Source organism: Cetorhinus maximus, chromosome 23 (genome assembly GCF_964194155.1).
Source record: "Cetorhinus maximus chromosome 23, sCetMax3.hap1.1, whole genome shotgun sequence".
NCBI classification, from domain to species: domain Eukaryota; kingdom Metazoa; phylum Chordata; class Chondrichthyes; order Lamniformes; family Cetorhinidae; genus Cetorhinus; species Cetorhinus maximus.
The window spans coordinates 10,438,662-10,510,750 of NC_135901.1; the positions used below are offsets into that span (position 1 = coordinate 10,438,662).

Genomic DNA, 72,089 nt, shown 5'->3' on the forward strand with positions numbered 1-72,089 from the left:
ATATCTGTTTCTGGGAGTAGTGCCCAATACCTGTTTCTGTATTTACGAAATGACTGCACTGGGGGGAATTCCCTCTTACAAGGGACTCCGGTTTCACCCCCCGACCTTACCCCAATATCTTGTCCTGGGGTGTATTTGACCAAAATGAATGTGACTGGGGGAGAAATCACTGGGGGAATGGGGAATCTCCTCCAATATCTGATCCTTGGGTATATTCTCCTAATATCTGCCTCTTATGCATATGTCCAAATGAATGTGCTTGGTGAGGAATTCTCTCACACATCAGACTGAGAGTCTCTTTCAATATCTGGGCTGGATTTGTATTCCCCCAATATCTGGTGCTGGGATGTAATCGTCTGATGAATGTAATCAAGGAAATTCCCACATACGGGTGACTGGGTTTCATGCCCCCAATTTCAGGTCCTGGGTTGCATTGCCCAATGACTGTACTTGGGTGTTGTGTTATATGTGGGTCTGAAAATCTCCTCCAATATTTGGTCCTAAGGTCCAATTCCCCAATATTTGGTCCTTAGGTGCATGCCCCCACTGTTTGTACTGGGCGGATTCCCTCATAGCTGTGACTGAGAATCTTCCCCTATATACTTTCCACAGGTACGAGCCCACACTCTTTGTCCTGGGGAATCTCTTTTACAGGGTACTGAAAATCTCCCCCTAATATCTGGTCTTGAGGTGCATTTCCCCAAAAAGACATTTGACTCATTCATGGAACTGGGAATTCCCAACCTTCCCGCCAACCTATGGCTCTTGGGTGTACTCCCCACTTCTTTATACTTGTGGGATTTCCTTGTACATGGATCTGGGATCCCTTTCTCCACCTTACCTGTTTCTGGGGCCTGTTCCCCCCACCCAGTGAACAAGCTTGGCGGGAAATTAGTTCATGCATTTTTCTGAAAATCTCCCCATTATCTGGACCTGGGTTGCATTTTCTAATATCTGTCCCCCATGTGGTTCAGTCTCGTAATATCAGTTTGCTGGAGGATATTCCCCCTATGACATACAGGTGGGTTATTTGCACACTCTTTGTGGTCTTGTTATGCCCCCCCACCCTCAATATTTGGCCTTAGGGTGTATCTGTGACTCGTTTCTAGCCCTTGGGTTTATTCACCCAGTACCTGGTCTTGTATTGTATTTCCCCTTTGACTATCCGGGGAATTTCCTCATACATGGGGCTGGCAATCTCCCTCAATATCAAGTCCAGGGATGTTCTCCACCCATGATCATATGGGGGAAAGGTATTCCCTCATGCATGGGGCTGTGATTATTTTTAGATACCTAGGATGTATCCCTCCAATACCTGATCCTGGTATTTTCTTCCCAATGGCCCTACTTGGGGGATTCCATTGTGCATGTTTCCCATCCCTAATTAGCCTTGAATGTGGCTTGCTAGGCCATTTCAGAGGGCAGCTAAGAGCCAACCACATTGCTGTGGGTCTGGAGTCTGATGTAGACCAGACCAGGTAAGGACAGCAGATTTCCTTCCCTGAAGGACATTAGTGAACCAGATGGGTTTTTACAACAATCAATGATAGTTTCTTGGTCACCATTACTGTGATGAGCTTTGAATCCCTGATTTTATTAATTGATTGAATTTAAATTCCACCAGCTGTCATGGTGGGATTTGAACCCATGTGCCTAGAGCTTTAGCCTGACCCTTGGATTACTAATCCAGTGACATTACCACTCTGGCACCATCTCCTCCTGTTTCCCCAATGAATGTGATTGGGGGCTATTCATTCAGCAGACTGGGAAACTCCTTCAATATCTGGTCTTCGGTGTGTATTCCTCAATAACTCGGAGATACATGGGACTGGGATTCAATGTCTGGTTCTGCGGGTGTATTCCTCAGTAACTGGGGGAATTCACTCATACATGGTGCTGGGAATATTCTCCAATATCTGCCCTTGGGTATATTCCCCTGTAACTGGGGGAATTCACTCATACATGGGGTTGGGAATATTCTCCAATATCTGCCCTTGGGTCTATTCCCCTGTAACTGGGGGATTCACTCATATATGGGGCTGAGAATATTCTCCAATATCTGCCCTTGGGTCTATTCCCCTGTAACTGGGGGATTCACTCATATATGGGGCTGGGAATATTCTCCAATATCTGGACCCTGGTTATATTGCCCAGTAACTGGGGGATTCACTCATACATGGGGCTGGGAATATTCTCCAATATCTGGACCCTGGTTATATTGCCCAGTAACTGGGGGATTCACTCATACATGGGGCTGGGAATATTCTCCAATATCTGGACCCTGGTTATATTGCCCAGTAACTGGGGGATTCACTCATACATGGGGCTGGGAATATTCTCCAATATCTGGACCCTGGTTATATTGCCCAGTAACTGGGGGATTCACTCATACATGGGGCTGGGAATATTCTCCAATATCTGGTCCTCGGTATATTTGCCCAATGAGTACACTCAGTCTCCCTCAGTTCTATCCATCTCTTCACACAACCACTTATTTTATTTCATTTTTTATTGATTTAATTTCAAACCAAATCTTTAATATCAGTGAAAACATTTTTGCAAAAGCTGCAGGCAGTAATCTGAACAACATTTGTTTTAAGAATACTTTACACAAGACCCAGAGAATCAGTCCTTCCCTCCTTCCCATACTCATACTCCCTCCTGACTCCCCCTTCCCTACTCTCCCATTCCCATCTCCCCTGCTCCCTATTCCCCCTCCCCCCTCTCCTTCCAAACTCACCCCTCCCATCCCAATTCCCCTTCCCAATCTTCCCCAGTCCATTTGAAGTTTTATCTCCCAGAATGAGCTGTTGCAGTGCAGTAGCTGAGTATATTCCAGTGTGCGATGGAAAGCTCCATTCCCAAACATCACAGGGATATCTCTGGACAATTCACATCTTGTGTAAGTCTGAATGTGAGCCGCATGTATCTGCTGGTCACTGCTGAACCTGTAATATAAACAGGAGAGTAAGATACTTGTGTGTGCCAATCGTATATCAGGTGTTATAACCCAAAAAGCCAGGTGGTCTGTCTGCTTATTAGGAAATGGACCCTAAAGGACAGGGGATCTGAACTTATTCTGGGAAATGGACCCAAAAGCAAAAGGGGTCTGTCCTTATTCTGCGAACTGGGCCCTAAAGGACAGGGGGTGGGATTTCCTGGCCCCACCTGCCCCGGGATTGTCTAGTCCTGCTGAAGGTCTGTCGAGTTTTGGCTGGGCTACTTCAACTTCTGCGGCGGGTTCCGCCACGGCAGAGCCGGAAAATTCTGTCCGGGGATCTGTCCTTATTCTGGGAGATGATGCCTGCAGAATGAGTTCTTCCTTGTGCTCGGGGCCATGATTATTGAGGATTCTGTTGTTCTGGGTTGTAGTCATTGTCTTGTGTTTCCCAAGGTTAAATGTAGTGTAATCCAACAGGACAAACTGTCCTTGTTTTTGGAGACGGGGGCCTAAAGGACAAGTGGTCCAATCTTATTCTTAGAGGAGAAGGAGGTTGAAGGAGAGGTGGTCTGTTCCTATTCTGTGACATGCGGCCTTAAGGAGAGGTTGTCCGACTCTATTCTGGGACATGGGGCCTAAAGGAGAGGTGGTCTGACCCTATTCTGGGACATCGGGTCTAAAGAAGAGATGATCTGACCCTATTCTGGGACATGGGACCTAAAGGAGAGGTGGTCTGACCATATTCTGGGACATGGGGCATAAAGGAGAGGTGGTCTGACCCTATGCTGGGAGATGGACCCTAAAGGACAGGCTGTCTGACCTCATTCTGGGACATGGGGAATGAGTGGGCTGTCCTACGAGGAAAGGTTGGACAGACCGGGCTTGTTTCCACTGGAGTTTAGAAGAGTGAGGGTGATTTGATTGAAGTATACAAGATCCTGAACGCCCTTGACAAGGTGCATGTGGAAAGGATGTTTCCTCTTGTGGGTGAGTCCTGAACAAGGGGACACTGTTTTAACATTAGGGGTCGATCTTTTCGGGCAGAGATGAGGAGAAATTTTTTCTTGGATGGTTGTGAGACTTTGGAATTCTCTGCCTCAGTAGGTGGTGGAGGCGGGGCCATTGAATATTTTTGAGGCAGAAGTAGATAGATTCTTGTTAGGCAAGGGCATCAAAGGTCATTGGGGTTAGATCAGAATGTGGAAATCGAAACACAAGAAGATCAGCCATGATCTTATTGAATGGCGGAGCAGGTTGGATGGGCCGAATGGTCTACTCCTGTTCCTATTTCTTATGTTCTTATTCTGGAACATGGGGCCTTATGGAGAGGTGGTCTGACCGTATTCTGGGACATGGGGCCTTAAGGAGAGGCGGTCTGACTCAATTTTGGGACATGGGCCTTAAGGACAGGTTGTCTGAGCTTATTCTGGGACATGAGGCCTAAAGGACAGGGAATCTGACCTTCTTCTGAGGTGAATCAAGACCCTCAGATCAGGTAAAGAGAAAATCTTCAAAATGCCAGTGGCTGTGAAAGGTTCCCCACTGCGCTGTCCGTCTGCACCCAGTCTGATAGTTGGAATCTCAGAGTCAGATAATAAGATGTGGCGATAAATTGAAGGTGATTCGTGACTTTACAGTATGGGTACGTTGTTGTTCATTTGATAGTTAAAGTCTGGTTACCTTGACAACAGTAACAAAGGTGCTGTAGAGGAAACTTAGAGTAAACAGGATGGCGAAGGCAGCAACTGTCAGTGCGTTGTCGTCTCCTTCCAAACCTTCCACTTCTTCCTTTCCTTCCTCTCCTATCACATTTGGAGCGTCAACTGAAACAAAGAGAAATTGGAGCTGATAAAGATGACACTGGGCATTTCATCAAGGTCCACAATGTCTCAGTTTGAAGATAATAGCGAGGGAGAAGATCACAGTGGAGGAGCACTGGGAGCTGTGAATAATTGAAAAGTCTTTCTCTCTTGACCTGTCACTTCCTGGTTCTGTCTCCCACTTTGTCTTTGTCTTTCTCCCTCTCTCACTGCCTTTCCTCTATCCCTCACAGAATCTGTCCCCTTGTTTCTGCTTCACTGTCACTCTCAGTTTCTCTGTCTGTAACACTTACTGTTTCCCTCAAATGTGCACAAACAAACAACAGATGATGCTAAAACTGTTTCCAAAACCTCAGTCCTTCAGTCACCCCAGTTGTTTCTCCATCTCTCTATTGTATTATCCAATCTACCAGCTCAAACACAAGTTTCCGACTCCTTGACTCCAATAACACTCTGACCCGCAAACAAACCGTTGATTGTGAAGCGCCCTGAGATAATCCCCATCGCCAGGGTGATATTCTTAGTAACTTCAAATATTTATTTCTTTTTGACTCTCTGCTTCTATAACATTTTAATCAACCTAATATTTCCTGAGGCAGCATTAAATGAACTTGTGTAGTCACCAGGTAAAACACTGACCTCATCTGCTCAATGGCACAAATTCTTGTGAGTGGTGATGTGAGCGAGTGAGGCACCAAATGGGATCTGAAAGTCTGCAATTCATGGATTACTGAGATGTGGTTTTGATGTAAACTTGTAAATGGTCCCACAGCACAATTGGAAGAAGAGCAGGGGAGTTCTCTGCAATGTTCTGAGCCTGCCAACATTTATCCCTCAACCAAAACACCTAAAACCAGATGATCTGGTCATTATCACAGTTCTTATGGTGGGAATTACTGTGCGCAAATTGGAATTGGTAAACCAAGAAAGACCAAAGCCATCCTGATGTTCATATGATACAATGATAGTAGAGTTGTGGACTAATCATAGCAATCAGTCTCTTATCAATTAGTCCACAATAAACCCAGACAGGAGGCGAGGTAAGCCCAATGGTGGGAGCATTGGAAACCGTAGGCCCAAGGACCCCTGTTCCTCACAAGCATGTTACACTCACCGCACATCATGTCCGAAGATACTCATTTACTGTCTCCCAAAACACAACAACAATGAGCACTCAAAACTGAAACCTTTTCACATTATGTTTATTGAAATTGGGTCAGTACATTGACATTTTGCCACATACAATTAACCCTTCTTGGGGTCTCACACAGGTTTCACACTTGAACAAATGCAGCACAAAAAATGTTTGAAAAGAAACTCAGAACTTCAAACATTTGGAGAGAACGATGTTTGTTGTAGGATCAGATGTTTGAATTTAAATAATTTCTTTCTCAGTTATTGAACAAGGTCAGATTTTGTTCACATTTTCAAGTGATCTGCGACAAGAAGCGAGATTTCATAGCAACCATGACAATCCTCTGGTTGTCTTAACCATCCATTTACAAGGATTATGTAAATGGGTGATTGAATCGTTAGATGTTATGAACAGGATTTGAAGCCATCAGTTAGGACAAGTGACACGTTGACCAGGGTGGGTTTGCTGTGAGATTTATTAATGCTCCTGAACAGATTTGTTGTGACTGACTCGTGTCCCACCACACAGGAGTAAGTGGTGCCTCTGTTCCACTCGTCTGCGGAGACTGTCAACCGACTGCCCGAGCTCCAGCCGCTTCTGCCATCCTCGGTCACCGGCTGGTTCACAAATCCTGACTTCAGAAGGGTGTCATTGGCCATCCAGGCCAGGTAGATCTCTGCAGGGGAGAATCCGGTGACCAGGCAAACCAGGGTCGCGGTGTGATCTGTCTCCATCTCATCCGGCGAAGGGGGAAGGAGGTAGATTTGAGGGTGAGTCTTAATGTCAACTGGAAACAGAGACAGTGTAGGTTAGACTGAGCCCCCTCTCATCCTGCATTCACTCGACATATTCTGCTCTTAACACAAATCTGGGCAACTTCTGCATCCCCAGGGACCCCTCTTATATCAGAAACTAAAGGCAATGACCTCTTTCTGGCCATTGTTGGGGCAGGGTGCAAGGGGGCAGGATCATCAATCTTGCTGATTTTAAACTTCGGGAGGCAATGAACTACTGGGAATCTGCAGGAAGAGTGTTCGGCTGGTTAATAGGATGTGCTGACCTTAAAATGATCAAATTAATCAAAACCCTTACAATCATGAGGGATTTCACTGGCAGGAGAGTCAGTAAACAGAGGGCAGTTGTTAAAGAGGAGCTGGCAAATGAACCAGCGGGAAGATGAGAATTTTTTTTTGCTCTGCGAGTTATGATTATCTGAAATGCACTGTCGAAAGGAGGGTAGTGGAAGCAGTTAAATAGCAACTTTCACAAGGGAATTGGACATATGCTTGGAAAAGAGAAAATTGTAAGTCTATTGGGAAAGAGCAGATTGGGTGTGAGATTAATTGAATAGCTCTTGCAAAGAGCTGGCACAGGCATGATGGACCAAATTGCCTCCTGTGCTACATGATTCTCTGAGAAATACCAGCGATCCACTTCCCAGCCCCTGCTTACTGTTGTAAAGAGGTAGGCTTCAGGAATTAATCTTGTCCTGTGGTGTCTGCTCCATCTCCCTTTCCTCTTAATGGACATGCTCATCTTCAACCTTGGCCTCAGACGGACAGTCTCCCTCACCGCTCCAATAGCTGACTTGTTTCAGGCACTTCCTAATGTTGTGATAGCTGCTAATTCCTCTTCATCTTGTGTGGTTTGGAGTGAGGCCATTGTGGAAATTTGAGGTTTTATCTGATCCATTTCTTAGCAGGGTTTGCACATCCCTAGGCCATTAACATGGTGTGACACCCCGTACTAGATAGTTTACCACTTGGTGGTCATAAATCACTTCATTTGCTCAGACCAGACCCACAATTTCATCCACACGTACCTTGGGCTTTTCTGATTGACCTCTTCTCAGGCGTTGGCAAACTCTTGTCCTCCACCAAACACAAATACTCTACCCCACTCTCCCACTCTGCAGCAGGGACCGTCAGTCTGCTGAAGATCATGTCTTTGTCTCCATTCCTCTTGGGACCCTGAGTCTTCACTCCATCTTCTCTCTTGATTCCATCCGCCTGCCAGGTTACCCTGACTCCCTCTAAATCACTGTGAAGTACCTCACAAAGTATAGTCGCCGTCCTGTTCCTCCAGATCTCTTCAAAAGGAGGCTTCCTTAAGGTGACTGAGATCCCAATGTCCAAACATACATCTGGGAGAAAAATTATAATTGTTATTTCATGATTCCCTCATGGGACGTGGACATCGCTTGCAAGGCTGGCATTTCATGCACTTTGCCACATGTACAATAGTGGCTTGCTCGGCTCTTTCAGAGGGCAGTTCTGAATCAGCCACATTGGTGTGTGCCTGTAGCCACATCTGGAGCAGACAGGGTAAGGACAGCAGGTATCCTTCCCTCAAGGGAGATGAACAAGCCTGTTGGGTCTTTATGACAATCTAACGCCTTCAAGGTCACTTTACTGATTCTAACGTTTTATTACCAATTTTTACTTTCTATAAGTGAATTCAAATTCTCAAGCTGTCTTAGATTTGAACTCAGTTCTCTGCATTAGTGATTGTACGTGTCAACCTTGGCACGTTGGTAGGGCTAGCTCCTCTACATGCGATGGTTGTGCATTCATGACCCACCATGGATACTTAAGCACAAAATCAAGAGTGACAAACCCAATGCCGATACTGAGGGAATGCTGCACTGTTGGGTATGCCGCCTTTCAGTGAGAGACATTAAGCCACAGGCCCTTCTCAGGCCAACAAAAGAGATCACATTGTCGCCATTTTGGAAAAAAGGGGAGAGGGGCCAATGTTTAACAGATTACCTGGTCTTCATCATAATGCAGTTTATCGGGCCTTGCCTTATGCAAATTAGTTGATGCTTTCTTTGCATTGAAACAGTGACTACACCTCAACAAAAGTACTCTTTTGGCTGTGAGGCACTTTGGAACATCCTGAGGATGCCAAAGCTACAACATTAATGCTATTGTTTCTTTCTTTGTCCAGGCCTCTGGAATACTACTCCACTCACATACTCACTACACAACCAGATGTAAGTTGCTAGCGTTGAACTTTCCGACCCTCATAGAGTTTATAGCCTTAGGGATAAACAATGTCAATATTGGAGTTAGGCCCGGGATCATACCTTGGAAGTTCTTCACTGTCTCACTGGTGTTGAAGTTGGAGGGTGGATGAGACACTGCACAGGTGAAGAGTGAGCCTTTCTTCCACTCCTCTGTACTCACAGTCAGGTAGTGCCTGACACAGAATGTCCGCGCCTGTTCCAGAGCAGTGTGTCCAGCGTGGGTGTTGGAGGAGATCAGAGCACCATCTTTCTCCCAGGTGACGTTTATGAGGTCCGGGTAGAATCCAGTGATCACACACTCGAGTGTGGCTGTGCTCTGATTCTTGACCTCTTGGGCTGGTGGAGACAGCAATCTGACCTTGGGACTTTTTGGCTCGACTGGAATAGACAGGCAAAACAAAGAAGCTGTTAAATTCCTTCCCTGAAAGTTAACAAAGTTAGTTATGTAATTTCTGACCTCTCACCCACCTTTTACACTCTTTGCCCGTTTTGAAATGGGTGAGGATGAGGAACCACTTTGAGCAGAGCACACGAACTCCACCCCGCTGTCCCATTCCCCCGCAGTGGTTCGGAGTCGGCTGGTGACGATGTATTGGGTTCCTTCCTCTCTCTGTCGCTGAGTTGCAACCCCTTTACTTCGCTCCTGCCCGTTCACGTTCCAGGTGATGCGGACCTGGCTCGGATCAGAACAGACCACTGTACACAGCAGGGTAGCAGTCTTGTTGATCCAAACCTCTTCAACAGAAGGATTTTGGATAAAAACTGACATTTCTGGGAAGGGGAAAGAGAAAACTTCAGAAGGATTGACATTATTTGGTGTTGGCAGGCTTCAGAATTTTAGGGTGACCTCTCCTATTGATGATGGTGGATAATAGGTCAACACAGAAATGACTTTAAACTGCCGCCTGTTTTAATCTCTTGAGTTGATACTGGGTGAAATACATACCATTTAAATTTGCAGCAAACTGAGCCTTTAGAAAATCTAAGGGTGGCTTAAGCAATGTCTAGCAATTCTTGACTCACATGTTATGATGGAGAAAACATAATCAGAGCACTAAGAACCAGCCATATCCATTTTGAATTTGTTTGCTGTGCCTGTGACCAATAGACCCACAGTGAGGAGTGCAATTGCATTCTGGGACTGAGCAACATTTAGATGTGACGCTGTGAATCAATTGCAAAGTCCAGTTTGTTAAATGGAGTGAGGCAGATGCAGACCGCTTAGCAATAGAAAGAATTGAATAAAGGCTTATTTACTTACAGCCCCTCCACCTCCCCGCTGTTGTATGGTTGATTTGTGACATTGAGCAGATTGAATCAACGAGGTCCCCTTTTTGGAGACAGCCTCGGATTGCCTCCATTTCAAAATTCTTATCCTAGTGTTGACATCTCGCTGGCATTGCCTCTCCATATCTCTGTCACATTTGCCAGCCCAATAACCGTCTGAAAATGCTGCTTTCCACCAACATTAACCGCTTGTACACCCCACACTCCCTTCGCCCTAGCAGTAGCAGCTGTCCATCAGCCATCTAGACCCTGCTCTCTGGAAGTCTGTCCCTGAATCACAATTACATGGCCAGCTCTCTTTCCTCCTTTAAGACACTCCATAAAAACTACCTCTCCCCCCGTCCTCCTTTGGCTCTTTGTCAATTTCTGTCCGATTACTCTCCAATGCAGAACTTTAGACCTCTGTCCACACTAAAGGTGATATATAAAAGCAGGTTATTGTAGATAAGTCTCTGTGAAGAAAGATGATTAGTTTGCAATGGCAGAGCAAGCCACAAATCAGATGTAGTGACAGAAGGGCCCCTTTGCTGGAGCTCGGGGATAATTTATGCATAACGTTTACATCCCATCTCCAGTTTCATGTCCAAGACACTGGATAAAAAGCAAATGTTTTACCGAGTACTTCATACGTTTTCCCCATTGCCAGCTGTTTCCCAAAAGACCATCGTCACTTGAGATATCCCGCAGCTCACTGCGTGTTCTGAACACCATTGACGCGCACAAACACACATTCACTGTGCAAATCACAACTCTTCTCCCTCTATATAATGAACAGTTAACACTTGGGTGTGATGGGGAGGATGACAATCACTGCACCAGGATCAAATCCTTTCATGAGCTTCGAGAACCAACTCCTCCGGCTACAGTTTCAGATGATGTCCTGGACACAGTGGTGGGATTTTCCAATGGCCATTTGGGTGGCTCGCCACATCTGCCGCGGAGGGACCCACTGCAGCGGGGCCAGAAAATCCCGGCCAGTGTCTAACAAGACCCTATCTTTCATTAACTTGAGATGGGTGAATGGAAGAGTTTATCATTTCTGCTGCCATGGATTCCCATCTAGAACCTACCGGATTGTACAGGACCCAGTAGGAAACCTGCAGCCTGTCTCAGCGGTTTGCCTCAGGACCAACATCATTGAAATGGGACAGCCTTTTTTTACTGGATCAATGCGATTCAATTCACAACCAACCCATCACCGAATTTCACACATTTGTTGACAACATTTATATTGGCATGGATCAGCATCAGAGAAGGTCATGTTACAGTTAATCTGATACAGGAACCTCAGCATACAGCCAGAACAAGAATCAGTCGGACAAGAGCAAGCAGCATTTCCACCCGGAACAGGAAGATTTGTGTTTCCACCTAGAACTGGAAGAGCTGCAGATTTAAGTGTTATACATTTTCACCTCCCCTCCCCTCTATTGGGGAAGTGGGAGCTCCATGCAGCCCCTGGCCTCTGCTCTGTCCTGTCTTCTAAGGATCCTAAAACAACTAGATCATGCAGACACTGACAAGCTGTTTTTCCCTTGTCCAGAACAGTAAAATCAGTGGGTATAACCTCTGTTTGAAGGGGGCAGGATGAACAATCGTTCTTTCTTTACTTGGCCTCTAGATTACTCATCCACCTAGGTAATCACTACATCACATCACCTACATTGTGAAGTTTGAATTTGCCTGGCCCCAAGAGAATTTATATGAGAAGACCATGATGTAAATATTGGAATCAGGCCCAGGACCTTACCTGGGACATTCTTCACCTCCTTCCTAACGTTGATGTTGGAAAGTGGATGAGACACTGTACAGCTGAAGGCTGATCCTGTCCTCCACTCCTCTGTACTCACAGTCAGGTAGTGCCTGACATTGAAAGTCCCTGCCTGTTCCAGAGCGGTGAGTCCAGCGCGGGTGTTGGAGGAGATCAGAGCACCATCTTTCTGCCAGGAGACGTGTAAGAGCTCCGGGTAGAATCCAGTGATCACACACTCGAGTGTGGCTGTGCTCTGATTCTTGACCTCTTGGGCTGGTGGAGACAGCAATCTGACCTTGGGACTTTTTGGCTCGACTGGAATAGACAGGCAAAACAAAGAAGCTGTTAAATTCCTTCCCTGAAAGTTAACAAAGTTAGTTATGTAATTTCTGACCTCTCACCCACCTTTTACACTCTTTGCCCGTTTTGAAATGGGTGAGGATGAGGAACCACTTTGAGCAGAGCACACGAACTCCACCCCGCTGTCCCATTCCCCCGCAGTGGTTCGGAGTCGGCTGGTGACGATGTATTGGGTTCCTTCCTCTCTCTGTCGCTGAGTTGCAACCCCTTTACTTCGCTCCTGCCCGTTCACGTTCCAGGTGATGCGGACCTGGCTCGGATCAGAACAGACCACTGTACACAGCAGGGTAGCAGTCTTGTTGATCCAAACCTCTTCAACAGAAGGATTTTGGATAAAAACTGACATTTCTGGGAAGGGGAAAGAGAAAACTTCAGAAGGATTGACATTATTTGGTGTTGGCAGGCTTCAGAATTTTAGGGTGACCTCTCCTATTGATGATGGTGGATAATAGGTCAACACAGAAATGACTTTAAACTGCCGCCTGTTTTAATCTCTTGAGTTGATACTGGGTGAAATACATACCATTTAAATTTGCAGCAAACTGAGCCTTTAGAAAATCTAAGGGTGGCTTAAGCAATGTCTAGCAATTCTTGACTCACATGTTATGATGGAGAAAACATAATCAGAGCACTAAGAACCAGCCATATCCATTTTGAATTTGTTTGCTGTGCCTGTGACCAATAGACCCACAGTGAGGAGTGCAATTGCATTCTGGGACTGAGCAACATTTAGATGTGACGCTGTGAATCAATTGCAAAGTCCAGTTTGTTAAATGGAGTGAGGCAGATGCAGACCGCTTAGCAATAGAAAGAATTGAATAAAGGCTTATTTACTTACAGCCCCTCCACCTCCCCGCTGTTGTATGGTTGATTTGTGACATTGAGCAGATTGAATCAACGAGGTCCCCTTTTTGGAGACAGCCTCGGATTGCCTCCATTTCAAAATTCTTATCCTAGTGTTGACATCTCGCTGGCATTGCCTCTCCATATCTCTGTCACATTTGCCAGCCCAATAACCGTCTGAAAATGCTGCTTTCCACCAACATTAACCGCTTGTACACCCCACACTCCCTTCGCCCTAGCAGTAGCAGCTGTCCATCAGCCATCTAGACCCTGCTCTCTGGAAGTCTGTCCCTGAATCACAATTACATGGCCAGCTCTCTTTCCTCCTTTAAGACACTCCATAAAAACTACCTCTCCCCCCGTCCTCCTTTGGCTCTTTGTCAATTTCTGTCCGATTACTCTCCAATGCAGAACTTTAGACCTCTGTCCACACTAAAGGTGATATATAAAAGCAGGTTATTGTAGATAAGTCTCTGTGAAGAAAGATGATTAGTTTGCAATGGCAGAGCAAGCCACAAATCAGATGTAGTGACAGAAGGGCCCCTTTGCTGGAGCTCGGGGATAATTTATGCATAACGTTTACATCCCATCTCCAGTTTCATGTCCAAGACACTGGATAAAAAGCAAATGTTTTACCGAGTACTTCATACGTTTTCCCCATTGCCAGCTGTTTCCCAAAAGACCATCGTCACTTGAGATATCCCGCAGCTCACTGCGTGTTCTGAACACCATTGACGCGCACAAACACACATTCACTGTGCAAATCACAACTCTTCTCCCTCTATATAATGAACAGTTAACACTTGGGTGTGATGGGGAGGATGACAATCACTGCACCAGGATCAAATCCTTTCATGAGCTTCGAGAACCAACTCCTCCGGCTACAGTTTCAGATGATGTCCTGGACACAGTGGTGGGATTTTCCAATGGCCATTTGGGTGGCTCGCCACATCTGCCGCGGAGGGACCCACTGCAGCGGGGCCAGAAAATCCCGGCCAGTGTCTAACAAGACCCTATCTTTCATTAACTTGAGATGGGTGAATGGAAGAGTTTATCATTTCTGCTGCCATGGATTCCCATCTAGAACCTACCGGATTGTACAGGACCCAGTAGGAAACCTGCAGCCTGTCTCAGCGGTTTGCCTCAGGACCAACATCATTGAAATGGGACAGCCTTTTTTTACTGGATCAATGCGATTCAATTCACAACCAACCCATCACCGAATTTCACACATTTGTTGACAACATTTATATTGGCATGGATCAGCATCAGAGAAGGTCATGTTACAGTTAATCTGATACAGGAACCTCAGCATACAGCCAGAACAAGAATCAGTCGGACAAGAGCAAGCAGCATTTCCATCCGGAACAGGAAGATTTGTGTTTCCACCTAGAACTGGAAGAGCTGCAGATTTAAGTGTTATACATTTTCACCTCCCCTCCCCTCTATTGGGGAAGTGGGAGCTCCATGCAGCCCCTGGCCTCTGCTCTGTCCTGTCTTCTAAGGATCCTAAAATAACTAGATCATGCAGACACTGACAAGCTGTTTTTCCCTTGTCCAGAACAGTAAAATCAGTGGGTATAACCTCTGTTTGAAGGGGGCAGGATGAACAATCGTTCTTTCTTTACTTGGCCTCTAGATTACTCATCCACCTAGGTAATCACTACATCACATCACCTACATTGTGAGGTTTGAATTTGCCTGGCCCCAAGAGAATTTATATGAGAAGACCATGATGTAAATATTGGAATCAGGCCCAGGACCTTACCTGGGACATTCTTCACCTCCTTCCTAACGTTGATGTTGGAAAGTGGATGAGACACTGTACAGCTGAAGGCTGATCCTGTCCTCCACTCCTCTGTACTCACAGTCAGGTAGTGCCTGACATTGAAAGTCCCTGCCTGTTCCAGAGCGGTGAGTCCAGCGCGGGTGTTGGAGGAGATCAGAGCACCATCTTTCTGCCAGGAGACGTTTATGAGGTCCGGGTAGAATCCAGTGATCACACACTCGAGTGTGGCTGTGCTCTGATTCTTGACCTCTTGGGCTGGTGGAGACAGCAATCTGACCTTGGGACTTTTTGGCTCGACTGGAATAGACAGGCAAAACAAAGAAGCTGTTAAATTCCTTCCCTGAAAGTTAACAAAGTTAGTTATGTAATTTCTGACCTCTCACCCACCTTTTACACTCTTTGCCCGTTTTGAAATGGGTGAGGATGAGGAACCACTTTGAGCAGAGCACACGAACTCCACCCCGCTGTCCCATTCCCCCGCAGTGGTTCGGAGTCGGCTGGTGACGATGTATTGGGTTCCTTCCTCTCTCTGTCGCTGAGTTGCAACCCCTTTACTTCGCTCCTGCCCGTTCACGTTCCAGGTGATGCGGACCTGGCTCGGATCAGAACAGACCACTGTACACAGCAGGGTAGCAGTCTTGTTGATCCAAACCTCTTCAACAGAAGGATTTTGGATAAAAACTGACATTTCTGGGAAGGGGAAAGAGAAAACTTCAGAAGGATTGACATTATTTGGTGTTGGCAGGCTTCAGAATTTTAGGGTGACCTCTCCTATTGATGATGGTGGATAATAGGTCAACACAGAAATGACTTTAAACTGCCGCCTGTTTTAATCTCTTGAGTTGATACTGGGTGAAATACATACCATTTAAATTTGCAGCAAACTGAGCCTTTAGAAAATCTAAGGGTGGCTTAAGCAATGTCTAGCAATTCTTGACTCACATGTTATGATGGAGAAAACATAATCAGAGCACTAAGAACCAGCCATATCCATTTTGAATTTGTTTGCTGTGCCTGTGACCAATAGACCCACAGTGAGGAGTGCAATTGCATTCTGGGACTGAGCAACATTTAGATGTGACGCTGTGAATCAATTGCAAAGTCCAGTTTGTTAAATGGAGTGAGGCAGATGCAGACCGCTTAGCAATAGAAAGAATTGAATAAAGGCTTATTTACTTACAGCCCCTCCACCTCCCCGCTGTTGTATGGTTGATTTGTGACATTGAGCAGATTGAATCAACGAGGTCCCCTTTTTGGAGACAGCCTCGGATTGCCTCCATTTCAAAATTCTTATCCTAGTGTTGACATCTCGCTGGCATTGCCTCTCCATATCTCTGTCACATTTGCCAGCCCAATAACCGTCTGAAAATGCTGCTTTCCACCAACATTAACCGCTTGTACACCCCACACTCCCTTCGCCCTAGCAGTAGCAGCTGTCCATCAGCCATCTAGACCCTGCTCTCTGGAAGTCTGTCCCTGAATCACAATTACATGGCCAGCTCTCTTTCCTCCTTTAAGACACTCCATAAAAACTACCTCTCCCCCCGTCCTCCTTTGGCTCTTTGTCAATTTCTGTCCGATTACTCTCCAATGCAGAACTTTAGACCTCTGTCCACACTAAAGGTGATATATAAAAGCAGGTTATTGTAGATAAGTCTCTGTGAAGAAAGATGATTAGTTTGCAATGGCAGAGCAAGCCACAAATCAGATGTAGTGACAGAAGGGCCCCTTTGCTGGAGCTCGGGGATAATTTATGCATAACGTTTACATCCCATCTCCAGTTTCATGTCCAAGACACTGGATAAAAAGCAAATGTTTTACCGAGTACTTCATACGTTTTCCCCATTGCCAGCTGTTTCCCAAAAGACCATCGTCACTTGAGATATCCCGCAGCTCACTGCGTGTTCTGAACACCATTGACGCGCACAAACACACATTCACTGTGCAAATCACAACTCTTCTCCCTCTATATAATGAACAGTTAACACTTGGGTGTGATGGGGAGGATGACAATCACTGCACCAGGATCAAATCCTTTCATGAGCTTCGAGAACCAACTCCTCCGGCTACAGTTTCAGATGATGTCCTGGACACAGTGGTGGGATTTTCCAATGGCCATTTGGGTGGCTCGCCACATCTGCCACGGAGGGACCCACTGCAGCGGGGCCAGAAAATCCCGGCCAGTGTCTAACAAGACCCTATCTTTCATTAACTTGAGATGGGTGAATGGAAGAGTTTATCATTTCCGCTGCCATGGATTCCCATCTAGAACCTACCGGATTGTACAGGACCCAGTAGGAAACCTGCAGCCTGTCTCAGCGGTTTGCCTCAGGACCAACATCATTGAAATGGGACAGCCTTTTTTTACTGGATCAATGCGATTCAATTCACAACCAACCCATCACCGAATTTCACACATTTGTTGACAACATTTATAATGGCATGGATCAGCATCAGAGAAGGTCATGTTACAGTTAATCTGATACAGGAACCTCAGCATACAGCCAGAACAAGAATCAGTCGGACAAGAGCAAGCAGCATTTCCACCCGGAACAGGAAGATTTGTGTTTCCACCTAGAACTGGAAGAGCTGCAGATTTAAGTGTTATACATTTTCACCTCCCCTCCCCTCTATTGGGGAAGTGGGAGCTCCATGCAGCCCCTGGCCTCTGCTCTGTCCTGTCTTCTAAGGATCCTAAAACAACTAGATCATGCAGACACTGACAAGCTGTTTTTCCCTTGTCCAGAACAGTAAAATCAGTGGGTATAACCTCTGTTTGAAGGGGGCAGGATGAACAATCGTTCTTTCTTTACTTGGCCTCTAGATTACTCATCCACCTAGGTAATCACTACATCACATCACCTACATTGTGAGGTTTGAATTTGCCTGGCCCCAAGAGAATTTATATGAGAAGACCATGATGTAAATATTGGAATCAGGCCCAGGACCTTACCTGGGACATTCTTCACCTCCTTCCTAACGATGATGTTGGAAAGTGGATGAGACACTGTACAGCTGAAGGCTGATCCTGTCCTCCACTCCTCTGTACTCACAGTCAGGTAGTGCCTGACATTGAAAGTCCCTGCCTGTTCCAGAGCGGTGAGTCCAGCGCGGGTGTTGGAGGAGATCGGAGTACCATCTTTCTGCCAGGAGACGTGTAAGAGCTCCGGGTAGAATCCAGTGATCACACACTCGAGTGTGGCTGTGCTCTGATTCTTGACCTCTTGGGCTGGTGGAGGCAGCAGTCTGACCTTGGGACTTTTTGGCTCGACTGGAATAGTTGGGCAAATCAAAGAAGCTGTTAAATTCCTTCCCTGAAGGTTAACAAAGTTAGTTATGTAATTTCTGATCTTTAGCCCACCTTTTACACTCTTTGCCTGTTTTGAAATGGGTGAGGATGAGGAACCACTCCGAGCAGAGCACACAAACTCCACCCCGCTTTCCCATTCCTCCGCAGTGGTTCGGAGTCGGCTAGTGACAATGTTTTGGGTGCCTTCTTCTCTCTCTCGCTGGGTGGTAAAGGTTCTCTCCTTCCCGTCGACAATCCAGGTGATGCGAACCTGGTTTGGATCAGAACAGACCACTGTACACACCAGGGTAGCTGTCTTGTTGATCCAAACCTCTTCCATAGGTGGAATTTGGATAAAGACAGATATTTCTGGGAAGGGGAAAGGATACAAATCAGAAGAATGGGCATTATTTAGTATCAGCCGCTTGTGGCCTTAAACAGGAATCCAGTTTAATGTGTTTCACCTGGAGTTGCTAATCGATCATGCGACACTGCACCTAAATTTTTTAACAAGTTGAACATTAGAAAATCCCAGGGTTGTTTAAAAAATGTCTTTCAATTCTCAGTTTGCAAGTTTTGACTGAGAAAACATCGTAGGACAACCAAGAACCCACTGGATCCCTTTTGAATCTGTCTGCCCTTACTGTGACCAATAGATCCACAGTGAGGACTGCAGTTGAGTTGTGGGGTGAGTGGCTTTTAGATGTGACAATGTTAGCAAAAATGGTTTGTGAAATGGAGTGAAACAGAGAAACAAACTGCTTAGCAAAAGGAACAATTCAGTAAATGCTTTTTCACTGCGTGGGGTTGTGGAATGATTTTTGACATTGAGCACACTGAATGAATGAAGGGCCCATTTCTTTTAGCTGTGGCTCAGTTGGTAGCACGCTCACCTACGAATCAGAACGTTGTGCCAGATCGTGTCCCATAAAACTCAAAGTTGATACTCCACTGCAGTATTGAGGGAGTGCTGCACTGTCAGAGCACTGCCTTTTGGATGAGAATTGAAAATGAGGTGCCGAATGCCGCCTTAGGTAGGCGTAAAAGAAGGACATCAGGGGAGCTCGTTCCAATGCCCTGATCAGTATATATCCCTCACTCAACATCACAAAAACAGGTTCCCTGGTTATTGTCACATTACTCTTTGATGTGTGTAAATTGGCTGCTGTGTTTCCAACTTTACAACAGTGACTACACTTCGAAAGTACTTCATTCACTGTGAGGCATTTTGGCATGTCCTGTGGTCACGAAAGACGACATGTAAATGTAAGCCTTTCTTTACTTTTCTTCCTCTAAGTGGAGCCGGCCCGGATCACATCAGTTTTAAAATTCTTATCCTAATGTTCATGGCTTCACCTCACCTATAACCTTCTCCAGCCCTACAGCCGCCCAGAAACTCTGCACAACTCTAGACACTTGTACATCCTTATCTCCCTTTCCCCCTGCATTGGTGGCCGTGTCTTCAGCCATCTAGGCTCTAATGCCTGGAATTCACTGCCTAAACCTCAGCGACCTGCCACCTCTCCCCTCATTTGAGACGCTCCTTAAACCCTCTCTTTCGCCAAGATTTTGGCCACGAGATCCCCTCCTGGAGGCTCAGCATCAGTTTTGCTTTGGCTTTGGTCCTGTGAAGCACCTTGGGATGTTTTACTACATTAAAGTCTCTATATCAACTCAAGTTATCATTGGTGATCATTCCCTGTCAAAGAAGGTTAGTTTTCATTGGGAGAACAACCCCCATGAATCAGAGGGAATAACAGAAGTCCTCTCTCCCTGCAGGTTGGGGATCATTTCTGCATAACACGTACTTCCCCTTGTTTCATTCCGGAATTTACTGGCCCGGGAAGGGAATGATTGATTGAATTCTTCACATTTTCTCCTTTGTGCTCATCTCCCACGGATCACAATCTCTTCGGATATCCCGCAGCTCATTGCGTGTTCTGTACACTGTTAACACAGAGACACACGCATATACACACGCACATATACACACACACGCACACACACATTCACTGCGTGAATCACAACTGGTTTGATCCACACTAATTGTTCTCTCTCGTAATGTTAACACTTACAGAGAGACTGGATTACTCTATCTGTGTCCATATCAAAACCTGTCATGACACCACATATTAACTCTTCCAGCTGCAGTTTCAACTGATGTTCAGTGTCTGTCTAATAGGACTGTGTCTTTTATTAGGTTATTTATTCTGTTTCTCTCTCTTGCCTTTTAAACAAAATGTTGATTAATTTCCTTCCAGATTGGGATTGCTCAATATATTAATGATTAAGCCCAGATGTTTAACAGTCCCTTTTTCACGTTGCTCTCCCATGATAAAACCTCACAGGGCCGGGAACAGTCCCCTTATCCCTGTAAAATAATAACATTATTGGGCAAGAGGTGTTTAATTCCATTTACCCTTTGTGCGGAATTTTGAAAAAACACTTCCCCGACTTGGATTCCTGTGAACATTGAGCTCCTGTCATTGACTGAGATGAGTATCCAGGTTGGGAGAGTGAAGGGAACTGTTTCTATTTCTGCAACCCAGAATTTCATCTAAAACTGACCAGGCCATTCAGGGCACCAGTTAAATCCTTGTGCGCTGAATCACCAACTTGCCTCAGGATCATTGAAGGGGGCCAACCCGGCCATTTCACTGGATCAATGAGTCCCACTCCAGCACCTCCCGGCCTCTCTGGGTGACAAACAGGCTTCTAATCCTTTCCAACTTGAGTCAGACTTGAGAGACAATGGTCAGTCGGTGGGGTCGGGTCCTTATTCACTCTGACCCAGCGCAGGTCACAAAAAAATGACCATTTAGATCAGGAGTGGATTGTCTGGGGGAACCCAAACTAGGGCTGTAACTTCTCGCAGTATTCACACTTTCATTCAGACAGATACCCTGGGATAGATTTGAACCTGCCTGATTGTAATAAAATTCAATGGCCAATTCCATTCACAAACTCATCACTTTATTTCACATTTTTGTTGGTAGCAGTCATATTGGAGCTGATCACCATTTTTGAGGGTCACATTGAGGTTAGTCTGGTAGAGAAACATCGGCGTACAGCCAGAACAAGAACAAGGAGAACGTGGAACTGGACGACATGCGTTTACACCTGGAATTGGAAGAGTTGCAGATTTAAGCGTTATACATTTTCACCTCCCCTACTCCGTGCTGGGTAAGTGGGAACTCCACACGGCCTCAAAACTCTGCTCAGTCCTGTCTTTGTAGGATCCTAAAGGAACCTGATCAGGTGGGCAATGAAAAGCTGGTTCACCTTGTCTAGAATAGTAAGATCAGGGGAAATGACTTGTGCTTGAAGGGGGAAGGGGGGTGGATTCAATTCAAAATTAATGGAGCAATAGATTGATCAATCTCTGGAACAGGCTCAGGAGACGGTGAAGCAGATCCACGCAATTCCTTCAAATGCAAAATTGGAAAGATTTCCTTCTTAAAACAGCACTTGGGAGGGAGTAGAAAAGGAAAAGTTAGACGACTTGAACCGTGGATGGTATTAGATAGGTTGGTATCAGATGGGATGTATCAGATGGACCATTTCACACCCTGTCCCATTTTCAATTCTAGTCACAGAGAGTCACATTGGATTAGGGTGTAAACAGGCAGCTGACCCAATTCCAGCAGCTTCACTGCTTGCTGCGTTAGGTTAAAGTTACTCCCCTTAAGTGTAGCTTCAATAACAAAACACAAAATACTAAACATTCACCTTTCCCAACAGGGTTGATATTAGCGACAGCAATTCACAGATTGAGGGTGGGCGTTTGCACCTTAAGTTAATACGACAAAAACAGAAAATGCTGGAAAAAACTCAGCAGGTCTGACAGCATCTGTGGGGAGAGAAACTGAGTTAACATTTTGAGCCCAATATGACTCTGAAGAAAGGTCATACAGAGTGAAAACGTTAACTGTTCCTCTCCCCACAGATGCTGTCAGATCTGCTGAGTTTTTCCAGCATTTTCTGTTTTTATTTCAGATTTCCAGCATCGGCAGTATTTTGCTTTTATCTTAAGTTAATACAAGTCTGAATTACTGATGATATATTCATTTCTTCCCCCTCAGACACCACTTACCCTCTTGGTATCTCATGCTGATCCTCTTATTGAAGCTCGAAGGTGTATGGGACACTTCACAGGCATACTCATCCCCTTTCTTCCATTCCGCCACAGGAACAGTCAGGTAAGTGACTGTTTCAAATGTAGCGTCTGTTCCCGGTCGGGAAGGCAGAACAAAACCCGTTTGGTCCACTTGGCCTTTCTTCCAGGAAACCTGTATGCTGTCGGGAGCAAATCCGGATATCATACAGCCCAGGACAGTGGTAGTTTGATTGTAGACAAACTCCGCAGATGGAACAAGGGTGGTGACAATCGGCGCTAGAGCTGTAACACAATTCAATGTTTCAGATTATACTGTTGTTTTGCCACAGGAAAGATGTACTCTATTCCTTCAGCATCTAGAGTAACCGGCACGATGCCAACCCCCATTCATTATCGATTTGACTGGGTTCACTCTGACCCTCCCCTGAAATATTTGCTAATCCTTTCAGTTTTAGATTCCGGCAAATGGGCTGAACCTTTCAAATTTTAGTTCCCGTGTTTCTTACTGCACACGTTCAACTTTTTCTTACTGGTACCTGACAATCTCACCGTGCCGATAACCGGTCTGAGATTGGCACCAATAGGGTAGCATTTCATAAAGTTGTTGCTGACACTTTGGGAATTTCAGACAGAATTTACAATTCTCCATAATAACGGGGACAAGTTTAACCTCAACTCGACATTCCCTCAATAACCTTTGACTCCCTTAATCAAGAATCTATCTTCATCTGCCTTAAAAATATTCATTGACCCTGACTCCACCGCTCTCTGGGTAAGAGAGTTGCAAAGATTCACGACACTATGAGAGAAAAGATTTCTTCTCATCTCCATCTTAAATGGGAGACCCCTTATTTTTAAACTGTTCCCCCAAGTTCAAGTCTCTCCCACAAGGGGAAACGTCCTTTCAGCATGTCAAGTCCCCTCAGGATCTGATATGTTTCAATGAGATCACCTCTCAATTTTCTAAACTCCAATGGATACAGGCCCAGCCTGTCCAACCTATCCTCATGAGATAACGCCCCCATCCCAGGTATCAGTCGAGTGAACCTCCTCTGAACTGCTTCTAATGCATTTAAACCCTTTCCTAAATAAGAAGACCAAAACTGTGCACAGTACCCTCGATGTGGTCCCACCAATGTCCCATACAACTGTAGCAAAACACCCTTACTTTTCTATTCCATTCCCCTTGCAATAAGCAACAACATTCCATTTGCCTTCCTAACCACTTGCTGTGTCTATATTCTAACTTTTCCTGATTCATGTACCAGGACATCCAGATCCCTCTGCACCTCAGAATTGTGCAGTCTCTTTCCATTTAAATAATATGCTGCTTTTCTATTCTTCCTGCGAAAGTAGACAAGTTCACATTTTCCCACATTATACTCCATCTGCCAAATTTTTTCCACTCATTTAACCTATCTATGTCCCTTTGCAGACTCCTTATATCCTCTTCACAACTTACTTTCCTACCTTTCTCTGTGTCATCAACAAATTTAGCAAATATACATTTGGTCCCTTCATCCAAGTCGTTGATATAAATTGTAAATATTTGAGGCCTCAGCACTGATCCCTGCGACACTCTACTCATCACATCTGTTCAACACAAAAAAGACCCATTTGTCCCTATTCTCTGCTTTCTGTTAGCTAACCAATACTCTATCCGTGCTAATATGTTTCCCCCTACGCCAGGAGCTCTTATTTTGCATCATAATCTTTTATGTGGCATCTTGTCAGATGCCTTCTGGAAATCTAAGCACAGCACATCCACAAGTTCCCCTTTATGGATGTTGCTTGTTACTTCCTTATAGAACTCCAATAAATTAGTTAAAAATTATTTCTTTTTCACAAAGCCGTGTTGACTCTGCCTCATTGCATTGAGATTTTCTAAGTGCCCTACTATAACTATTTTAATGCTAGATTCCAACAGTTTCCCTACGATAGATTTTAAACAAACTGGCCTGCAGTTTTCTGCTTTCTGTCTCCTTCCTTTCTTGAATAGAGGAATCACAGTCACTATTTTACAATCTGATGGGACCTCATTGTCCTTCCTTTTGTTACCGCAGTACTGCTGGCATGCAGGGATAAAATATATGGGTCCAAGAATTCATTCAGGTTCTATTGTGCAACAACCTCTTACATTGGTGGCTGATGTTTTCTTGTCCGATTTCATCATCACCCACTCCAACACCAGTACAGCTTTAAATGACAAATAATATCTTGTACTAACCTTTAGGTATCTTGATCTGACGCTCCACCATTTCATTTGACTTGTAACCTGCCTTACAGTGGTAGACTGTATTGGCATTCCAATCCGACGCAGAGACTTTGAGCACGCTGCTCATCGTGTACTTCTTATCATTCCCCTGGACTGCTGCATACTTCTGAATTCCAGTGGTAATGACCCCATTGTTACTGGACCATGTCTGAGTGATGCTCTTAGAATGAAAGTCCTTGATCAGGCAGAGGAGGCTGACCTCATCTTGGTTCGAGTTCATGCCACAGGAAGGGTTGGGGATGTAGACCAATGGTGCAGACTGGGCAACTGAAATGTAAATAGTTTCACACAGATAAGCCTCGTAAATAAACACATACAAATATACGAACTAGGAGCAGGAGTGGGCCTTTTGGCCCTTTGAGCCTGCTCTGCCGTTTGAGAATGGCTGATCTGATTGTGGCCTCAATCTACTTTCCTGTCTACCCTCTTTCACCTTTGACTCCCTTGTTAATCAAGAATCTATCTAACTCAGCCTTGAGAATATTCTATGACCCTGCCTCCATTGCTCTCTAGGGAAGAGAATTCCACATATTCCACATACTATCGACCCTATGAGAGAAATAAAAATCCTCATCTCCATCTTAAATGTGAGACCCGTTATTTTTAAAACATGTTCCCTAGTTCTAGTCTCTCCCACAAGGAAAAACATCCTCTCGGTATCCATGCTGTCAAGTCCCCTCCGCATCTGTTATGTTCCATTCAGGATGTTGGATGCAACTGGAGAGCTTTTCTTGTAAGTCAAACCAGCCATTTCCAAAACCAATTCCAAATGACAGATGAGAAAAGGAGGACAGTGCAAAGGTCAGCATTGGGTAAGTTTAAACTAAATCGCCGGGCGGTGAATCTGATGGAGTGTGTGAGTTGTCGGTTTTATACCCATCCCAATATTATTCTCACCAATTCCAATGGACTGTCATATAGAGCAAGGTGTAAAACCGGTGTTTCACCCAAACCAGTCAGTTCCTCAGTGACAGGTTAAGCTAAAAGGTTTGTTCGAAAACCAAGAATACATAAGAGTCCTACACAGCAGGAAGACCATCTTCAGATGAGCAGACTTAAAACTAGAAACAAAAGCGGGAATCCAGAATTTGCAGTCAAGGGAATAGCAGAATAACTAAATATTTACTTTACATGAAAGTTTGTTCAAGAGAAAGAGATATACCATTAGGGATGGGCAACAAATGCTGCCCTTGCCAGTGATGCCCACATCCCATGAAAGAATAAAGAAAAAGTTGTTGAATTCCTGTTCTCAAATAGAAGGCAGAAAACTCGTAAATAACAATGGACATGATTTAACAAAATAATTAATATTTGCAACTGAATTGTTAAACATGCTTTTCATAGCAATTTTGATGGCTTCACAAGAAATTTTGCAGTATTGGGCTAATGCACATGATTCGCAGGGATAGAAGTGAGGGCAGAAGAGAGAAATTGTCTCTCTTCTTTATCCCTTCTAGATTACTCAGGCTAAAACAGACAGTGCCAGACCAGCAAATTGCTGATCTAATTCTGGCCTCTGGTGATGCAGCTTCTGTTAAATAGCCACAAAAACCAATCCGTGCCATAAGTAAAGTGTTCCAGAAAAGAAACCATTAGGTATGGTGCCAGACAGACAATCTGGGAACACAGAGTATCCACTGATGGGTTCTTGGGTTGGAAATGGCTTGTGGAATTTTAATGCACGGTCTTAGGAATCTTGCTATTTTACATTGACATGAATGTCTTAGGAATATAGGAGTTACTGGACCAAAAGATCCAACGAGATGACCTTCCACCATCCTGTTAGATTTGATATGAGCATCAAGTTGTGGACCAATCATAGCATTCAATCTCTATTGATTATTCCACAACAGATCAAGGCACGAGATGGAGAAACCCCAGTGATGGAGACCTTTGGGAACCATAGGCCCAGAGTCACCTGTTCCTGCTAAGCATGCTGCACTCACCACATGTCATGTCTCTAATTGTTGATATACCATCTCCCAAAATGTTATTCTCTGGAGAAAGGTATTCCAAAACAATCACGACAAATTTGCCTATTTTATAAAAATGAAGACAGTGTGAATGAAAAAAAGAGCTAAATTCAGGAAGATTTGAACGTGTTAATGAGTTACCCGAGGCTGACACTGGGGTGTTTTACAGACGCTGAGAGTCTCAGGGGTTTATCAAAGTTATCCCCAGATCCATTTCTTGATCACCAGATCACAACACTGTTTGATCCGCTCAGCATCAAGCTGAAGTATTGCACTAAAGAGAAGAATGATGAACTTGGCTGCATCAGCAGAGAGCTTATATTGGGGGTGAAACTAGTCTGGTGTGATTGTGTAAATCAGCTGAGAGTGAATCATCAGCCTGGGTTACACACTGTCCCATTCTCTTTCCTATTATAGTCAGTGGGATAGAAAATCTGGGCATCTGTAAAACAAGCAAGTGATTTACTGTCACCTGGTTTGTGCTACAGTCGCGACTAAATTCACCCCTATTGCATCTTTGGTGGTTGGTGAAACCTCACCTAGAAGTCTGTGTGCAATTCTGGATCACCCAATAATGACAAAGGACACTCTGGTGCACGGGAGTGTATGGTGATGCAGATCCAGGATGGTTCAGAGTTTCAGGAAGTTTAATGAGGGGGAAGGATGAAGCAGCCTGGTGTTATTTTCTGTGGCAGACATGAGCAGGATAATGGCCACTTTGGGCACTGGTGTAACACAGGTGCTAGGTGTTCACGGGGCTGAGGCTCATCCTCTGCTCAGAGTCAGAATGTTGTGGGTTCAAGCCCCTCTTTGGACACTTGAGCACAAAATCTGGGCTAATATTCTAGTGCATTACTGAGGAAGTGCTGACATTAAACTGACTCCTCGATGTCCTGACCAACATTTATCCCTCAACCAACATCATCAAAAACAGTTTATCTGGTCGATATCTCATTGTTGTTCCTGGGGTCCAGGTGAGGACAAATTAGCCGATGTATTCACTACATCACAACACTGACAACACTTCAAAAGTACTTCATTGGCTGTGAAATGCTCAGGGACATCCTGAGGTTATGAAAGGCGCTATATAAGTGCAAGTGCTCTCTGTCACATCTACTTTTAATAATTGACAATTAATATTGGCTAATATAACAGAGAGCTTTGATAACTACATAGGATTACATCGAATATATGGCACAGAAACAGACCATTCGGCCCAACTGGTCGATGCTGGTTCCACTCGAGCCTCCTCCCATCTTTCCCTGTATAAATCTACCATTGTAACCCTCTATTCCCTTCTCATTCATATCTTTGTCTGGCTTCTCCTTAAATGTATCGATACTGTTTGCTTCAGCCGCTCCCTGTGGTAGTGAGTTCCACATTCTCATCACTCTCTGGGCAAAGGAGTTTCTCCTGAATTCCTGATTGGATTTCGAGATGATGATCCTATGCTGACGGTCTCTAGTTATGCACTTCCCCACAAGAGGAAACATTCTCTCTGTATCCCCTCTATCAAAACCTTTCATCGTTTTAAAGACCTCTATTAGGTCCCCACCCCATCAGTTTTCTCAGAATCACAGAATTGTTGTGCTGTAGAAGGAGGCCATTCTCTCTGAGCATTTTAACTTAGTACCAATCTCCTGTCTTTTCCCTGTAACTCTCTTTTCAAAAGAGTAGATACCCAGCCAGTCAATCTTTTCCTGATATGTACACAGACTCTATTCTGGTATTAGCCCTGTAAAGCCTCTCTGCCCCCTTTCCAATACCTTGCAATCCTTTCTTATAATATGGCATCAGAACTGCACACAATACTTGTGGTCTAAGGTTCGATACTGGTTTCGCACAACTTCCCTACTTTTCAACTCTATCCTGCTTGAAATAAAGTGCTAGTGCTTGTTTGCTTTTTATTTATGGTCTTACTAAACTGTGGCCAAAATTTAGTGGCTGCTGTATTTGTATTTCGAAATCCCTTTGTCCCTCTACCTCAAACTGACTTGTACTCAGTTGGGTTATAAAGGATGATGTGGAATTGGTGCAGTGCTTCCTTAGAGACCGAACTAAAAACTAGCAGTTCATTTGAAAAGTAAAGCTCAATAATACATCAGAAATGTTAATTTATTCAGAATTAAACCAGACTTTAATCACTGACATCCCAATTAAGAAAAAATTATTCAGGTATTGAGCGTCCCAAAATGTTGAAATTCAGAATATCTTTCTTTCAGGTAGATTATACTTGGCATGCAGACAATCAGAGTTTGGACATACCTCTCATTTGCTTTGAGTTTTTTAATCAAACTGCAAAGGTTTGCTTCAAATGAAGCAAAATATACGGATCTCGAAGTAACTAACCTGTGACTATTTGATGGGGACAGTTTAGACTAGAGGAAGCTTTACTGTGTAACTAACCCCATGCTGTCCCTGCCCTGGGAGTGTTTGATGGGGACAGTGTAGAGGGAGCATTACTCTGTATCTAATTCCATGCTGTCCCTGCCCTGGGAGTGTTTCATGGGGACAGTGTAGAGGGAGTATTACTTTGTATCCAACCTAAACAATTAATCCCGAAGCATTTTACATGTCCACTGAAGCAAATACATTAAAGTGGAATGGGCCTCATACAGTACATTCCGGTACAGCACCGACATCCCACTGCAGCCCTCCCTGCTCACACTGAACTAATCCTTTCAACATCTTTCCAGGCCTGCCCAAGCTTTTCCCCGATTAATAGATGGTCGGACTGTTCTACTGGATTTGTCGGACCCAGGGAGAGAAAGAGAACAATCTCCTTCCTTTCTTCCTCTTTCCTTCCCTCTTTCTTATCTTTCATCCTTCAGTTTCTTTCCTTTTTGGCCTTATGTTCTCTTCTCCTTTATTATTTCTTAACCTCTTTCTTTATTCTTTCTCTCTCTCTCTCTCTCTCTCTCTCCCCCCACCTCTCTGCTGTGGGAAAAAGGAAGGAAGGGGAACCCAGTGAGTAAATTCAGGCAAGATGCTGAACAATAAGTAACATTCACGCCACACAGGTGCCAGGCAATGACCATCTCCAACAAGAGAGAATCTACCCTCGCCCCTTGACATTCAATGGCATTACTGTTGCTGAATCCCCCACTACCAACAACCTGGGAGTTACCATTGACCAGAAACTGAACTAGAACATACTGTGGCTACAAGAGCAAATTAGAGGCTGGGAATTCGGTGGCGAGTAACTCACCTCCAGATTTTCCAAAACCTATCCACCATCTGCAAGGCACAAGTCAGGAGTGTGATGGAGTACTCTCCGCTTGCCTGGATGAGCGCAGCTCCCACAACACTCAAGAAGCTTGACACCGTTCAGGACAAAGCAGCCCCGCTAGATTGGCACCTCATCCACAAACATTCACTTCCTCCCCCACCGACGCACAGTAGCAGCAGTATGTGTACCATCTACAAGATGCTCTGCAGGAATTCACCAAAGCTCCTTCAACAGCACCTTCCAAACCCACGACCACTACCATCTAGAAGGACAAGGGCAGCAGACACATGGGAACACCACCACCTGGACGTTCCCCTCCGAGCCCCTCACCATCCTGACTTGGAAATATATCGGCCATTCCTTCGCTGTTGCTGGGTCAAAATCCTGGAACTCCCTCCCTAACAGCATTGTGGGTGTACCTACACCACATGGACTGCAGCGCTTCAAGAAACCAACTCAACACCACTACCTCAAGGGGCAATTAGGGATGGGCAATAAATGCTGACCCAGCCAGCGAAGCCTACATCCCATAAATGAATGAAAAAAGATAACCACTGCAAAAAAGCTATGTCTAAAATCATCTGGGCGCAAGAAATGTTTGACTGTCCAGTTTTCAACATCTTTCTGGGAAAGAAGAATGTGAATTGGAATCGCACAGACCGAGGTATTTTATTCCAGTTAAATTAACCCCTCGCTTAGTATTTGTGCTCAGTGATGTTAGAATCAAACACTCCAGGCTAGAAATTCATCTCGAGCTGTGACACTAAATGGGTGGTTATCGGACCACCCACTAGTTATACACAGAGCCTGTTATTCAGTTCCATTTCAGTCAGTGGAATTAAATATCAGGCACTGGGTTTAACAGGCGGCCGCTCTGATACCGCCGGTTTCACACCACCACCCGAGACGAATTTCCACCCCACTGAATCCATGTAGACATACGAGGTGGAATGAAATTCTACCGTGCGCTTTTTATAAAATTCAGTTGTTTGGGTAAAGCTCCTGTGAGGGACATATTGAAATCATCATTGTCCTTTTCATGTTAATTGAGTAAATGATGCAATTGAAACACACAAATTTCAATCAGATGCAGAAAAATTAGTATAAATAGATCCTGGGAGAATTTACCATTCCCAGAAATATTCAGAGAAATGCAATTCCCTTCACAAAACCTTGGCTCTCCCACCCTGGCAGGTTTAAAGCCACCACTGAAACTCCTTTACCTCGAATGGATCATAAACCTGCCCCTGAAAAAGGATCTTGTTTCCCTCAAGTTGAACTTTAATTTGGGAAACTGTCTCCATCAAAAAGGAGCGATCAGAACCCCCTGAATATTAAACACTTGTTCCACTAACATTGCAACAAGAAATATTTTCCCTGTCCATTGGATTTATAGTCAGGGTGATATTTAATTGTTGAGTTAATATATGTCCATGAAATTCCATTGTTTTAATCCAATAATTGTAAACATTGAAACAGTGATGAGAAAAATATGATATCAATAAATTAATAACTAACAGTTATTGTCCCAAGAACAATTTGAGCCACACAGAAACCCTTCCAGTTCTCAACCCTTCAGTGTGGGTTCAGTTGGAGCTGAGGTTTCGAGGCGACAGATGATTTAAACTCTCTATTGAGAGCTCGTACATCACCGATCGTTAAACAATTATTATTAAAGCACAAATCAAATCCTGTCTCAATGAGACGTAATCCTATTCCACATGCAGTCTGTTCCCTGTCTGCCTGGACATTTCACTGGTTTATGCTACAAGCTTGTTGGGATGAGGCATTTTTAATAAACACAAATCCGTATTTCTCACTCTGTGTAAACCATTTTCCCTCCGTGATCACTAGCTTATCAAGTGAAATACGGAACTTATTCTTTTTACACCTAAAAACTGTTTCAGCAAATAAAATTTTTATCAACTGTGACACCAAATATTAAATCACAACACAATTGGATGATGTGTTTTAACTCAGATTACAACAAAATCCTAAACTGCTTGCAAATATCCTAAAGTCCAAAATCACCAAACCTGCCCCAACATAACAAGAGTCCTGAAAACTATAATCTGGATCATGTAGAACATATTACGCAGATGCTGGAAGCTTTATTACATTCCAAGAATCAATTCTACAGTGTTAAATCTTAACACTTGAGAGTAAATCCAGTTATCAGATTTCAGCTCCAAATACTGGGTATATTCTTGACTCTACAGAAATCCAACTCTCTCAGGCAGGATCATGTAATTGTGCTAAATATCTCACTGATTTCAGGTGAATCATACATTGCATTTGAATTACCAAATTCACAAAAAACAAAAATTAAAGAAAATAAATATTAGATAAGGAAGGAATTGAGATGTTTCTTACCTGAAGTCACTTCCAGGAAGGTTCCGGTGCCCCAGTAATCACTGTGCTCCGTCTCCTCATTCACCCAATACAATAATTGAACTTGTCCACGATATGTAATAATCTCAGGGTAATGTAAACATAAACCGTGTTTTAACCTGGAACAGCGTTTCCTGTATTTTAATCTGAAATTCCACCCTAAACCTGTTACAAATGTCTGAATAAATGAAGTATTTTTGCAGTTTTCTTTTCTGCGGACACCAGCTCCTGCACATTACCAACAAACAAAATCGCCTCTTTTTTGTGTTTTATGTTCCCTGAAATCGACATTTTCCTCCAACAATCCAAGTCAGTGTTTAAATATTTCAGTCTGGGAAACACAAGTGTGGAATCCATGGATACAGACTCTGATACACATGGTCATTTGTGGCGGGGGAGTTTGTGTCAAGCTCTCTACTGCTGTGGTTCCATATCACAGTGCTTCACCCCAGATCATAAACCATGGGTATAAGATCCAACCTGAAACAAAATGTCCCAAACAAGCAGCCAATAGTTTTATTAACTCCTCAGTCTGTATCCGTGTGTCTCCCACGCACCAGGTGTCAAACTCAGGGTTTTCCAGGACTTTACAGGTAGATGAGATAATCCACAAGGAGTTTCCATTGTTCTTCATCTTCTCTCTGTTACTCACTGTTCTTTCACCTTTCAAATAATATCTTCAAAGAAAGTTGTTCACACAGCCAGATTATTTAATCGGGATCTGATTTATATCCACGGATCAGGACCAAGGTCGGTGATATTGCCCGAAGGGTTCAGTTTAAATAGTTTTCCTGTGACAGGTTTTTGAATGGAGGGATCCCCCATCTCTCTCACTGTGTCACTCCAGTATAGACACTGTGATCCACACCCGTACATTAACCTCCTCCCCTTTCACTGTCACTGAGCCCAGTCACTTCACATTTAAACCACACTGACACTGCTACAAGTGAGCAATCCTGCTCTCGGATTCACACTGACGATGGTTTGGGATGTGATGTTTCAGTGGTTCTGTTACTGGATCAGTGATCTGAAGGCTTGGTCTTAATGATCCAGGGAATCCCGAGTTCAATCCCTCTGTGGGAATCTGGGAATTTTGCTTTAAAAATCTGGGGAAAATGCTGGGATCAGTAAAAGTGACCATGAATCTGTTGAATTGTCATAGAATAACCCAACTGGTTCACTCTTGTCCTGAATGAAAGGAAATCCGGTCTGGTCTATAGGTGACTCCAGTCCCACACTCAATGTGGTTGACTCTTACCTGCCCTCTGAAGGGGTCAGTGAGGCTCTCAGTTACCATCACCTTCTCAGGGTAACGAGGGATGGGGAACAAATGTCAGACTTGACAGTGACCTCTTCACCCTACAGCTGTTACTCACTCTTGTTTCTGTCTTTCAAATAACATCTTCAATGAAAGTTGTTCACACAGCCAGATTATGTAATCGGGATCTGATTTATATCCACGAATCAGGACCAAGGTCGGTGGTATCGCCCAAAGGATCCAGTTTAAATAGTTTTCCTGTGACAGGTTTTTGAATGGAGGGATCCCCCATCTCTCTCACTGTGCCACGTAGTATAGACACTGTGATCCACACCCGTACATTAACCTCCTCCCCTTTCACTGTCACTGAGCCCAGTCACTTCACATTTAAACCACACTGACACTGCTACAAGTGAGCAATCCTGCTCTCGGATTCACACTGACGATGGTTTGGGATGTGATGTTTCAGTTTATAGAGATTTTTTTAAACGTGTCCCGAGCCCGAGTTTCTGTCGGCTCCCAGGTTTCCCATCACATCTCCAGCCCAGGAATCCCCAGCGAAAAGTCCATTCCCATTTCCAGGGACGGCAGATCCCAACACAATAAGGATGAGAATAAAGCTGTGCTGATAACTGAGGGTGAGCGATCATTCCTCCCCTTTCACTCATTCCCCTGACTGCAGATTCTCTCACTGAGTTTTTGTACCAGCCCAGCCCTGCTTCCTCTCACTGTGTTTCTCGCACAGTAATAGATGGCGGTGTCGTCCACTCTCAGATTAGGAATCTCAATGGAGGTTGTGGAAGATTCAGTTGAAAACGTAATTCGACCCTGAATTCCAGGCGCGTAGTAAGTGGTTTCTCCTCGCTTGTAAGCAAGTAACCATTCCAGCCCTTTTCCGGGGACCTGTTTCACCCAGTGCATGTAGTAGCTGTTGATATCGTACCCACTCACTGTACAGGACAGTCTGAGAGACTCCCCCAGCTTTTTCACAACTGACTCAGGCTGGGTCAGCACGATAGCGGACCGGACACCTGTTAATAAAAGAGAAAAAGAAGTTAATAAACCCATTGGATAAACAGAGGGTCAAAGAATCTCTGAATAAGCAGCCGCACTGTGTGGGGATAAAGCCATGGGACCTCTCACCTGTCAGACAGAGCAGAAGGACACAGAGATAAGAAGCAAACCCCATCGCCCTGTGTTTTCAGACACAGACTGAGCCACTCCAGAAATCGGCTGCTTCAGGGCGCCTTTGTTTGGAGCCGGAGTCAGTGCTGTTTAAATAGGGAAGTGGAGTGAGTGAGGGTCCCACAGTTTAAACAGCAGCCCCACCCACTGAAACCAGAAGCTCAGCTTCCTGTCCCCGCCTCCAGCACAGATTTCAATTCTCTACAAGTTATTTATTTATACAACAGGTGGAGGATCAGCAACAATAGTAAGATTTAAGATTTGTCCTGTTTATTTATTTCAAAGTTAAGCAGTTTGTGTGCAGCAGATAAATTGAGACGCCAGTCACTGCAAAACTCCCTGAGAGAGGGGGGACTGACAGACACCAGTCAGTGTACAGATATCTCCCTAAGAGAGGAGGACTGAGAGACACCAGACAGTATACAAATATCTTTCTTTATTCACAGTATGTGGGCTTCGCTGGCTGGGCCAGTATTCATTGCCCTCCGTCGTTGCCCTTGAGTGCTGAGCTGCCTTCTTGAACCACTGCAGTCCACACAGTGCTGTCAGAGTGGCTTGCGAGGTCATTTCAGGGTCAACCACATTGCTGTGGGTCTGGAGTCACATGTAGGCCAGAAGTAGGCAGGTAAGTGAACCAGATGGGTTTTTATGAAGATCAACAATGGTTTTCATGGTCAATTACCACCCCATCAGTCTACTCTCGATTATCAGTAAAGTAATGGAAGGGGTCATTATCAGTGCTATCAAGCGGCACTTACTTAGCAATAACCTGCTCACTGATGCCCAATTTGGGCTCCACCAGGGCCACTCAGCTCCTGACCTTGTTACAGCCTTCGTTCAAACATGGACAAAAAAGCTGAACTCCCGAGGTGAGGTGAGAGTGACTGCCCTTGACATCAAGGCCGCATTTGACCGAGTGTGGCATCAAGGAGCCCTAGCAAAACTGGAGTCACTGGGAATCAGGGGGAAAACTCTCCACTGGTTGGGGTCATACCTAGCAGAAAGGAAGATGGTTGTGGTTGTTGGAGGCCAATCATCTCAGTCTCAGAACATCACTGCAGGAGTTCCTCAGGGTAGTGTCCTCAGCCCAACCATCTCCAGTTGCTTCATCAATGACCTTCCTTCCATCATAAAGTCAGAAGTGGGGATGTTCGCTGATTATTACACAATGTTCAGCACCATTCATGACTCCTCAGATACTGAAGCAGTCCATGTCCAAATGCAGCAAGACCAGGACAGCATTCAGGCTTGGGCTGATAAGTGGCAACTAACATTCATGCCACACAAATGCCAGGCAATGACCATCTCCAACAAGACAGAATCTAACCATTGCCCCTTGATGTTCAATGGCATTACCATCACTGAACCCCCCCACTATCAACATCCTGGGGGTTATCATTGACCAGAAACTGAACTGGACCAGCCATATAAATACTGTGGCTACAAGAGCAGGTCAGAGGCTGGGAATCCTGTGGTGAGTAACTCACCTCCTGACTCCCCAATCCACCATCTACAAGGCACAAGTCAGGAGTGTGATGGAATACTCCCCACTTGCCTGGATGAGTGCAGCTCCCACAACAATCAAGAAGCTCAGCACCATCCAGGACAAAGCAGCCCCTTTGATGGGCACCCCATCCACAAACATTCACTCCCTCCACCACCGACGCACAGTGGCAGCAGTGTGTGTACCATCTACAAGATGCGCTGCAGCACCTCACCAAGGCTCCTTCGACAGCACCTTCCAAACCCACGACCACTACCATCTAGAAGGACAAGGGCAGCAGGCACATGGGAACATCACCACCTGGAAGTTCCCCTCCGAGTCAACTCACCACCCTGACTTGGAAATATATCGGCCGTTCCTTCACTGTCGCTGGTTCAAAATCCTGGAACTCCCTCCCTAACAGCACTGTGGGTGTACCTACACCACAGTGACTGCAGCAGTTCAAGAAGGCAGCTCACCACCACCTTCTCAAGGGCAACTAGGGATGGGCAATAAATGCTGGCTGAGCCAGTGAAGCCCACATACCGTGACTGAATTAAAAAAAACTATTGTGTTAAATAGTCAGTCTGAGAGGGGCAGGCCTTTGGATGCAGAGTTTTGAGGAACAGAACACAGACACCAAGAGAGGATTTTGGAAACAGAAGGTTCCTCAGTCTGCTGGGCAACCAAATGATGCTAGAAACACAGTTCTGAGCACCAGACCTCAGGGAAAATGTGAATACCTCAGAAAGTGTACAGAGGAGATTTTTACCAGGATGTTAACAGGGATGAGGGATTTCAGAGGATTTCAGGAGAAGTGTGAAATGCTGGGACTGTTCTCTTTGGAAGCTCCGGAATTGCCTCCTTAAACCTCTCCACCTCTCTCCCTTCCTTTAAGACACTTTTCCTAACATCACTCTTTGAACAAGCATTTGGTCGTCTACACTAATATCTCCTTAAGTGGCTTGGTGTTAAATTTTGTTTTATTATGCTCCTGTGGAGCACTGTGGGATGTTTTACAATGTTAAAGGTGCTGTATAAATACAAGTTGTTGTTGTTGTTGGAACAGAGAAGGTCAGAAGTAACCTTATCGACAGTGTGCAGTTTTGTAAAAGGTTACCGGTGCCCCCCTCTCCAGTGCTTACAAGCGGTTCTTGGACAATCAGATTTATAAAGAACAAAAGTAGACAGACACAGGGTTTGGCTCAACCATAAACTTGTTGTTTTATTTTACCCACTAATATCCCCAGTACAGATACCTCTATAATTCGTTGAAATGATACAGAAAACCCCTCCAAAAAAATAAACAGCCTGTCCCCAGTACAAAAGGCCCTGGGGTCTGACTGACAGACCCCGAGCTCACAAAAGATAAACAGACCTTCTACAAAATAAAAGCAGAATAAAACTCTGAAGAAGAGTCATGCGGACTCGAAACGTTAACTCTGTTTCTGTCTCCACAGATCCTGTCAGGCCTGCTGAGTATTCCCAGCATTTTCTGTTTTTAATTCAACGTTCTACAAAAGTTCCCCAAACTTGATGCAAATACCCCAGTTCAAATCCTCCTGCGGCTAGCTGAAATGAGCACCTTCAATTCCCAGCTGATTCATCCTGTGTGTTGACCACTGTCCCCCTTGAGCCACAATGAAGTCACTGCGACTTGTTAAAATCTGACAAAATACAGACAAGAATATTACACCTTTGTCCCAAAGCCTTACAAATCCTCAGACCAATATCACAACCATTTTACTGACACACTTACAATCCCCAACACGGCTGGTCTATCTAATGTTGATTGTTGGTCTTGAGTCAAGATGATCAGTCCTGACCCTTCTTCCACCTGCAGCCCCCAACTCCAATATGATCTTTTTTTTATAATGATTCAACTCAAACATATTCTCTGTTGTTCATGCTGCTCCAATGTCTGGTAATTAACACCACCTTAGTTTATTTCACGCAAAGTCCTGATGAATATGATCAGCTCATGTTGGTTAAAACAATACAGTCATTCCATAGAAAAATAGCCCAGATGAATATGATCAGCTCTCATACTGTTTAAACAATTCTCCTGCTGTTTTGAAGCAGTACAGTAACAGCACCTAGATTAATGAAGGTTAGAATGACCCACTCCTCTCCTTGAGAGGAATCACTCATAGTTACAATGGCCAGATTCCAGTATCGTTGTCTACGATGCCGGCCTTAGTTATGTTACAATTCCTCAATTATATTATGTGGATGGGGTGTTCCTTGTACCATCGTATAGGGTAATCAGTCTCTTAATCGCATGAGCCAATGGCAGGTAATAGCATTTCCCTGGTACTATTGTCCCAAGATAGCAACCAGTCAATGTCTGAATCCTGTTGATGAGCCACTATCTTTTACGAAATGTCCGAATTAGCCGCTTGCTGCCCAGCCTTGTGCTGTTGGCTGCAGCTTGGGTTTTGTATGTTATAGTTCAAAACATGAGGTCAAAACATGTCCATGGGTTTGGATTTTTCTATTCCATAAATTTCCCAGTAGGAGGGACTTCCAATCCTGCAGTTTTGATAGGATAGATAGAGACAAACTATTCCCTTCAGTGAGTGGGTCAATAACATGACTTAAAATCATTGGCAAAAGATCGAGAAGGGAGGTGAGGAGAATTGTTTTCACTCGGAGAGTTGTTGGGATCTGGAAAACTCTAACTGATAAGATGGTGAAAGCTGATTCCATCAATAATTTTCAAAGCGAGTTAGACAGCTACCTGAGGAGGAAAAACTTAGAGGGTTACAGACAAAAAGCAGGAGTGTGGGACTAAGCACGACTGCTCTTTCACAGAGCCAGCACAGGCACAATGGGCTGAGTGGCCTCCTTCTGTGCTGTAAGGTTTTATGATTCTACGAGTCCAACTTACCAGATTGAGCCAAATCTTCTGATGGTAACCTGAATTTACAGAGCTCCTTTCACAAACTCAGGACATCCCAAAGTATATTACAACTAATGAAGTACTTTTTGAAGTGTCATCACTGTTGCAATGTAGGAAAGGCAGGAGACAAATTGTGCACAGCAAAATCCCACAAACAACAATGGGATGAAATGACCAAATAATTTTAATGATAAATTGGGAAAATAAATTGAAAAATATGACGGTGAATAAGCAATGGCAAACATTTCAAGAATTAATTCAAATTTGCAACGTATATACATTCCATTAAAGAATAAAAACACCCATGGAGAAAGAATTCCTACAAGGGAAGTTGAGGATGGTATGAGATTAATGGAAGAGGCTTATAATGTTAGAATAGTAAGCCTGAGGATTGGGTGGATTTTAATATTCAGGAAATTAATTGATAAAGAAAGAGAAAATAGAATAGGGCAGGAAACTAGAAAAAGACATCAAATCAGATTCTAAAAGTTTCTGTAGTAATATGTGTAGTTCTGGACAATTTACCCATGGAAGGATACACTTATCTTGACGGAAGTGCAGCAAAGTTTCATTAGACTGGTTCCTGGGACAAAGGGATTGCCCTATCAGGAGAGAATGACTCGAAAAATGAGAGGTAATCTCATTGAAGCATGTAAAATTCTTAAAGTGCTTTGTAGGTTGGCCATTGAGAGGAAGTGTTTCCTCCTGACTGAAGAGTCCAGAACACAGGATCACAGTTCAGAATGAGGGATCGGTCATTCAGGACTGGGGAGTTGTTATGACGTGGCAGATGATAAGTGCCAGGCAGATCAAACCCACAAGGGAAACTTGATCACGCGATCACAACTGTTTTGCAATTTGTATTTTACTTTGAAATGCTTGCCCTGAATTCAGAGGTAATAAGACTACCATGACTTCAGACGTTTTTAGAAAACTAAATTATACACTTCTTAACAAATGAAAAGATTTCAAGCACATACATAGGTCTACAAATTACTTCTATAATAACTCCTAAAACCCCTAATTAACCTGTTAAGGCAACGGTAAAAACAAATAGATTTAAACAGACCCAGGCAAAGCCACACAATACCCTGGACAGTCAAATTCAAAGTCAGTTTTCTCAGCTTTGGTTCCTGTAGACAGCAACTTGATGGACAGAGACTGGAGGCTTTTCATACTTGTTAGCTCTTAGAATGTCTTCTCCCTGACACATAACTTCACCACCTTTCTACATGTTTCTCCCTTTTTAATGCAAATTCCATTGTTCAGATATGTCTTTGGAACTTTACCTTTCTCATAATATAAATCTTTTCATAGAGCTCATTTTATCAGTAACCTTTGGGAAAAATAAACACTTAGCTTAGCTTCTTCTGGCTAGGTGTAGCATTCTACCATCTTTTTGAAATTCAAACTACCCGAATTTATCTATCAATGGAAATTTTCTTCACGCCTCACATTCTAAAACTTCAGCCTTGTTTCGGTATTTAGCATTTCAAACTTAGCTTCTTTTTGTTGACTCAAAATCCTCCAGACCAGCTGCCTCCAATTCAATTAAATCCCGCACACACAGACACACACAGGAAAACTATCCAAACCCCATTATGAACCTACTTTTACAATAAATCACGATAATGTTATGAGAATTATTATACTTTCATGACAGAAGTGGTGAAATCGCCTCACTCATAGGGTTGTGGATCTTTGGAATTCTCTACCTCGGGGGCCATTGATGCTCAGTCATTGAGGCTATTCAAGGGATGGATCAATATATTTTTGTGTATTCAGGGCATGAAGGAATATGGGGATAATGTGGGAAGGTGGGGTTAAGGTTAAAGGTCAGCCCTGATCATATTGAATGACAGAGCAAGTTCAAGGGTCCAAATGGCCTAACCCTGGTAGATTTATATGAGGAAAAATGTGAGGAGCTCCAGTGGAATATAAATACTGGTATGGATTGGTTGGGCCGAATGGCCTGTTTATGTGTTGTGTATCCTGTATAATCCCATGTAAGATGAGCAAACTGCTGAATGGGATTGCTGACACTAAATCTGAGAAGGGATCTATGGCAGATCTAGATTATTACAAAGGGTATGTGATAGAGGTGTTCACAATAAGAAAATGAATTAGTACGTTATCTGCAGCAATAACAGCACCGGATTTCCGTGTATCACACCCACACCAGTAACACTGTCTAAAGTATTAGTACTGTATCAGCAGCAATAACAGCACCGGGTATCCGTGTATCACACCCACACCAGTAACACTGTCTAAAGTATTAGTACTGTATCTGCAGCAATAACAGCACCGGGTTTTCATGTATCACACCCACACCAGTAACACTGTCTAAAGTATTAGTACTGTATCTGCAGCAATAACAGCACCGGGTTTCCGTGTATCACACCCACACCAGTAACACTGTCTAAAGTATTAGTGCTGTATCTGCAGCAATAACAGCACCGGGTGTCCATGTATCACACCCACACCGGCAACACTTGTCTGAAGTGCAAGTACTGTACCTGCAGCAGTGACAGCACTGGGTGTCCGTGTATCATACCTACACTAGCAACACTCTCTAAAGTATTAATACTGTATCTGCAGCAATAACAGCACCAGGTTTCCGTGTATTACACCCACACCAGTAACACTGTCTAAAGTACTAATGCTGTACCTGCAGCAGTAACAGCACCAAGTGTCCCTATATCACATCCACAGCAGTAACACTGTCTAAAGTACTAGTACTGTACCTGCAGCAGTTACTGCACTGGGTGTCTGTGTATCACACCTACACCAGCAACACTGCCTGAAGTATTAATACTGTATCTGCAGCAGTAACAGCACCAGGTGTCTATGTGTCACACCCACTCCAGCAACACTGTCTGAAGTATTAGCACTTCACCTGCAGCAGTAACAGCACCGCGTGAACCACTCTGTCTACCTACATCTCTCTATCTCACACTCTTTATGTATATTTATATATATATGTGTAACCGCATATATTTTTACCTATACATCTCTACATATATAAGATCAGTGTCTCTATTTAGATTAATTATTATGTGACACATTCCCCATTACAGTTCCACAGTTGAATGTCCAGTAGCTGTTACTGATTTGCAGACTTGTGTAGAGGGTCAGAACCAGGAGTGATCAGTTAATTTTTACTGATCACTACCCGTACCCTATCGCTGGCCCCAACACCCACCCAGCACGGGTCAGTGGGTTGCTCACAGAACCGGTTCGCTGTTACACTCGAGATAAACAGCGGAAACACCATTTTAGACTGAGTCTTTATCAGCAACAAGCAGCAACCCACACCCAAAACTAAACTTACCCCATCAGCAATGATTGATGGAAACCACACTCTAAATGTTTCACTGACTGGGTCGGCTCCACATGCAGCAAATTGTTTCTGAGCTGAGAATGTTTCCCAGCCTTGAATATCCCCCTCCTGTGTTTTCCATCCCGTTGTCTCCTTCACTGTTTCCCCCTCAAACCTCACTCAGCAAGGCCGTGTTGTGAAGCCTGGTCCAGGGTTCACTGAGCCCGTCCTGAGCTTGACTAACCCGTCACTGATGGGATTAAAGGAGTGCGGTGGATCAGCCCAATATGTCATTCCAGTCCCACACTGAATCTTAACTGCCCCCTGAGGTGGCCTGGTGAGTCACACAGTCTCATCAAACCGAGATTCAAGAGGAAGACCCACCACCATCACCACCTTCTTAGGGTAACTAGGGGATGGGGCTAGAAATACCAGCCTTACCAGTGACACCCACATTCCAACAAAATCCTGAGGGGGATTTTGAGAGCTGGGATTTTAAATTAATTTTAATCATCATTTTAATTATAGAAACACAACTTGCTTTCAACTGATCCACAGGTTTTGGAAATTACCAGCCATCTGCAATCCAGTTATAAATAGGTTGTTTGCGAGCACAGAATGAAAGGAAGGAGCTGGGTGAATATCATTGCTCGTGTAGTTAGGGGCAGGTTCTGATCGAGATAATTAATATTCAGGGGACAGAATGGATCCTGTCAGGAAGGAGGATCCAGACACGTTCTTGATGGAGATGTGAGGATTGGTGATTATTCAGGAGATTTCTTCAAATGCATTTGGCACCCAGACAGTTTGTCTCTGGACATTTTCTCAGGAGATTGAATGTAATGGGTAGAGTTCATGACAGGGGAGAGATGTACTTGCTATAGAGGGAGTGCAGCTAAGGTTTACCTGACTGATTCCTGGGATGGCAGGACTGACATGTGAGGAGGGATTGAGTCGGTTAGGATTATATTCGCTGGAGTTCAGAAGAATGAGGGGGGGATCTCATAGAAACCTATAAAATCCTAACAGGACTAGACAGGGTAGATGCAGGAAGAATATTCCCAATGGTGGGGGAGTCCAGAACCAAGGGTCACAGTCTGTGGGTATGGGGTAGACCATTTAGGACTGAGATGAGGAGAAATTTCTTCACCCTGAGAGTGCTGAGCCTGTGGAATTCGCTACCACAAAAAGTGGTTGAGACCAAAACATTGTATGTTTTCAAGAAGGAGTTAGATATAGCTCTTGGGATGAAAGGGATCAAAGGGTATGGGGAGAAAGCGGGAGCAGGCTATTGAGTTGGATGATCAGCCATGATCATAATGAATGGCGGAGCAGGCTCAAAGGGCCAAATGGCCTACTCCTGCTCCTAGTTTCTATGTTTCTATTATATAGGATGTGGAAAGAGATTAAGTAGATGGTTATCCCAGGACAGTGTAGATTGTACATGGGCTGTGGAAGGATATTAAATGGGTGGTAACCCCAGAACAGTGTAGATCGTCCATGGGCTGTGGAAGGAGATTAAATGTGTGGTAATCCCAGGACAGTGTAGATTGTACATGGGCTGTGAAAGGAGATTAAATGTGTGGTAATCCCAGGATAGTGTAGATTGTAAATGGGCTGTGGAAGGAGATTAAATGTGTGGTAATCCCAGGACAGTGTAGATTGTACATGGGCTGTGGAAAGAGATTAAATGTGTGGCAATCCCAGGACAGTGTGGATTGTACATGGGCTGTGGAAAGAGATTAAATGGGTGGTAATCCCAGGACGGTGTAGATTGTACATGGGCTGTGGAAAGAGATTAAATGGGTGGTAATCCCAGGACGGTGTAGATTGTACATGGGCTGCGGAAGGAGATTAAATGTGTGGTAATCCCAGGACAGTGTAGATTGTACATGGGCTGTGGAAAGAGATTAAATGTGTGGCGATCCCAGGACAGTGTAGATTGTACATGGGCTGTGGAAGGAGATTAAATGGGTGATTATCCCAGGACAGTGTAGAGTGTACATGGGCGGTGGAAGGAGATTAAATGTGTGGTAATCCCAGGACAGTGTAGAGTGTACATGGGCTGTGGAAGGAAGCAGATTCATGGGTTGACTGACATTTGCAGTTCAATGTTTCGCGGTCACAGGGTGAATTCCGTGCGTTGTTGACCAGTTAATCAGCACCTTCAGTCTGAGGGAAACGCTGTTTTCATGATGAACCAAACTAACGTCTTTGTTTAAAGATTTGGCCGAGTTCCTCAAGTTTTTAGGTGAAGAATCTCTACTTTAGAGACAGTTTTATGCTGTTTCTGTCCAAGGGACAGATTGTTCTCCACTCGCGCAGGGAGATTGGGTTTTGAGTCTCTTTTACCTTCAAACTCTCGGTCCTGTTGCTCTGGCCCCTTTTTGGTAAATATAAGAATTGTTTATTGGTGTTGGTCACTAAATCAGAACCATATTTCCATATGTAAAACACTGTGCTTATTCTTTTTAGTAACACCACTCCCTCTGGGAGGCCCCCTGTTCAGTTTCAGCGGTGCTGCCAACTCCTCCAGGAAGTGTAAGGAGAAGGAAATAGACCTGAGGTTGTTGCCAAGTTTCACACATCTGCAAACCAAGAATGAAAATATCAAAGCTGTTTCTCATAACTCAACAGCTGCACATTGAGTGATTCTGTTCAAATACATCGGAAAATCGGAATAGGAGAGGACCATTCAGCCCCTCCATCCTGTTCTACCATTCAGTTAGACCATGGCTAATCTGTATCTTGACTCCATTTACCCGCCTTGTTTCTAGACCCTTCAATAACTGTACCCTAACAAAATTCTGTTCACCTCAGTATTGAGTTTTTCAACTGAGCCCCCCCAGCCTCAACATCTTTTCAGGTTAGAGACTTCCAGATGTTCACTACCTTTTGTGTGAAGGAATTCTTCCTGACATCACCCCTGAACAGTCTAGCTTGAATTTTCAGGTTCTGTCTCTTTATTCTGTATACTGCCACCCCCGCCATGGAAATTGTTTCTCTGTATATACCCGATCAATCTTTTAATCAGCTTAAACCCCTTGATTAGATCCCCGTTTAATCTTCTATATTCTGTTTCTCAGGGAATACAAGCCAAGTCAATGAAACCTGCCCTCAGAATGTAACACTTTCCGCCTGTGTGTCATTCTGGTAAATCTACGCTCTACCCCCTCCAAGCCCAGTACATCCTTCCTGAGCGGTGATGCCCAGAACTGAACACAGTTCTCCACAAGTGATCTAGCCAGAACTCCATTCAACTGGAGCATAACTTCCACCCCTTTGTATTCCAATGTTCATCACCAGCTACTGCTCATTGAGAGATTCTGTTTAACTCTGCTGTAAAGATTAATTAAAATCCCAAATCCACCAGTTGCGTCTCACACATGAAGCAAACGTTCCACATTTCCCCTCGTGTCCTACAGGATTAATAATTCTACTTGTGGAATATTTATTTCAATCAGCTTTGTGATTGGTGTAAACAACACCCTCTGTGACTGTGACCAAGGTGCACTGTCCCTCTTCATCCTGTTCAACAGCCTTTCACGCAGTTATCCACACCATCCTCCTCCAATGTCTCTCCTCCATTGTCCAGTAGAGTGGGACTGCCCTCGCCTAGTTCCAATCTCACCTATCCAGTCATAGCCAGAGAATCACCTGTAATGTCTTCTCTGAGGTCCAGTAACACTTTTGAGATTTTAAAAATTATGAGTAAAAGTTTTATTAACAAAAATAAAAGAAAACTGAAACACATAAGATTATAGTTACACAATTAAGGTTAGTCTTACAAAACACTTCTCCAAAAACTTTCTGTTTGGTCAACTCACAAGTAAGCAATGTCCGGGTAACACTCCCTTATGGATGTCTGCTGTGAAATCCAGTAATATTACACAAAGCAAACTTCTGTAGCTTCAATAACGTGTGTTACCTGGTCTTGGGACCCCGGGACTTAGGCTCTGGGGGTTTCTTGCAGTCCCAGTCGAGTCCACTGTAGCTTCTGGTGTTTCAGGGGCTAGAGAACTGCCGCCCAATGAGGTTGGCTGGCAGCTCTATGAGATGGGGCTTTTTTCCCCGAGTGGTTGCAGGGGGGATGTCCCACCTCCAGCCAGTGAACCCTTGTTGGTGCTTTAAATGGCTGCAGGGCAGGCAGTATTGGCTGGGATGTGTTCTCCACCGACTCTTTGGATTGTGGGAAGGGAGACTCCGCCATCCTAAACAATGTGGCCACAGAATTATTACAGGACAGAATGAGGCCATTCAGCCTATCCAGTCCATGCCAGTGCTCTGTAGCACAAACCAGTCAGTCCCATTCTCCCTCTCTAACCCTGTAGCCCTGCAAGTTTATTTCCCTCAGATGCCCATCTAATTTCCTTTTGAAATCACTCATCGTCTTCGCTTTCACCGCCCAAAGGGCAGCGAGTTCCAGGTCATTACCACTCGCTGCATAAAAAGTTCTTCCTCACATCGCGCTGCATCTCTTGCTGAAAACCTTAAATCTATATCCCCAAGTCCTTGTTCCATCATTGAAAAGGGACAGTTTTTCTTTGCCTAAACTTATCTAAACCTGTCATAATCTTGTACACCTCTATCAGATCGCCCTTCAATCTCCTTTTCACCAAGGAGAATAACCCCAGCTTTCCCAACCTAACCTTGTAGCTAAAATCCCTCATTCCTGGAACCATCCTGGTAAATCTCTTCCGCACCCTCTCAACAACCCTCACATCCTTCCTCAGGTGTGGTGATTATATTGAAGATCATTTGCCAATAACATGCCTATTCTATAAGTTTATCAATGGCTTCCTGTATCATGTCATAGTCCTCCTCTATATTCAGCACAAATCTCTGACAATGTTGAAATTATGATTCTGATTCCCAAGTCCATATTGTTTCTGTAAATAGTGAACAGCAGTGGTCCCAGTACCGTTCCTTGTCGAACACCACTTCCTACCATTTGCCAATCTGATGAACTACTTTTATTCTCTGTTTTCTGTTTTGTAACCAGCTTGTTATCCATTCTGCTATTGTCCCCTGATTCACATGTTCTGGCCTTGGCAATGAATGTACTCTGCGGTGCTTATAGCAGGCCTTTTCGAAATCTAAATGTGTTACCTCTGCTGCATTACCCTTCTCTACCCTTTCTGGTACTTCTTCAAAGAATTCAATAAGGTTGGTCAAGCAAAACCTTCCCTTTTTCACTCCGTGCTGACGACACTTTCTGATATTTTCAGTTGCTTGATATTTTTCTGTTTCATTTTTGAGTAAAGATTCCATTATCTTTCCTCCAACTGACTTTCAGTGAATTGGTCTTTAGGTCTCTGGATTTGCTCTACCTCCATGCTTAAATAAAAGAATCACATTAGCTATCTGCTTCTCCTCTGACATTATTCCCTTTCTTAGTGAACATGTAATAATGCCTCTGCGATCACTTCGCTAACATCTTATAAAAGTGTGTGTGTAAATGACCAGATCAAGGGTATTGAGTAGTCTGTATTTTACCTGAACAAAAACAGAATTACCTGGAAAAACTCAGCACGTCTGGCAGCATCGGTGGAGATCAGTTAACTGATTTCTTCTCCACCGATGCTGCCAGACCTGCTGAGTTTTTCCAGGTAATTCTGTTTTTGTTTTGGATTTCTAGCATCCGCAGTAGCTTTTAGCTTTTTGTTTTTATCTCTGTATTTTACCTGGATTGTTCCGAGCAGCTTACAATGGGACAAGATAGAGGGAGCTTTAGTCTGTATATAATCCTGTGCTGTATCTGCCCTGGGAGTGTTTGATGGGGACAGTGTAGAGGGAGCTTCGCTCTGTATCTAACACCGTGCCGCACCTGCACTGGGAACGTTTTACCGGGACGGTATGGAGGAAACTTTACTCTGTGTCTAACTTCATGCTGTACCTGTCCTGGGAGTTTCATAGAGTCATGGAGGTCTACAGCACAGGAAAGGGCCCTTCGGCCCATAGAGTCTGCGCTGGTCAAACAAGGACCTAACTGCTCTAATCCCGTTTTCCAGCACTAGACCCATAGCCTTGTATGCCAAGGCATCGCAAGTGCACAAATGCTTCTTATATGTTATGAGGGTATCTGCCTCTATCACCCTTTCAGGCAGTGAGTTCCAGATTCCCACCACCCTCTGGGTGAAAACATTCTTCCTCACACCCCCTCTAAACTTCCTGCCCCTTACATTAAATCTATGCCCCCTGGTTATTGATCCCTCCACCAAGGGGGAAATGTTCCATCCCTGCCTACCCTATCTATGCCCCTCATAATTTTACACACCTCAATCATGTCCCCCCTCAATCTCCTCTGCTCCAAGGAAAATAACCCCAGTCTATCCAATCTCTCCTCCATAACTAAAGCTTTCCAGCCCAGGCAACATCCTGGTAAATCTCCTCTGCACTCTCTCTAGTGCAATCACATCCTTCCTATAAAGCAGATTCCAGAATTGCACACAATACTCTTGATGGGGACAGTGTAGTGGGAACTTTACTCTGTATTTAACCCCGTGTCATAACTGTCCTGCGAGTGTTTCATGGGGACAGTATAGAGGGAGCTTTACTCAGCCTCTAACCCTGTGCTGTACCTGTCCTGGGAGTGTTTGATGGGGACAGTGTAGAGGGAGCTTTACTCTGTATCTAACTCCATGCTGTGCCTGCCCTGGGAGTGTTTGATGGGGACAGTGTGGAGGGAGCTTTACTCTGTATCTAACCCCGTGTCATAACTATCCTGGGAGTGTTTCATGCGGACAGTGTAGAGGGAGCTTTACTCAGCCTCTAACCCTGTGCTGTACCTGTCCTGGGAGTGTTTGATGGGGACAGTGTAGAGGGAGCTCTACTCAGCCTCTAACCCTGTGCTGTACCTGTCCTGGGAGTGTTTGATGGGGACAGTGTAGAGGGAGCTTTACTCTGTATCTAACCCCGTGCTGTATCTGCCCTGGGAGTGTTTGATGGGGACAGTGTACAGGGAGCTTTACTCTGTATCTAACCCCGTGCTGTATCTGCCCTGGGAGTGTTTGATGGGGACAGTGTAGAGGGAGCTTTACTCAGCCTCTAACCCTGTGCTGTACCTGTCCTGGGAGTGTTTCATGGGGACAGTGTAGCAGTGTAGAGGGAGCTCTACTCAGCCTCTAACCCTGTGCTGTACCTGTCCTGGAAGTGTTTGATGGGGACAGTGTAGAGGGAGCTTTACTCTGTATCTAACCCCGTGCTGTATCTGCCCTGGGAGTGTTTGATGAGGACAGTGTAGAGGGAGCTTTACTCTGTATTTAACCTGTGCTGCTCCTGTCCTGGGAGTGTTTTTATTATTTTTACAGGATGTGGACATCACTGGCTCGGTCATCATTGACCTAGAGAAGGTGGTGGTGAGCTGGCTTATTGAACCTCTGCAGGCCATGTGGTGTAGGTACATCCACAGTGCAGTGAGAGAGGGAGTTACTAGATTTTGACCCAGCAGCAGTGAAGGGACGGTGACATATTTCCAAGTCAGGCTTGTGAGTGGGGTTCCCATGCATCTCATGCCCTTTTCTTATAGGTGGTATAGGTTGCAAGTTTGGAAGGTGCTGTCTACTGAGCCTTGGTACGTTACTGCAGCGCATCTTGTAGATGGTACACACTGCTACCACTGTGCGTCGGTGGTGGAGGGAGTGAATGTTTAAGGTGGTGGATGGGGTTCTAATCAAGTGGACTGTTTCACCCTGGATGGTGTTGAGCTTCTTGAGTGTTGTTGGAGCTGCACTCATCCAGGCAAGTGGGGAGTATTCCATCACACTCACTTTGTACCTGCACTGGAAAAGTTTTAAAACATTCCCAGTGCAGGTACAGCGCAGGGTTAGAAACAGAGTAAAGCTCCCTCTAAACTGTCCCCATCACCTTGTAGATGGTGGACAGGCTCTGGGGAGTCAGGAGGTGAGTTACTCACTGCAGGCTTCCCATCTTCTGACCTGCTCAAGTATCCATCGCATTTGTATGGCTGATTCAGACAAGTTCCTGGTCAATGATAACCCCCCAGGCTGTTGATAGTGGGGGATTCAGTGATGGCAATGTCACTGTATGTCAAGGGGAGACTGTTAGATTCCCTTATGTTAGAGATAGTCATTGTCTGGTACTTGGGTGGTGCGAGTGTTACTTGCCACTTATCAGCCTAAGCCGGAATGTTGTCCGGTCTTGCTGCATATGGACACGGATTGCTTCAGTATCTGAGGTGTTATGAATGGTGCTGAACATTGTGCAATCATCAGCGAATATCCCCACTTCTGACCTTATGATGGAGGGAAGGGCATTGATGAAGCAGCTGAAGATGGTTGGGCCAAGGACACTACTCCGATAGCAATGTCCAGCTTTGATGGGGAGAGTGTAAACTGTAGAAGGAGCTTTACTCTGTATCTAACCCAGTGCTGTACCTGTCCTGGGAGTGTTTGATGGGGACAGTGTAGAGGGAGCTTTACTCTGTATCTAACCCTGTGCTGTACCTGTCCTGGGAGTGTTTCATGGGGACAGTGTGGAGGGAGCTTTACTCTGTATCTAACACCATGCTGTACCTGTACTGGGAGAGTTTGATGGGGACAGTGTAGTGGGAGATTTACTCTGTATCTAACCCCGTGCTGTACCTGTCCTGGCAGTGTTTGATGGCGATTGTGTAGAGGGAGCTTTACTCAGTGTAACGTGTGTTGTACATGCCCTTGGAATTTACGATGGCTCAGTGTGCAAGGTTTGCAGAGAAATTAACACAAAATTGGGAGTTATAAATGTTCAAATTAACCCTGATTGTAAGCTTCATAAACCTCTCAAGAAGCCACCCTTATTTACTAGAAGCACAGTGACGATTTGCCATTAATAGTTGACAGATGTCCGAAACTCAGAGATATCATCAAGACTAGTTCCTTCTCCTTACACTTCCTCTCAGAGATCAGAGTCAGGTTTAATCTGAGCACGGGGGACCTCCCTGAGGGACTTTGTTACTAAAAAGAATAAGCACACTGCTTTACTTATGGAAATGCAATTCTGATATTGTACTTTGCACCAATAAACAGGTTCATATTGAGCAAAAGGTGACAGTCTGGCAGAAGTGAAACTAATGATAAAAAGATCTCCAACATCAAGATGCCATTTTCACCTCCGAACAGTCTCCAAGATGCCACGAACATTCAAAATCTTCCATTAAACATGTCCTGAGGAAGGTATGGATAAGAAATTGGATTATTGAGGAGAGAATTTTATTATCTCAACTTAAACGTGTTGGACAGCTTCTCAAAAGGAGCGACTTGGAACAACATAAACGCAGTTACAGTGTGGGACTGTACACAGAGTGAGGGAACACTACATAAACACAGTTACAGTGTGGGACTGTACACAGAGTGAGGGAACGCCACATAAACACAGTTACAGTGTGGGACTGTACACCGAGTGAGTGAACTCTACATAAATAGAGTTACAGTGAGGGACAGTACACCGAGTGAGTGAACACTACATAAACACAGTTACAGTGAGGGACAGTACACCGAGTGAGTGAACACTACATAAATGCAGTCACAATGAGGGGCTACACAGAGTGGGGGAAACTACAAAAATGCAGTTACAGTGTGGGACTGAACACAGGGTGTGGAAATTTTGCAGAAACACAGCTACAGTGTGGGACAGTGCACAGAGCGAGGGAGCTCTATAGAAAGTTACAGTGTTTGACTGTACACAGAATGAGGGAGCTCTACAGAAAAACAGTTACAGTGTGGCGCTTTACACAGGGTGTGGAAATTCTGCAGAAACACAGTTACAATGAGGGACTAAACACAGAGTGAGTGAACTGTACAGAAACACAGTTACAGTGTGGGACTGTACACCGAGTGAGTGAACACTACATAAATAGAGTTACAGTGAGGGACAGTACACCGAGTGAGTGAACACTACATGAATGCAGTTACAGTGAGGGACTACACAGAGTGGGGGAAACTACAAAAATGCAGTTACAGTGTGGGACTGTACACAGAGTGAGGGAACTCTACAGAAATACATTTACAGTGTTGAACTGTACACAGAGTGAGGAATCTGTACATAAACACAGTTACAGTGTTGAACTGTACACAGAGTGAGGAAGCTCTAAGAAACACAGTTACAGTGTTGAACTATACACAGAGTGAGGGAACTCTATAGAAATAGTTACAGTGTTTGACTATACACAGAGTGAGGGAACTCTACAGAAATACATTTACAGTGTTGAACTGTATACAAAGTGGGGGAACTCGACAGAAACACAGTTACAGTGTGGCACTGTACACAGAGTGAGTGAACACTACATAAATAGAGTTGGAGTGAGGCACAGTACACCGAGTGAGTGAAGGCTACATGAATGCAGTTACAGTGAGGGACTACACAGAGTGGGGGAAACTACAGAAATGCAGTTACAGTGTTGGACTGTACACAGAACGAGGGAGCTCTACATAAACACAGTTACAGTGTGGTGCTCTACACAGGGTGTGGAAATTCTGCAGAAACACAGTTACAATTTTGCACTGTACACAGAGTGAGGGAACTCTACGGAAACACAGTTACAGTGTGGCACTGTACACAGAGTGAGGGAAGTCTACAAAAACCCAGTTACAATGAGCGACTAAACACAGAGTGAGGGAACTCTACAAAAACACAGTTACAGTGTGGGACTGGACACAAAGTGAGGGAACTCTACAGAAACACAGTTACAGCGTGGGACTGCACACACAGTGAGGGAACTCTACAGAAACACAGTTACAGTGTGGGACTATACACAGGGTGCGGGACTTCTACAGAAACATAGTTACAGTGTGAGGCTTACACAGAGTGAGGGAACTCTACATCAACACAGTTACAGCGTGGGACTGTACACAGAGTGAGGGAACTACAGAAACACTTACAGTGAGGGACTGCACACAGAGTGAGGAATCTCTGCACAAACACAGTTGCACTATGGAATTATGTACGGAGTAAGGGAATTCTAAACACAGCTACAGTGTGAGACTCTACACTGTTAGAATGTGGGTCCGTTTTAAGGTTTTGTAAATGAACCTTTATTCGGCTTCTTGACAAGACAAAAGTTTGGCAGACAGTAGTTTAAGTGCAACAACGTAAGAGCATTTATTGAGTAGTATAGTAAAACTTAACAACCAGGCTATAGTTTCTGAGTCACACACAGCCTTTGCTCTCCGGAGCAGCCCAGACACAGGTCTAAGCTCATTCTAGTCTGGCCTGACTTCTTTATTCTGTTTCTTCCCTTCTCTCTTCCACCATGCTTTCTCGTATGTTAGTTGCTTCACATGTAACAGATTACATCTGCACACTTACACCAGTATCCCAATATTATTCCTTACATGCCATCTGATATAAGCCATTTGTGGATTTCCAGATTTCCAAGGTTTGTTTGTGTGTGGGGTGGGCAATACCTTGGGTTATGGCCAATTATCAACTTCAGTTGTCTTTAAAAAAAATCTTAGCCAAGGATAGAAATATCTCCAAGAGAAAGCTATCAACTTACAGTTCTACATTTTCCTGACTCTTGCTAGGAAGTCCTGGACCTTTTGGAAATTCTGCACCACATTTATTTAATGTTTGAATTCTGATTCCGTCAATGTCCGTTCCAAAAATTAATTGTTGCATCTGCTGGATTTAATTCCCATTAGGTACGATTTTATTTCATTTTGAGCCATGGAGAATCCTTTCCGTCTAATACAATGTTCTTTTTTTCAATTTTTCAAAAATTCATTGATGGGATGTGGGCTTCGTTGGCTGGGCCAACGTTTATTGCCCACCCATAATTGCCCCTTGCAAAGGTGGCGGTGAGCTGCCTTCTTGAACTACTGCAGTCCATGTGGTGTAGGTACATCCACAGTGCTGTTAGGAAGGGAGTTCTAGGATTTTGACCCAGTGACAATGAAGGAACGGCGATATATTTCCAAATCAGGATAGTGCGTTGCTTGGAGGGGAACTTCCAGGTGGTGGTGTTCACATGTGTCTGCTGCCCGTGTCCTTCTTGGTGGCAGTAGTCGTGGGTTTTGAAAGTGCTGTCTGACGAGCCTTGGTGAATTCCTGCAGTGCATCTTATAGATGGTACACACTGCACGTCGGTGGTGGAGGGAGTGAATGTTTGTGGATGTGGTGCTAATCAAGCGAACTGCTTTGTCCTGGACGGTGTCCAGCTTCTTCAGTGTTGTGGGAGCTGCACTCATCCAGGCAAGAGGGGAGTTTCCCATCACACTCCTGACTTGTGCCTTGTAGATTGTGGACAGGCTTTGGGGAGTCAGGAGGTGAGCTACCCAACGCACTATTCCTAGCCTCTGAGCTGCTCCTGTAGCTACACTATGTATATGGCTAGTCCAGTTCAGTTTCTGGTCAATGGTAATCCCCAGGATATTGATAGTGGGGGATTCAGTTATGATAATGCCATTGAACATCAAGAGTCGATGGTTGGATTCTCTCTTGTTGGAGATGGTCATTGTCTGACACTTGTGTGGCACGAATATTACTTGTCACCTGTCAGCTCAAACTTGGATATTGCCCCGGTCTTGATGCATTTGGACATAGACTGCTTCAGTACCTGAGGAGTCGCAAATGGTGCTGAACATTGTGCAGTTATCAGCGAGCATCCCTACTTCTGACATTATGATGGAAGGAAGGTCATTGATGAAGCAGCTGAAGATGGTTGGACCGAGGACAGTATCCTGAGGAACTCCTGCAGTGATGTCCTAGAGCTAAGGTGACTGACCTCCAACAACCACAACCATCTTCCTTTGTGCTAGGTATGACTCCAACCAGCGGAGAGCTTTCCCCCTGATTCCCATTGACTTCACTTTTGCTAAGGCTCCTTGATGCTACACTCGGTCAAATGCTGCCTTGATGTCAAGGGCAGTCACTCTCACCTCATCTCGGGAGTTCAGCTCTTTTGTCCATGTTTGAACCAAGGCTGTAATGAGGTCAGGAACTGCAGAGCTTATATCTGACCCATTAGTTGTGGGATCGCTTAGCTCTGTCTACCTGTTTGGCAAGCAAGTAGTCCTGTGTTATAACTTCACCAAGTTGACACCTCATTTTTAGGCACTGCTCCTGGCATGCCCTCCTGCACACTTCATTAAAACAGGATTGGATCCCCTGGCTTGATAACAAAATGGAATATTCCCATTTAATTCCAGGCGTTAACGTGTTTTGTTTGTTCTTTCTCATTGATGATATGTTATTTTCTTATGAGTGACTTGATAAATTATGTTCAATGTTTTGCATCTCAAAATTATCCCAAATTCAAATAACAGTGTTGGTGGGGTGACGGGTTTTGTTAATGTTCAATTTATTTCTCCCCAATAGAACCTTATTTCTTGATGCTCATTGAGACCACCTAGACTGTGTTTTAAGGTTTTTTAAAAAATTTAATTATCTCTATAAACTTCAAATACATTTCCCTTTGACTATTTGATGTAACCACTCACATCAATTTAATTCTGTTCATTGATTCCAATTTCTTAAGCCCAGGCTTGGTGGTTTTAAAAAGGTGCTTTCTCCACAGAGACTGAAATGCTTGCACTCAGTCTGGAGGTAACTTCCATATTTCCCATTCTCACACGTTTTGTATCGCAAGATAACAAATAAAAAAAGTCTTTGAAAAGGCAGAGCCTTTAGTCCAAATTGTCACCATGCTATGACATTTGCTGTCTGCAGATTTGTTCTTAAATTCTTCGAGCTGCTGGATCTCTTGTTCTTGTTTAAATACCATCATCGCATGTTTAAATAAAACACAAAGAAACCATTCTGAGGGGGTGCTTTGAATCACAGAATCACACGGTGTAGAAGAGACCCAAGTCTATCCAACCTCTCTTCATAAATGTTTCATCCAGACAACATCCTGATGAATCTCCTCTGCACCCCCTCCAGTGCAATCACATCCTTCCTATAATGTGGAGACCAGAACTGCACACAGTATTCCAGCTGTGGCCTCACCAAGGTTCTATACAACTCCAACATGACCTCCCTACTTTTGTAATCTATGCCTCGATTGATAAAGGCAAGTGTCCCATGTGCGTTTTTCACCACTCCACTAACATGCCCCTCCGCCTTCAGAGATCTATGGGCACACACACCAAGGTGCCTTTGTTCCTCAGAACTTCCTAGTGTCATGCCGTTCATTGAATACTTCCTTGTCAAATTACTCCTTCCAACATGTATCAGCTCACAATTTTCAGGGTTAAATTCCATCTGCCACTTATCTGCCCATATGACCATCCTGTCTATATCTTCCTGTAGCCCAAGACACTCAACCTCACTGTTAACCACCCAGCCAATCTTTGTGTCATCTGCAAACGTACTACTCCTACCTCCGACATAGTCACCTATGTCGTTTATGGAAATAACGAATAACTGGGGACCGAGCACAGATCCCTGTGGTACGCCACCGGACACTGGCTTCCAGTCACTAAAGCAGCCTTCTGACATCACCCTCTGTCTCCTACAACTAAGCCAATTTTGAATCCACCTTATCAAATTACCCTGTATCCCATGTGCATTTGCCTTCTTTATAAGTCTCCCATGTAGGACCTTGTCAAAGGCTTTGCTGAAATCCATATAAACTACATTAATTGCACTACCCTCATCTACACACCTGGTCACCTCCTCAAAAAATTCAATCAAATTTGTTTGGCATGACCTCCCTCTGACAAAGCCATGCTAACTATCCCTGATGAAACTTTGCCTCTCCAAGTGGAGATAGATTCTCTCCTTCAGAATTTTCTCCAATAGTTTCCCTTTCACTGACATGAGACTCACTGGTCTGTAGTTCCCTGGCTTCTCTCTACAACCCTTCTTAAATAGCAGAATCACATTAGCTGTTCTCCAGTCCTCTGGCACCTCCCCCGTGGCCAGAGAGGAATGAAAAATTTGGGTCAGAGCCCCTGCGGTCTCCTCCCTTGCCTCCCTTAGCAGTCTGGGATACAGATCATCCGGACCTGGAGATTTGCCCACTTTTAAGCCTGCCAACACCTCTAATACCTTGTCACTCCCTATATCAATTGGCTTAAGAACCTCGCAGTCTCTCTCCCCAAGTTCGATACCTTCATCCTCATTCTCTTGGGTGAAGATGGACGTGAAGTATTCATTCAACACCCTACCGATGTCCTCCGACTCCACCCGTAGATTGCCCCCTTGGTCCCTAATAGGCCCTACTCTTTCCCTGGTTATTCTCTTCCCATTGATATACTTATAGAATATCTTGGGATTTTCCCTACTTTTACCAGCCAGAGCTTTCTCATATCCCCTTTTTGTTCTCCTAATTGCTTTCTTCAGCTCCACCCTGCACTTTCTGTACTCCACTAATGCCTCCGCTGATTTGCTCCCTTTGTACCTGCTAAAAGCCTCTCTTTTCCTTCTCATTGTATCCTGAATATCTCTGGTCATCCATGGTTCTCTGTGCTTGTTACTCCTTCCTATCACCCTAGAGGGAACATGGTGAGCCTGTACCCTCCCCATTTCCTTTTTGAACACCCCCCACTGCTCCTCTGTAGATTTCCCCACAAGTAGTTGTTCTAGTCTACCGTGCCTTATTTTACTAAAATCCACTCTCCTCCAATCCAAAACATTTTTTTGCAACGTGTCTATTTCTTTGTCCATAACAAGCTGAAATTGTACCATGTTTTTGTCGCTATCACTAAAATACTCCCCCACCACCACCTCAGCCATTCCCCATAAATAGGTCCAGCACTGCGCCATCCATTGTTGGACCCTCTACATGTTGACTTAAAAAGTTCTCCTGTGCACATTTCAAGAAATCCACTCCATGAAAGCCCTTAACACTATGTCTATCCCAATTAATGTTGGGAAAGTTGAAATCGCCTAATATAATTACCCTATTGTTATTGTTTTTATACACCTCCGCAAATTGTGCACACATTTGCTCCTCAATTTCCCGCTATCTGGGGGTCTATAATAAACACCTAACAATGTGGCTGCCCCTTTTTTATTCCTAAGATGAACCCAGAAAGCTTCATTCAATGCCCCCTCCAAGATATCATCTCTCCTTACTGCAGTAACTGATTCCTTAACTAATAATGCAATGCCTCCTCCTCTTTTACCCCCCTCCCCTGTCTCTCCTGAAGATTCTGTATCCCGAAATGTTGAGCTGCCAATCCTGCCCCTCCCTCAACCACGTCTCAGTAATGGCTACTATATCACAATTCCATGTGTCAATCCTCACCCTTAACTCATCCGTTTTACCTGTAATACCCCTGGCATTAAAGTAGAGGCCATCCAGCCTTGCCTTACTCCCTTGAAACTTAATGCAGCTGTAGTCCCTCTGACTTGATTGTTTTACTGTATTATGATGCGTCCCTATTCTGCTAACATTGTGTCCCCTCCCCCTACCGAATTAGTTTAACCTCCTCCCAACAGCACTAGCAAACCCGCCCGCAAGGATGTTAGTCCTGCTCTGGTTCAGATGTAGGCCGTCCCGCTAGTACAAGTCCCTCCTTCCCCAGAAATGGTCCCAGTGACCCAGGAATCTAAAACCCTCCCTCCTGCACCAACTCTTAAGCCACGCATTCATCTGCGCTATTCTCCTATTTCTGCAGTCCTGCCACATCCAGTCGTGAATGGTGACACTGGGAGTAATGCAGAGATTACAACCCGAGAGCTCTTGCTTTTTAGTCTACTGCCTAACTCCCTGAATTCTTGATGCAAGATCTCATCCCTCTTTCTACCTATGTCATTGGTACCAACATGTACCATGACCTCTGCCTTATCACCCTCCCCCTTCAGGATGCCCTGCAGCCGTTCAGTGACATCCCGGACCCTGGCACCAGGGAGGCAACACACCATCCTGGAGTCATGTTGATGGCCACAGTAGCGCCTATCTGTTCCCCTGGCTATAGAATCCCCTATTACTATTGTTCTTCCTCCCTTCCTCCCCTCTTGTTCAGGCAGGCTGCTTGTGGTGCCAAAAGCTTGGCTCTGTCTGCACTCCCTGGAGGAACCAGACTCCAGAACGGAATACCGATTTGCAAGTGGGACCCCAGGGGACTCCTGAACTACCTGCCTGTTTCTCTTGGACTGCCTGGTGGTCACCCATTCCCTTCCTTCCTCAAGTCCTTTCATCTGCGGTGTGACCACCTCTCTAAACGTGCTATCCACGATGCTCTTAGACTCGTGGATGCTCCACAGTGTCCCCAGGTGCTGTTCCAGCTTTGAAACCCGAGCTTCCAGGAGCTGCAGCTGAACACACTTCCTGCACAAAGCTGGTCCCGGGCCCTGGAAATGTCCCCTGCTTCCCACATGGAGCACAAGGAGCACACCATGGCTTTGAGCTCTCCTGCCTTGGCTTAACCCTTTGAATTAAACCTTTTAAATCAGTTACTCTAGGGCCCTTATTTTCTGATCCTCATTACTATAGAATATACAAACTAAAAACCACAAAAAGATCTTAAACTTTCAGCGATTAAAGTAGTAAATACTTACCCAACCTGACCCACTACTTTCCAGTCACTCCTTTCCCTTGTAGCCTCTACTGCTGCAGCAGGGCAAGGCCACTCTCTGAAGATTTAAGAAGTTGGATAGCAAGGAAAAAGTCTTCCCCTGTGCACCAAATTGCCAATATCCACTCTGGCTGTGTCTCACTCAGGATGAGCTCTCTCCCCTGTTCGTGTGCAAGCCTATCCTTCGATCCCTTTTGCTTCAAGAGCTTCTTGAAAACATACAATGTTTTGGCCTCAACTCCTTTCTGTGGTAACGAATTCCACAGGCTCACCACTCTCTGGGTGAAGACATTTCTCATCTCAGTCCTAAATGGTCTACCCTGTATCCTCAGACTGTGACTCCTGGTTCTGGACTCCCCCACCATCAGGAACATCCTTCCTGCATCTATCCTGTCTAGTCCTGTTAGAATTTTATAGGAGACCAAAACTGCACACAATATTCCAGGTGTGGTCTCACCAAATCCCTGTATAATTGCAGCAAGACTTCACTGTTCCTGTACTCGAATCCTCTGGCTATGAAGGCCAACAAACCATTTGCCTTCTTTACCGCCTGCTGCACCTGCATGCTTACCTTCAGTGACTGGTGTACGAGGACACCCAGGTCTCATTGCACATTCCTCTCTCTCAATTTATAGTGGTCCACTTCTCTGTGGGGTTGCTTCATCACTTCTCAGAGGGCTCCCCTGGAATCCTCCAAATCCTGTCTAAGTTTCCCGTTTTCTTCCTGACATTTTTTCAGGGTTTGTCTTGGCCTTTCTGCCTAGCATGCCCTGCCTGTAGAGCAGTCATGCTCTGTTGCTACATGAGAGCGAACAATTTTTCTGTTCTCATTTCTAAGACACAGATCTGTTTCTATAAATTCTCTATTTCTTAATGCTGTTTCTTGCTGTGCTCATCATCTCTCTGAGCACAGTGAAAGGGTGCATCGGCCACGTGCTCAGTCAATTTATCTGGCTTAATTTTATTTTGACTTCCTCGTTCCAGGATAAAATTAACTTCTTCTTCAAAGGAAATCTATCACAAATAGCCATACATTCCATGAATAATACTTGTACCTCTTCTGTGCAAACTTGATTTGCTATATCTTCATGCATCGCAACTATATTTTTTGCAGCTATTACCTGTTCTCTGTTAGGTCCTAGATGTCTAGACTATCAGCGTGCAAATTACTGGGTTTCGATGTGGGTGTCAATCAGGCAGCCAAAAGAACATATGATGTAGGAGCAGAAGTAGGCCATGCGGCCCATTGGGTCTGCTCCGCCATTCAATGAGATCATGACTGATCTGATAATCCTCAACTCCACTTCCCTGCCTTTTCCCCATAACCCTTGATTCCCTTACTGATTAAGAATCTGTCTATCTCAGCCTTGAATATACTGAATGACCCTCTGAGAGAAGAAATTCCTCCTCATCTCTGTTTTAAGTGGGCTCCCCCTCACTCTGAGATTATGCCCTCTGGTCCTAGACTCTCCCACAAGGGGAAACAACCTCTCAGCATCTACCCTGTCAATCTCCCTAAGAATCTTATATGTTTCAATAAGGTCGCCTCTCATTCTTCTAAACTCCAATGAGTACAGGCCCAACCTACTCAACCTCTTCTCATCAGAAAATCCCGTCATTCCTGGGATTAACCTAGTGAACTTCTCTGGACTGCCTCCGATGGCAGGATAGCTTTCCTTAGATAAGGGGACCAAATGTCGTTCAGGGAAGGAAATCTGTTGCCCTTCTCTGGTCTGGCCTACATGTGACTCCAGACCCACAGCAATATGGTTGACTCTTAAGTGCCCTCTGAACAGGGCAATTAAAGATGGGCAATAAGTGCTGGCCTCGTCAGCGATGCCCACATCCCATCAACGAGTTAAAAAAAAAACTGTTCACATTGTTCTAGGTGTGGTCTAACTGGTGCCTTGTATAGTTTTAGCAAGACTTCCCTATTTTTATACTCCATTCCCTTTGAAATAAAGGCCAACATTTCATTTGCCTTACCTAATAACTGTTGAACTTGTATGTTAGCTTTTTGGGATTCATGTACAAGGACTCCCAAATCCCTCTGTGCTGCAGCCTTCTGCAATCTTTCTCCATTTAAATAATATTCAACTCCTCTACTCTTCCTGGCTAATTGCATAACCTCACATTTTCCCAAATTATATTCCATCTGCCAAATTTTTGCCCACTCACTTAACCTGCCTATATCCCTCTGTAGACTCCTTGTGTCATCCTCACCACTTGCCTTCCCACCGATTTTTGTGTCATCTGCAAACTTAGCAATGGTACATTCACTTCCCTCATCTAAGTTATTCATATATATTGTAAATAATTGTGGCCCAGCACTGATCCCTGTGGTGCTCCACTAATTACAGGTTGCCACCCCGAAATTGCCTGCCTTATCCCAACTCTCTGTCTATTAGTTAACCAATCCTCAATCCATGTTACCTCCAACACCATGGGCTCTTATCTTATTAAGTAGCCTTATATGCGGTACCTTTTCGAACACCGTTTGGAAATCCAAACATATTATATCTACTGGTTCCATTTTATCTATCCTACTTGTTACCTCCTCAAAGAATTCTATTAAATAGTTTGGCATGATTTCCCCTCCATGAAGCCATGCTGACTCTGCTTGATTAGATTATATATTTCTAAATGCTCTGCTATTCCTTCCTTTATATTAGACTCCAACATTTTCCCAATGTTAAGCTAACTGCCCTCTCGTTACCTGTATTTTGTCTCCCTCCCTTTTTGAATAAGGCTGTTACATTGGCCATTCTCCAATCCTCTGGGACTTTTGCAGAATCTAAGGATTCTTGGAAGATTACTACCAGACCATACACTATCTCTGTTGCTGCTTCCTTTAATATCCTAGGATGCAACACATCAGGCAAAGGGGTCTTATTGGCCTTTAGTCCATTAATTTCCCTAGTACTTTTACTCTAGTGATAGTTATTGTATTTATTTCCTCCCTGCCACCTTGATCATTTGATAGTTTTGGAATGCTATTAGTATCTTCTACCGTGAAAACTGAAGCAAAGTATTTGTTCAACTTTTCAGATGGGAAGGGAAACCCCGTCATCAGAAAATTCCTGGCCCTTTGTGTTTTTATTGAGATCCTTCCAACATTTTTGTCTGCTGTAATATAGTTCATTTTTCTTCCTTAATAAATATTCTATTTGTGTTAAAAGTCCATCCGCAGACTCCTGGAATTTGTGCAATAATGTTTCTACACGGTTTCTGAAAAATAAAAGCCAGGGTCTATCAAGCCAGGTTTCACTCTTGGAGCTGACTTAAGAACAAAGAACAAAGAAAAGTACAGCACAGGAACAGGCCCTTCGGCCCTCCAAGCCTGCGCCGATCATATTGCCCGTCAAACTAAAACATTTTGCACTTGCGGGGTCCGTATCCCTCTATTCCCATCCTATTCATGTATTTGTCGAGCTTCCTCTTAAACACCACTATCGTACCTGCTTCCACCACCTCCTCTGGCAGCGAATTCCAGACACTCACTACCCTCTGCGTAAAAAACTTGCCCCGCACATCTCCTCGAAGGTTTTCTCCTCTCACCTTAAATCTGTGTCCCCTAGTAATATAAAAACACACAGTAAGAACTTCTTTAACTAAATAAAAAGGAAGAGAGAGCGCAAAGTGAACATAGGCCCCTTAGAGAATGAGGTTGAGGAAATAATAATGGGGAACCAGGAAATGGCAGAGGAGTTGAACAAATACTTTGCTTCAGTCTTCATGGTACAAGATGCTAATAGCATTCAAAACCTACTAAATAATCAAGGGGTAAAATGTGGTGGGGCAGGGAGGAAATAAATACAATAACTATCTCCAGAGAATAAGTAATGAGGAAATTAATGGGGCTGAAGGTTGATAAATTCCCTGGACCCGATGGGTTGCATCCTAGGATATTAAAGGAAGCAGTTACAGAGATAGTGGATGCACGGGTAGTAACCTTCCAAGAATCCTTGGATTCTAGAAAAAGTCCTGGAGGATTGGAGAATGGCCAATGTAACACCTTTATTCAAAAGGGTGGGGCGGGGAGACAAAAATAGGTAACTCTTGGCAGTTAGCTTAACATCTGTCATTGGGTAAATGTTGGAGTCTATTATAAAGGATGTAATAGCAGAGCATTTAGAAATGCATAATATAATCAAGCAGAGTCAGCATGGCTTCATGAAAGGAAAATCATGCCTGACAAATTTATTAGAATTCTTTGAGGAGGTAACAAGCAGCATAGATAAAGGGGAACCAGTAGATGTAATATATCTGGATTTCCAAATGGCGTTCGATGAGGTGTCGCCTATAAGGCTACTTAATAAGACAAGAGTCCATGGTGTTGGGGGTAGTATATTAGCATGGATAGAGGACTGGCTAACTAATAGAAGACAGAGAGTTGGGCTAAGAGGGGCATTTTCAGGACGGCAACCTGTTACTATTGGAGTTCTACAGGGATCAGTGCTGGGGCCACAATTATTTACAATATGTATTAATGGCTTGGATGAGGGAAGTGATTGTACTATTGCCAAGTTTGTGGATGACACAAAATTAGGTGGGAAGACAAGTGGTGAAGGTGACACAAGGAGTCAACAGAGGGATGTAGACAGGTTAAGTGAGTGGACAAAAACTTGACAAATAGAATATAATGTGGGAAAATATGAAGTTATGCACTTTGGCAGGAAGAATAGAGGAGCTGAGTATTATTTAAATGGAGAAAGACTGAAGGAAGTTGCAGCACAGGGGTATTTCCATCATGCATGAATCCCAAAAAGCTAATGTACAAGTTCAGCAGATAAATGTAAGGCAAATGGAATGTTGGCCTTTATTTCAAAGGGAATGAAGTATAAAAGTAGGGAGGTATAAGGAAAACTATACAAGGCACTAGTTAGACCACACCTAGAATACTGTGGGCAGAATTTTGCTGTTGGTGAGCAGGGGGCGTGGCCCACTCACTGACGGGTAAAATGACGCGGGATGAAGTCGGGCGGAACCCCCAACGTCATCCCGCCACATTTAAATTTTCAGGAAGACAAAATCAGCTGCGGGCCCGCCGACCTGTCAATGGCCAATTGAGGCCATTGACAGGATCATTTAAACAATTAAAGGAACTGCCCGTCCAACCTTAAGGTTGGCGAGCAGGCCAGGAGCCCCGGCGGCAAATAGTTAAAACATGAAATCTCATCCATGGGCAGGATGAGGTTTCATGCAGGGTTTTAAAATTTTTAATAAAAGTTATTATATAAATTATGAACATGTCCCATCTCATGTGACATTGTCACATGAGGGGGACATGTTTGGGAATTTTCTTTTCTATTTTTAACGTTTTTCAATGCGGAAGCGATCTCCCTGAGACAGCATTTAGCCTCAGCGAGATGTGCGCTCATTCGTGTGCATGCGCAAAAGAGCGCACTCTCGCTTTTGGGGAATCGACCCCCCACCCGCCTGCACAGGAAGCGCATAGCGCCTCCCGCCTTAATTGGCCTGCCCATGTAAAATGGCGGCGGGGCCCGCTTCTCCGGCAGGGATGGTCTCCCCGCCCGCCGGAGATTGGGTCGGGCCCGGTCACCCGATAGGCAGAAAATTCTGCCCTGTGAATAGTTTATGTCCCCTTATCTAAGGAAAGATATACTGGCATTGCAGGCAGTCCAGAGAAGGCTCACTAGGCTGATCCCGGGGATGGAGGGATTTTCTTATGAGGAGAGGTTGAGTATGTTGGGCCTGTGCTCATTGGAGTTTAGAAGAATGAGAGGCGACCTTATTGAAACATATAAGATTCTTAGTGAGATTGACAGGGTAGATGCTGAGAGGTTGTTTCCCCTTGTGGGAGAGTCTAGGATCAGAGGGTATAATCTCAGAGTGAGGGGGTGCCCATTTAAAACAGAGGTGAGGAGGAATTTCTTCTCTCAGAGGGCAGTCAATCTGTGGAATTCTTTACCACAGAGGGCTGTAGAGGCTGGTTCATTAAGTATATTCAAGGCTGAGATAGACAGATTTTTAATCAGTAAGGGATTCAAAGGTTATGGGGAAAAGGCAGGAAAGTGGAGTTGAGGATCATCAGATCAGCCATGATCTCGTTGAATGGCAGAGCAGACTCGATGGGCCGAATGGCCTACTTCTGCCCATACGTCTTATGGTCTTATGGTATGGTAGCATATCCTTGTTTCAGTGTGAGCCTGCATCACCGTAAGCAATGGGTTGACGGTGTCTGTATAACAAGATAGGGCTGTACCATCTTCAACAATGGAATGAACCTCCAGACCTGGATTGAGATGAAATTCCTGTAAAGACTCTTCGACTTTAGGAGCTTTGCAGTTTTAGCCTCTGCTTCTGCATTGAAGGACAATTTGAGTGTAAACATGACTTTCTGAGGAGATTCAAATGTGGGCTACGACTTATTGTTGCACAAAGTGATGAACTCTACGGGCAGAACTTTATGTTCCTCTGCATTCTGTAGAAGACCAAATCCTAAACATGCTGACCTGCTGAGCAGAGAAAATGCCCTCCTCTGTATATATAACATATTTATATATATAAATAAACACAAAGAGTTTTGTTTATTTTTTTATCTTCATTCCTAAGGGTGGTGGTGAACTGCCCCTTCACTTCGAGATCTGTGCCTCCAGGCCCTTGGAGCTTTCAATCAGATGGTTGGATTTTGACTTCTTTAAGCCAGTTTGGCAGCAAATCCAATCTGTCTAGTAAGACAGAGACTCCTGCTCTGGTGTTGAGTTTAAACTCCATTCTGTAGCTTTGAACCTCCAACTGCACAGACCAGAACTGTTTATCGGCTTCTTTGATTCCTCCAAGGAAGTCACTAGGTTGGAAAAATAAATCACCTATTTCTTGATTTGGAACATTTTCTATCTTTCTTCCCCTGAATGTTGTTTTTGATTTACAAAATTGTTTAAAATGACCAGTCCTGCCGCAGTGAAAGCATTCAGCTCCCCCTGCTGGTCAGTCTTCACAGCGCTATTGTCTTTTGGCACTGCATCTGGATTTTTTCAAACTTGAATATAGATGCAAGAGTTCTCCCTGCCCCTTCAATGGCCTTGATGGGCTTTTTTCATGGGCTTTTCAGTGGGCAGGGCTCCTGGCCTTGGGCTTGTGTACTGGATTGATACCCCTCGTGAGCCTTGATGTCACCGAAATTACACCCTGATTTTGGCGTCTCAACTCAGCCTGCCAGGCATCAGTTCAGCCTCCTCTAGGGTCGGATCCCCTTTGGATTGTAACAAATCAGACAGTGCGTCGTCAAGGACTCTGCCTATATCAATTTGTGTTTTAAAGCTCCTCAATTGTAGGTACTTGCCAACCAATATAAACATTGATGAAGGAAGCAATGGACTCGCCTGGCCTTTAGCTCTTCTGTTTGAAAATTGCTCTTTTTATAACCAAATTGTTTTTGGGGCTGAAGTATTTCTCAAAGGCCCCCATAGCCTCGTCGTATGAGGCTGAGGCTACCTCGATGCCTTGCCGCACGAGGTCACCTCCTGGGAGCAGAGGCAGCTGGGCTTGTGAGGGACACCTCTACTCGGGCAGCAGATAAACAGAGGGTGAGGCTCAGGGCCTTCACCCGCCTTCAGGGAGTGGAGACAGCCAGACCTGTGAGGGATACCTCTACTCGGGCAGCGGGCTGAGTTTGAAATAATCCAGGAGCGGCATCACAGGAAAAGTGCAACTTCATTGGTTGGTGAGAAGCTGCTGCTAGGGAGTGTGTTTAAATAGCTCAAAACTAGAAAAATGTATCATATATAAAGAAGTAGCTACCTGTATTTCAGTAAGGAACACTAGCAATAGGGAAGTAAAGTTAAATCAAGTCCAAGTGAATTAATGTAAGAAAGTAAACCAAAGTAATATAAAGTTCGCCTAAGTGTAGCAAAATTAAGTTACTAGTAATTATTCTACTCATTCCACTTACTCCAAGACTAATAAATCGTTTTTAGAGTTACGGGATGGCAGGTCGGCTCGGCCAAGTGGAGTGCACATCCTGTGGTATGTGTGAAGTCGTGGATGCTCCATGTGTCCCAGACAAACACATCTGCACCGTGTCCCAGACAAACACATCTGTAGGAAGTGTCACCAGCTGCACAAGCTTGAGCTCCGGGTTTCGGAACTTGAGCGGCAGCTGGGGTCACTGTTGTGCATCTGTGAGGCAGAGGAGTACATTGATAGCACATTTAAGGAGGTGGTCACACCGCAGGTCAGAAGCGTACAGCCAGAGAGGGAATGGGTGACCACCAAGCGGTCTAAGAGAACCAGATAGGTAGTGCAGGAGTCCCCTGAGTCCATCCTGCTTGCTAATCAGTTTTCCATTTTGGATGCTGATGAGGGCATTGGTTCCTCAGGGGAACACAGCCAGAGCCAAGCCCGTGGCACCACGGGCGGCTCAACTGTACAGGGGAGTGGTAGAAGAATGGAAGGGCAATCGTGGTAGGGGATTCCATAGTCAGGGGATCAGACAGGTGTTTCTGCAGCAGTAAACGTGTCTCCAGGGTGGTGTGTTGCCGTGCTGGTGCGAGGATGTCACGGAGCCGCTACAGGATATCCTTTGGGGTGAGGGGGATCAGCCAGAAGTCGTGGTCCACATTGGTACCAACGACATAGGTAGGAAGAGGGAGGAGGTCCTGAAAGCAGATTTCAGGAAGGTAGGAAGGAAATTAAAAAGCAGGATCTCAAGAGCAGTAATCTCAGGATTACTGTCAGTGCCACGGGCTAGTGAGCATAGGAATAGGCGTATTGATTGATTAAATACATGGCTGGAGAACTGGTGTGGAAGGGCGGGCTTCAGATTTCTGAGGCATTGGGACCGGTTCTGGGGCAGGTGGGACCTGTACAAGCTGGACGGGTTACATCTTAACAGGAATGGGACTGATATACTCGCAGGGAGATTTGCTCATGCTGTTGGGGTGGGTTTAAACTAGCTTCTCGGGGGAGTGGGACCTGAGAGGTGGCCTAAATTGGAAGAAAGTAAAGTTGGAAACAGGAAGTAGTCGTGAGACTAGAAGGCAGGAGAAACAAAACAGAGCATTGAGTATGCTTCGAATACGGAATGATGTCAAAAAGACAAAGTTAAGGGCACTCTACCTGAATACATGCAGCATTCGCAATAAGGTAGATGATCTAAAGGCACAAATAGAGGTAATTGGGTCTGATATAATTGCCACTACGGAAACATGGCTGCATGGTGACCAAGACTGGAAACTGAACATTGAAGAATATTCGATGTTTAGGAAGGACAGACAAGAAGGAAAAGGAGGTGGAGTTACGCTGATAATAAGGGATGGGATCAGTGCATTAATAAGGGAAGATCTCAGATCGGAAGAACAACGTGTGGAATCTGTTTGGTTGGACCCTGCCTGTCTCTATGACCTCCTCCAGCCCCTATAACCCTCCCTATCTCCATAACCTCCTCCAGCCCCTACAACCCTCCCTATCCCTGTAACCTCCTCCAGTCCCTACACCCCTCCCTATCTCCATAACCTCTTCCAGCCCCTACAACCCTCCCTATCTCTGTAGCCTCCTCCAGCCCCTACAACCCTCCCTATCTCTGTAGCCTTCTCCAGCCCCTACAACCCTCCCTCTGTAACCTCCTCAAGCTGCTACAGCCTTCCTTAAATATACAACCTCTTCTAAGCCCTACAATAGTTTCCTAATTCTGTAAACTTCTCCAGCCAATACATTGCTGCCTATTCCTGTATCCTCCACTAGCATCTACAACCCTCACTACTGTCACAATCCTAGCTGATGTTACTATTGACAATTCTGATCACAGGGTGGAATCTGTCTTGATAGATCCTAACTTTTATTTTTTGTTCAGAAATCTGGACGGCGGCTTCTGAACAGAGTCACAGGAGCTAGCTGATGAACTTTTAACAAAAGAATAAAACATTTATTTAACAAGAAAAGATGAACCATGTTACAATACTCCTTCACCCACCCTTCACAGATATTTCCAGAATTGTAAGGCTAACACAAGTTACAAAAGCTCTCTTATGCTCTCATGTTCACAGTAACTACACAATCCATGTAAACCAACAGACGACCTGTGGTCAGGCACACCACACTCTGAAACCAAGTGACTGATATGCCACCACAAACAGATGCAATGGATCTCTCCTCAATTCCCCCCAGATGCTTGTCACACAGTGAGCCAAACGGTCACAATGAACTCCAGTCTTTCATCCAGCGTTTCCAATCTCCACTCTTGAAGAGCTCACTTTGGAATCTTCTCCCAAAGGATGCTTTCTGTCAGATGCCTTCCACAAGGGTCCATCTCCAGGGTTTTGTGCTCTCCTTCTGATGTTTCTTTCCCCTGGAATGCCACGTGCATTCAAGCTTTGCCTTCCACGCACTCTCTCAGATACTTGACCATGGCTGCAGAACATCACTGCTTCACCAACCTTTGGCTGTTTCCTTGAATCTCCTGGCTTCTCGCAAGCCTATTTTGCTTTAAGTCTGCATCCTGCAGCTTTCTCACTTTAAGCTTGGCGCCTTCCTCTGCTCCTCACTCTTAACAAGACCTTCTCCATATTCCTGTTCTTTTCCTTTGACTCGAAGGTCTTCTTGGGACCCTCCCTACCTTTCTGTCCCACTCCTCAGCTTAAGGATCTTTTGATTCTTTTGGAAAATCTGATCACTGCAGCTCCCTCTGCTGTGTCCAGCTTCTCCTGGCTCCTGATTTCAACTGAATTAAAAAAACTGCTGTTCTGTTTCACCCAGTCTCTGTGGGTCCCCTGTTGCTAGGCAACAGGCCAGCTTTCTACTTCAAGAGTCATAAAGCCTCATTAAAAATGCAGGTATACCAACAAACCCACAGGCAACTTTTAAAATGAAACTAAAACTCAAGTTCCCCTCTTAACACCAATACGGAAACAGAAATTAAACTTAAAGCTAAAACTCATTCCTAACATTCACAAATACAAATATTACTTACTTAAACTATCTCTAGTTCCTAATACCATCCCTGTGAAATCCTCCATCCTATACAACACTCCTCATCTCTGTAAAGTCCTCCACCCGCTATAACTCACCATAACTCTCAAACCTCCTCTAGCCACTACAATCATCCCTATCTCTATCACCTCATTCAGCACTTGCATGCCTCCCTATCTCTGTAACGTCCAACAGCCCCTACAACCATCCTTATCTCTGTCGCCTCCTCCAGTGCCTATTAACCTGCCTATCTCCATAACCACCACCTGTCACTAAAGTTCTCCTTATCTCTGTAACATCCTCCAGCTCCAACAAACCTCCGTATCGCACTACGCTCCTGCAGGCCCTATAGCTCTTCCTTCCTTGGTAACCTCCTCTGGCACGGACAATGCTCCCCATCTCTGTAACCTCCTCCAGCTCCTACAACCCTCCCTATCTCTGTAACCTCCTCCAGCCCCTACAACCCTCCCCATCTGTGTAATCTCCTCCAGCTCCTACTACCCTCTCTATCGCTGTAGCATCCTCCAGCCCCTACAACCCTCCCTATCCCTGTAACCTCCTCCAGCCCCTAAATCGCTCTCTCCCCCTTTCTATCTCTCTGGTTCTCTTGTTCTTGATGTCACTCCGTCTCTTTCTCTATTTATCTGTCACTCTCTTTTTCTTTCTCTCTCTCTCTCTCTGCCTCTACCTTTCTCTGTCTCTGTCTGAGAGGTTTAGGTCCAATATTTGTCAAACCCTAACCCAATTGACCCTCCTGTTCCCCTTTAACTCCCCAAATTTGAACCTAAATTGACATCCCACTCCTTTAACCCTTAACCCCTAGCTTCCAATGGAAGCTGCTGTGCTGCGCCTGTGCAGCTCTTCTCTGTGACCTCACTTCCTCTTTTTACCTCACTTCCTCTGACCGCTCTCTCTCTCTCTCCCTCCCTCCCAGTGGGCTCTGGGAATTTATGGTTTATGACATCTTTGTCAATCTCTCCTTTGCCTCCCACCTTTCACTGGCCCCACTATCCAGCGCGACCTGTCCCACCCCCCTCTACCAGCTTATATTTCACCACATTTCTACTCTTTAGTTCTGAAGAAGAGTCATATGGACTTGAAACGCTAACTCTGTCTTTCTCTCCACGGATGCTGTCCGGCCTGCTGAGTTTTTCCAGCAATTTTTGTTTTTGTTTCACTCTGGGAATTGTAGTCCTCGTTCCACATTGGACAGCAAGCCTCCTTTCTTCAGCCTATCAGTGTGAAGCTTTGTATGATGGACAAGTGCCCATGCCATTGGGGTCATGGGGTGGGGTTGTCATGGGGTGGGTTTTCTGTCCAATCA

The 72,089-nt window shown here is 44.6% G+C and overlaps 1 protein-coding gene and 3 gene segments (V, D, J or C); all 4 read right to left on the reverse strand.

Annotated features, from left to right (window-relative positions):
- Positions 1-5,947: 5,947 nt before the first annotated feature.
- LOC144698154 (Ig heavy chain C region-like) lies at positions 5,948-9,771 on the reverse strand. The segment is given in 4 exon segments: positions 5,948-6,683; positions 7,719-8,039; positions 8,985-9,302; positions 9,393-9,771. Coding segments are annotated over 4 exon segments (1,323 nt in total).
- Positions 9,772-13,743: 3,972 nt separating this feature from the next.
- LOC144697795 (Ig gamma chain C region-like) lies at positions 13,744-19,712 on the reverse strand. The segment is given in 5 exon segments: positions 13,744-13,776; positions 15,033-15,250; positions 15,341-15,643; positions 17,907-18,611; positions 19,604-19,712. Coding segments are annotated over 5 exon segments (1,368 nt in total).
- A 397-nt stretch (positions 19,713-20,109) lies between these two features.
- On the reverse strand, positions 20,110-33,607 carry LOC144697796 (pancreatic IgW, short secretory form-like). The gene is made up of 4 exons (XM_078569790.1): positions 32,210-33,607; positions 24,587-24,901; positions 22,336-22,641; positions 20,110-20,189 (listed from the first exon to the last, which is right to left on the reverse strand). The coding sequence occupies exons 2-4, from the start codon at positions 24,852-24,854 to the stop codon at positions 20,110-20,112; spliced, it is 654 nt and encodes a 217-aa protein (XP_078425916.1). The 5' UTR covers positions 24,855-24,901; positions 32,210-33,607.
- A 538-nt stretch (positions 33,608-34,145) lies between these two features.
- LOC144697797 (igW heavy chain V region W26-like) lies at positions 34,146-34,674 on the reverse strand. The segment is given in 2 exon segments: positions 34,146-34,516; positions 34,629-34,674. Coding segments are annotated over 2 exon segments (417 nt in total).
- Positions 34,675-72,089: the final 37,415 nt, after the last annotated feature.

Excerpts from the sequence above, each read along its gene's own strand:
- LOC144697796 (XM_078569790.1), bottom strand. The coding sequence starts at position 24,854 with ATGAACTCGAACCAAGATGAGGTCAGCCTCCTCTGCCTGATCAAGGAC. Across the intron at positions 22,642-24,586 it reads TCAGATCAAGATACCTAAAG|CTCTAGCGCCGATTGTCACC; the intron begins GTTAGTACAAGA and ends ATTGTGTTACAG. Across the intron at positions 20,190-22,335 it reads CAGCATGAGATACCAAGAGG|TGTACAGAACACGCAATGAG; the intron begins GTAAGTGGTGTC and ends CTGTGTTAACAG.